Here is a 62,745-nt window from a genome sequence, read left to right as displayed (position 1 = left end):
GTTAGGGTACCTTTTTTAACCTCCAAGAGTCCCAGGTAGGGTTGCTAAAACACCAAAATAGAAAAATCAGTCCCTCTTTTGGGAAAACTTGGGGAAAAAGTAGAAAATTTTAAAACTTTGGAGAAATTTTGGAACTCCAGTCCCATTCAGAGTCACTTTTTTCGCAAATTTCGGCAAAATTTTTTAAAAAACGAGTCCCACGTAGGGTCCATTTTTCGAACCTCAGCGGAGCGCCCTGTCAGTCGACAAGGGTAGTACCCCGTCCCCTGGGGAACAACCGAAACTTACGATTACTGATTTTTGTAAGAAAATCTGGTAATTTATTCATTGGGTTTGATAATATAAAAATTATAAATTTTGTAAAATATCTGTCTTAATATAGCGGGTATAAAATAGTTTGGTAGAGCGAAAATAAAAAAATGCAGTGTTTCCAGAATGCGGGTGGAGGAACAAAACTCTCATGCGGCCGAACGGGAAAAATTTTGTTTTGCTTTTTTTGATAACTATAAAGATCATTGAAATAGAACTTTAAAGATAACTTTTATTTATAAACAGTATGAAGTCTTGAACACCAATGCATCGACTACTAACGAACAAAACTTGATTTACAAGCGAAAATATCTAACCAAACAGCGTTTGATAGTTTGAACGGTCAGATTGATTTTCTTTACGATGAACCATATAGATGAACCCATAGTCTGCGGCCGGGTCAGAATTTTTTTTTTTTCACCCGGCCGGTTTCGTGAAACACTACATTTTTATATTTTTGCCTAGATATAAATTTTTTAACGGGAAGGATACAAAACTATCAATATTAATAATGTTCGCTTCATATTAGGTGATTTTGATGAATTTCCTTATTGTTTTTCCTCCATTTTTCAAATGTTTTTCAAATATTAGTGGAAAATGTATTTGTATTCAGTAAGCAACTAGTTTTCAATCCCCAAATAATTAAATAAGGAAGATGGAAGATTTGCTTTAAATAATTCATTATAAGTAAACGATGTTAAAACAGCAAATCTTGCCAAATATTTCAAAGATTTCATTTCTTCTTTCCTTTCAATATTATTGCAAGCCATTTTAAAACATAACGGTCCAAGTCTCGTAGCATTTTGAAGATTATCTTTACGAAAAGTCATCCCAATTTCTTCATTGTTCCAATTTACAGAATAGCAAGGATGTGAATTTTCAGGAGAAATAATTTGGTGAACAACTTCTATAGTAGATAAATCAATTGCCATGTAAAATTCAGGGTGAAATACATCCTTTGTGGCACAGTAAAGTGGCATAACAAGGCGATCGAACTTCTTGATAGGGGCACGCACTCTGAAGTCCCTTCCTCTATATTCTACTGGTACCTTCACAGAGAGAATGAAGTTTTTTGTTTCATTTATTGACAAACGAACCCCATTCTCCAGTTTTAAAGCTCTTAATTCAAGGTCCTCTAATTCGCCATAGCCATTATAAAGAAATATGTAATTTGAATGTTTAAGATCAACAACATTAAACAACATCCACGATTCAATGTATTCCAAATCATACGAATATAAGAAATTACCGGAATAATCACATTCAATGATCTTTAGGTTTATCATATCTTCACTATCTTCAATATAAGACCTTTTAAAGAAAAATATTTTGTCCTTAGTATATTCCCTTCTCGCAAATACTGATCCACCAGCGGTTTCGAAATCTATAACCAATCTTCTCTCGTGACAAAGTTGATCTTTTTGTATCTTGATAAAATCCAGATAGTTGTATTTCTCGTCCTGGTTACTCTCATAATACTTAGTAAAATAACTGCTTATAAGTAAAGTGGGATTCTCGTGGCCAAGAAATTCTGCATATTTACAAGTTATCGAGTTGAATAATTGATCATATGTCAAAGACAGATCTGGAGTGGATGCTTCGTCATCAATTTTTGAATCATGATGCTGCAAATCTCTATTTAAATCAGCTTTAAGTGACTCTGGTGAACCATGTTCCCTGTTTAGATTTTGACTTTGTGATTCTGAGGGCAATTCAAAAAACGATGTAGGTCTACTAGATTCATCGTTCGAATCTTGATTGTACGAATCTTCAAAGATACTAGCCATAAAAGATAGATCTGGTGAATTTTGGGGTTCTGAAAAATCCTCAGGATTATAAAATGTTGGTGTTCTTGGTGGTGATTCTGGTTCAGTTGATTCAGGAATTTTTAAATCTTTGCCATTAAGCTCGTCAAAAAGATCAACAATGTTGTAATTATAAAGATCCATTACAGTTTCATGACGTTCGTTTGTTGGGTATGTTTGTATGATATGAACCAATACACCACTGGTTGAATTGAAAACATTTTCTCGGTGACCATCTAGTTCAGTTTTTGGTAAGCTGATAATTATTCGACTGTGTACCCATTGGAATTCTTCTATATCGAATTTGATCACGTGAACGATATTTTCTTCCTTTTCTTCTTGTAGGATCAAATAATATTTACCAGTGTGGAAGAACCCTTGCGCATGCTCGTTGGAGTAGCTTGAAGTGCTTGATACAGAAAAATTACCCAATAACAAAGGTGGAATATCTCTATTTTCGTATTCACGTGGAATGAACCATGATTTCTTAATGCTGTTATACATTGTTATCTGTTTCTTTTTACCTTAAAAATAGAGGAAAGTGATATTGAATTCAATGTTCAGTGTCACAGTCAAAATAATACATCGGTGAAAAAGCGAAAAAAAATAGGCAAAATTTGTACGTAAGGTGGAAAAGTGAAAATTTACGTATTCACACTCAAAAAGATTTTTTAATTCGAAAAGTTATGACGAAGGTTTTATAAAAACCAACATAAGGATTCGCTATCACGTTTTTCTATCTGCGTGTCCTAGCTGTCTGACTTTCGTCCCTCGGACCCTTAGCAAATTCGCTTCCATCAATTGATGATAATTTAATGATGTAAAAACTTTCATTTTGTTAAATTTTTCAAATTAACCTTCATGTAATCTTACGATTTTCACTTTTCATTCCCAAGCCAAATAGATATTCCTCATCGTTTAAAGAAATCATTATTGCAATTTCTTCGTTGTTCCAATTCAAGGAAACAGCTTGAATAAAATTCTGTATTTTTAATGAATTTAAAAGATGAAAAATTTCCTAATTTGAATTAAATTATTACTGACGGAATTTTGTATACCACTATGGAATCCGACCATATCTCCCCCTGGAACGAAAATAAGCCACCTCAACAGGGACTATGAGGTTTTCCTGAAAAAGTTCATACCGTCTAAACTTACAATTTTCATTTTTCAATTCCCAAATAGTCAAACAATATCGATGGTAAATCCGCTTCCATCAATTGATGATAATTGAGCGATGTCAAAACTTTCAATTTGTTAAATTTTTCAATAAATTATCCTTCTTGTAAACTTACAATTTTCATTTTTCAATTTCCAAATAGTCAAACAATATCGATGGCAAATTCGCTTCCATTAATTGATGATAATTAAACGATGTCAAAACTTTCAATTTGTCAAATTTTTCAATAAATTATCCTTCTTGTAAACTTACAATTTTCATTTTTCAATTCCCAAATAGTCAAACAATATCGATGGCAAATTCGCTTCCATTAATTGATGATAATTGAACGATGTCAAAACTTTCAATTTGTCAAATTTTTCAAATAAATTATCCTTCTTGTAAACTTACAATTTTCATTTTTCAATTCCCAAATAGTCAAACAATATCGATGGCAAATTCGCTTCCATTAATTGATGATAATTGAACGATGTCAAAACTTTCAATTTGTCAAATTTTTCAATAAATTATCCTTCTTGTAAACTTACAATTTTCATTTTTCAATTCCCAAATAGTCAAACAATATCGATGGCAAATTCGCTTCCATTAATTGATGATAATTGAACGATGTCAAAACTTTCAATTTGTTAAATTTTTCAATAAATTATCCTTCTTGTAAAACTTACAATTTTCATTTTTCAATTCCCAAATAGTCCAAACAATATCGATGGCAAATTCGCTTCCATTAATTGATGATAATTGAACGATGTCAAAACTTTCAATTTGTCAAATTTTTCAATAAATTATCCTTCTTGTAAACTTACAATTTTCAATTTTCAATTCCCATATAGTCAAACAATATCGATGGCAAATTCGCTTCCATTAATTGATGATAATTGAACGATGTCAAAAACTTTCAATTTGTCAAAGTTTTCAATAAATTATCCTTCTTGTAAAACTTACAATTTTCATTTTTCAATTCCCAAATAGTCAAACAATATCGATGGCAAATTCGCTTCCATTAATTGATGATAATTGAACGATGTCAAAACTTTCAATTTGTCAAATTTTTCAATAAATTATCCTTCTTGTAAACTTACAATTTTCATTTTTCAATTCCCAAATAGTCAAACAATGTTGATGGCAAATTCGCTTCCATTAATTGATGATAATTCAACGATGTCAAAACTTTCAATTTGTCAAATTTTTCAATAAATTATCCTTCTTGTAAACTTACAATTTTCATTTTTCAATTCCCAAATAGTCAAACAATATCGATGGCAAATTTGCTTCCATTAATTGATGATAATTGAACCATGTCAAAACTTTCAATTTGTCAAATTTTTCAATAAATTGTCCTTCTTGTAAACTTACAATTTTCATTTTTCAATTCCCAAATAGTCAAACAATATCGATGGCAAATCCGCTTCCATCAATTGATGATAATTGAACGATGTCAAAACTTTCAATTTGTTAAATTTTTCAATAAATTATCCTTCTTGTAAACTTACAATTTTCATTTTTCAATTTCCAAATAGTCAAACAATATCGATGGCAAATTCGCTTCCATTAATTGATGATAATTGAACGATGTCAAAACTTTCAATTTGTTAAATTTTTCAATAAATTATCCTTCTTGTAAACTTACAATTTTCATTTTTCAATTCCCAAATAGTCAAACAATATCGATGGCAAATTCGCTTCCATTAATTGATGATAATTGAACGATGTCAAAACTTTCAATTTGTCAAATTTTTCAATAAATTATCCTTCTTGTAAACTTACAATTTTCAATTTTCAATTCCCATATAGTCAAACAATATCGATGGCAAATTCGCTTCCATTAATTGATGATAATTGAACGATGTCAAAACTTTCAATTTGTCAAAGTTATCAATAAATTATCCTTCTTGTAAACTTACAATTTTCATTTTTCAATTCCCAAATAGTCAAACAATATCGATGGCAAATTCGCTTCCATTAATTGATGATAATTGAACGATGTCAAAACTTTCAATTTGTCAAATTTTCAATAAATTATCCTTCTTGTAAACTTACAATTTTCATTTTTCAATTCCCAAATAGTCAAACAATGTTGATGGCAAATTCGCTTCCATTAATTGATGATAATTCAACGATGTCAAAACAGCAAATCTTGCCAAATGTTTCAAAGATTTGACACTACCGTTCCCTTCAACAGTATCATTGCGTGCAATTTGAAATACGAATTCCTCATCGTTTAAAGAAATCATTGCAATTTCTTTGTTGTTCCAATTCAAGGAAACAGCCTGAATATCGTCATCTTCAGTCATAATTTGTCTTTGAGACTTACGTGTAATTTTCATGTTTGTTAAATCCAGAGTCATATATACCCCGTGGACATCGTCCCTTAATAAAGCTGGTAATACAGTATGATTGAATCTTTTAATTGGATCATTTAATGCGACTGATTTGTACATAACTCCGTCCTCTTTCGGAAATATAATATTTTTAACTTCTTTAACAATCTCAGCTTTACCTCTTTCCAATTTCATAACTCGTATTTCAAGATCCTCAGGTTTAGTTTTTCTGGGGTAAAAATATAAAAATATTAAGTTTGAATTTCTAATACATTCGAAATGCTTTACAAATGAATCGGAATAATCAATGGAATATGAATATAAAAATTTACCCGAGTAATCATATTCTAAGATTGTTGACTTAATGGTATTGTGTTTGTTATCGATCCTTTCAAAATAGATCTTATGCTTGGTAAAATATCGAAAAACAAAAGAATTTTCCAACGGTCTGTCTAATTCTATTACCAGTCTTTTTTCTTGCTTTATTTGATGTAGCTCGATGTTTAAAAAATCCAAACATAAACATCGATATGATACGAGTGAAGGGCCGTTAGCTTCATCAACTGTTCGTTGAGAAAATGCTGAAATGATAAGTTTTATATTGTTTCCAATGATATTATGGTTGTGATAACTTAGAAATCTAAATTCACTGGCACACGTCAGACTTAAATCAGGAGAGGGTTTAAGATCCATACACAATTCAATGTTGTTCCGGTTCTTTTCAAACCAATTAATAATGTGATAACCATAAAGGTCGATAGTAAAATATTCCCTGTCGCTAGAATAACGTTCGATTGTATGAAGAAGAAAACCAACATCTGGATAAAAACAAAGCTGCTCGTAATTATAATATCCAACGCAGGAACGAAGTTTAACGGTCACAACGCGTTGAAGAAATTTAGAATAACTTTTATAGAATTCGATAATATGAATACGCACGGTATCGGTTTTTTTTGGATCTTCCTTAGCTAAAAAGTATTCACCAGTGTGGTAAAATCCCATCTCATCTTTATCAAATGGCTCAAATCCGATGAATAGTGGTTGTATATCCTTGGCTTTGAAGTCAGGTGGAATGAACCATGATTTCTTGTCGTCAATCATCGTAATTCTTTTAATGTTTTTGGTTTTAATATTTTTTTGTACCTGTAAAAGAAGGACATTAAATGTTATAATTCACAAGAAAGTACACGCAATTTTATCACGAGCATAAAGAAAAATGATGGAATTGCAGAAAATTGTAGTGTCCTTCAGATTCAAAGCCAAAATACTGATTGCGCAATGATAATGGTGGCATATCCAGTTTGATTCGTCTGTAGAAAGAAGTTATCATTTAAGCCTCCATTTTTTACAATAACTGCTAGTCGAAAGCAATAAAATTAGACCATTATTATATCACAGCGAGATACAACATGTCACAAAACCTGGGGCCTGTTAAATAGGAAAATGACAGTTTATTGCTAAAACGTACTAAAACATAAAGGTCGATAGTAAAATATTCCCTGTCGCTAGAATAACGTTCGATTGTATGAAGAAGAAAACCAACATCTGGATAAAAACAAAGCTGCTCGTAATTATAATATCCAACGCAGGAACGAAGTTTAACGGTCACAACGCGTTGAAGAAATTTAGAATAACTTTTATAGAATTCGATAATATGAATACGCACGGTATCGGTTTTTTTTGGATCTTCCTTAGCTAAAAAGTATTCACCAGTGTGGTAAAATCCCAACTCATCTTTATCAAATGGCTCAAATCCGATGAATAGTGGTTGTATATCCTTGGCTTTGAAGTCAGGTGGAATGAACCATGATTTCTTGTCGTCAATCATCGCAATTCTTTTAATGTTTTTGGTTTTAATATTTTTTTGTACCTGTAAAAGAAGGACATTAAATGTTATAATTCACAAGAAAGTACACGCAATTTTATCACGAGCATAAAGAAAAATGATGGAATTGCAGAAAATTGTGGTGTCCTTCAGATTCAAAGCCAAAATACTGATTGCGCAATGATAATGGTGGCATATCCAGTTTGATTCGTCTGTAGAAAGAAGTTATCATTTAAGCCTCCATTTTTTACAATAACTGCTAGTCGAAAGCAATAAAATTAGACCATTATTATATCACAGCGAGATACAACATGTCACAAAACCTGGGGCCTGTTAAATAGGAAAATGACAGTTTATTGCTAAAACGTACTAAAACATCTAGGAACAACCCGGGAGGGGGGGGTACAAGGGCAAAATGGGTCAATCAGAAAAATCTGCCCCTCGTAAGGGTGCCTTTTTTGGAAAATTTGGGGAAAAAGTGAAAAATTTGAGAACATTTCTGAATTTCAGTCCTATTTAGAGTCACTTTTTCGCAAATTTCGGCAAAATTAAAAAAAAAACGAGTCCCACGTAGGGTCCATTTTTCGAACCTCAGCGGAGCACCCCCATCGGTCAGCAAGGGTAGTACACCACCCGGGGAACAACCGAAACTTACAATCACTGATTTTTGTAAGATAATCTGGGAATTCATTCATTGAGTTTGATAAAATAAAAAATTATAAATTCTGTAAAATAGTTATCCTAATTATAAATATATAATATAGTATAAAAAAGTTTGATAGAATCTTATAAAATTTCGTAAAGGGAAGGATACAAAACTATCAATATTAATAATGTTCGCTTCATATTATTTCCAATGTTTTTCAAATATTGGTGGAAAATGTATTCAGTAAGTAACTAGTTTTTAATCCCCAAATAATTAAATAATGAAGATGGAAGATTTGCTTTAAATAATTCATTATAAGTAAACGATGTCAAAACAGCAAATCTTGACAAATATTTCAAAGATTTAATTTTTTCTTTCTTTTCAATATCATTGCAAGCCATTTTAAAACATAACGGTCCAAGTCTCGTAGCATTTTGAAGATTATCTTTACGAAAAGTCATCCCAATTTCTTCATTGTTCCAATTTACAGAATAGCAAGGATGTGAATTTTCAGGAGAAATAATTTGGTGAACAACTTCTGTAGTAGATAAATCAATTGCCATGTAAAATTCAGGGTGAAATACATCCCTTGTGGTACAGTAAAATGGCATAACAAGACGATCGAACTTCTTGATAGGGGCACGCACTCTCAAGTCCCTATCTCTATATTCTACTGGTACTTTCACACAGGGAATGAAGTTTTTTGTTTCATTTATTGACAAAACAACCCCATTCTCCAGTTTTAAAACTCGTAATTCAAGGTCCTCCAATTCGCCATAACCATTATAAAGAAATATGTAATTTGAATATTTAAGATCAACAACATTAAACATCCACGATTCAATGTATTCCAGATTATACGAATATAAAAAATTACCAGAATAATCACATTCGAGGATCTTTAAGTTCATTATATCTTCACTGTCTTCAATATAAGACCTTTTAAAGAAAAATATTTTGTCTTTAGTATATTCCCTTCTCGCAATTACTGATCCACCAACCGTATCGAAATCTAAGACCAATCTTTTCTCGTGACAAAGTTGATCTTTTTGTATCTTGATAAAATCCAGATAGTTGTATCTCTCATCCTGGTTACTCTCATAATACGGAGTAAAATAACTGCTTATAAGTAAAGTGGCATTCTCGTGGCCAAGAAATTTTGCATATTTACAAGTTATAGAGTTGAATAATTGATCATATGCCAAAGACAGATCTGGAGTGGATGCTTCGTCGTCAATCTTTGAATCTAGATGATGCAAATCTCTATTTAAATCAGCTTTAAGTGACTCTGATGAACCATGTTCCATGTTTAGATTTTGATTTTGTGATTCTGAGGGCAATTCAAAAAACGATGTAGGTCTACTAGATTCATCGTTCGAATCTTGATCGTACGAATCTTCAAAGATACTAGCCATAAAAGATAGATCTGGTGAATTTTGGGGTTCTGAAAAATCCTCAGGATTATAAAATGTTGGTGTTTCTGGTGGTGATTCTGGTTCAGTTGATTCAGGAATTTTTACATCTTTACCATTAAGCTCGTCAAAAAGATCAACAATGTTGTAAGTATAAAGATCCATTACAGTTTCATGACGTTCGTTTGTTGGGTATGTTTGTATGATATGAACCAATACACCACTGGTTGAATTGAAAACATTTTCTCGGTGACATTCGAGTTCAGTTTTTGGTAAGCTGATAATTATTCGACTGTGTACCCATTGGAATTCTTCTATATCGAATTTGATCACGTGAACAATATTTTCTTCCTTGTCTTCTTGTAGGATCAAATAATATTTGCCAGTGTGGAAGAACCCTTGCGCATGCTCGTTGGAGTAGCTTGAAGTGCTTGATACAGAAAAATTACCCAATAACAAAGGTGGGATATCTTTATGTTTGTATTCTGGTGGGATGAACCATGATTTCTTAATGCTGTTATACATTGTTATCTGTTTCTTTTACATTAAAAATAGAAAGTAATATCGAAATCAATGTTCAGTGTCACAGTCAAAAAATACATCGGCGAAATACGAAAAGAGAAAAATTTTCACCAGTGTCAAAAATCAGCGAAGTTTGCACGTAATTGGTGGAAAGCGAAAATTTATGTATATTCACACAAAGAAAAGCGCAGATGCAGGCATTAACGTAATCAAGAAGTGGATAATCATGTTCCTGCATTTTTTTTTAATTCTCACGCATTTACGCAACAAAAAGAGCCCATTCACACATTAACGCTGGGGGGGGGGGGGTAAAAAGCAAAATGCTCAAAACTTGAAAACAAAAGATTCCTTTATTGGAGAGGAGTTAAGAATGAAAAACGACCAGAAATCAAAACTATCTGATTGATTTTAGCATTTGCTTGTCCAATCTAAAATTCATGAAAATATATTTTTGTATAATAAAGCTACGTGTATAAAATCAAGAAAGATTAATCTTTATTTACAATTATTTTCCGAGATTATAAATTTACCTTTTTAAAGAAATGCATATAAGATTAAAATTAAAATCATGTATAAAAATGCGTACAAAAGGCTTCCCTTTAACAAAGAAATTAGGAAATCGGAAGTCGGGTAAGAAGGACGGCCTCTCATCTGTAAAACTGGATAGGTAGTGAAAATGCAAGATTCTCAAATCAGAATGTAAAATATGTAAGTAGTCCGTCCGTTATCATTCGAAAATGGTCCTTTTACAAGCACTAATTAATTGATTTAGAAAAGGATTTCAATTGAAAGTCGTTAACGGTTATCCAGATGATAGTAAACGGACTAAACATTCTAAAATAGAGATTTTCAGAAGCAGCCAACGAGCCCATTTCCCCGAAATATCTGTTTCCCTTTTCCAGGAGAGAGCTTTTCTTGCGGAAAAAAGGGAAACAGATCCAATTTTCTAGGAGAGACCTTTTCCTTAAAACTATCTGTTCCCCCTCTCCAGATGATGACATCATCAGAGAGAAACAGATCAATATTTCTAGGAGATGACATAATAAATTGGGAAACAGATATTTGTTTCCGAAAAGATGATATTGCATTAAAAACAGATTGAACTTTCTGGGGGAAAACAGATATCAAGGGAAACAGATGAAAATTTCCAGGAGAGGGAAACAGATATCCTATTCCTTATAATATTGGGAGAAACAGATCAAAACTTTATTTCTGAAAATTGTAGAAACAGACCAAATTTTCTATAGGGAAGATACTTTTGATATTAAAAATTTAGGCTTTGAGGAGAAACAGATCTTTATTTCTAGGAATAGGAATTTTGAAACTTTTGGCCAACAGATTAAATTTTCCAGGAAGACTATGCCTGGGAAACAGATGTTTTAAAAAGGTCCTCGCTGGATGCTTTCGGATTTTCTATAAAATATAAATTTAATACTTTTTGACTAGCAACACGCGAAGCGATTCAATTTGATCATGTCCATTAGATGATTGTTCTTTACATTTGCGAAAATCTATATCTAATCCTTTCCAAGATTGAACATCTACATTTTCACGTTTTCTAGCATCGATAACAGATGTCATTAATCCTAACAAAAACGGATTACTGACATCATATTGTGTTGGATTTGAAGAAAGTTTTAAAATTTCTAAACACTCCGTACCTCTTATATTTGCTAGTTTATAATCAGACATATTTTTGCATGTTTCTACAACACCACACAGTGCAATTATTCGATCCTCCATATTCCCAGTTCCCAGTTTCTTCTGAAGATGAGCAGCTAGTTGATATTGTTTACAACTTTCTTCATATTGTTCACATTTTAATAATTCCGTAGCATGTTTCAAGTGTGATTTCACAAAGAATTTTTGAAAAGCTTTCGACTCAGCTACTCCTTCTTGGTGATATAAATACCTTAAATATTTCTCAAACAAACGACAACGATCTTCAACCAGATTCTTCAATAAACTACTCCCGAAAAATTTTTTTCGAGGGAAGTGTGGTACGTTTTTCATGACTTTAGGAAATTCTTTTCGTAATCCCTTATGTAAAGCATTGAATTCGTTGTATCTGCGTTCAATTATAGCTTTGTCAGCATCCAATCCTGGAGTTTCCATGACAATAATAACATATACCTGAAAATCAAAATAGCTCACCTTTTTGTTTTGTTTACTTCAAAAACCGATCTCTTTTAAGAGGCTCTTATCTATGGTTGTTTGATTATAGCAAAATTACGATTTTTCTGTTCATCCAAAATTTCACTATTTAACGAGTACTGTACAAACTCGTGTCCAGGAAGATCGAATGAAATTCCCGAAAAGATTGAATGAAAAAAAAAAGATTGAACAAGAAAAAAAGATAAATAAAAAGATTTAAAGGTTTAGTTTTTAAATAAGAGTGATAGCGTTTGCTTACTCATCAATTTTAATTTACAACTGGAGTGGATGTGGAGCCAGATTGGTCAGAAAGAGGAAAAAAACATTTTTGTTTATATCAGCACAATATAACAATTAGGCAGACACTGTCCTGATATGAAATAATGTGTCTGATATGAAACGGGAACAATTATGACTATGGGTAAAAATAAAACCTTTAATGAAATATGAAGATTGAATGAAATATTGGGATTGGATTAAACTAAATATTGGGATTGAATCAAATATTGGAATATTGGGATTGAATCAAATTATGAGGATTGAATTGAACTAAATATCAACATCAAGGAACGGATTGAACTAAATATTTAAAAGATTGAATATTGCTACAGAATGGCATTTCTCATAGGAAAAATTTTGGTTGAACGAATAGTTTTTCGTTGGCACAAATTTTGACTAGAGAAATTATTAATACATTTCGTTGAATAGTAAAATTTGGTTGAATCATAATTATTTTAGTTGGACCTAAATAATGAGACATTTTGGTTGGCACTAAACAAAGAAATATTTCGTTGAACAGTTATATATTTTGTTGAATAGTAAAATATTTCGCTAGATAGTTAAAATTTGGTTGAACCATAATATTTTCGTTGGCACTAAATAGTCAAATGGTTGAATAGTAAAATCATAATTTTGCTACAAATAAACTGCCACACTTGGTTTCCAAAAATATTACCGTTTATTAGATATTTTATCCCTTTTTACAAATCTGTCACGTCCCTCCACTAAATTTCAAATAAATTCAAGAATCAACGTGGAAATATAGGTCGGCTAGGGTTGGTCTAAAAAGCAGGGTAACCAATTGGGGTATATTATATGTACGTGGTGAGGAGATTTCTCATTTTAAAATAGACAGACTTTAAACTTCCCTTTACAGAAAATTGACGGCGGGGAATATCCCCTATTTCACTGATCTCTAACAAATCAACTAACTGGATTTGGCTCCCATGGGAAGCTTGTGTCCAGTTTTAGGAGAAAACTAGTCCCCCATGTTGTTTTCTTTTGTGGTTGACACCATAGATTTATAAAGCCCAAAGGGCTAGATGTCGCCATCGCAGACAAAAAAAATGAATATGGGAAAAAATATTGTTGCCATTGTTCAACATTTCGAAAACCCGCGAACTTTCTGAATGGTCAAGCACTGAAATTCTATTGTAATGTTACGTGACCTAGGTAGGATTTCCTACCTAGCCTCGGCACACTTTTCAGCCGAAGCACGCCATCTAGCCCTTCGGGCTTTATAAATCTATGGTTGATATTCCAGACGTCCATGGAGAATGGAGACTGGTATCGAAAATTCAAGAAAAAATCTTCTTGACGACGGTATCGAAAACACAAGTGGTAGGAGTGCTCTTGTGAAAAATGTAACATACCCTTGCCTTGAAGCCATAAAGTAAAGTCAAGATCAAGGCCAAGGTCAAGAGAGAATCTCTAGAGTTTTGGCGGGAATTTGCTTGGTTTGATTTAGTTGTAGCCTGAAAATTGTGCACCGGGAACATAAATGTAAATGTAAATTAATTAAACCAGTCCCTTAATAAGCCGACCGCGCCACTAAGGGGTGATAGGTGCATAAAAACAACAACATGACAATCTAAAACTGGACACACACTTTTGAGGGAGATCTATGCCTTTAGACAAGTAACCTATCTATCCCTTTAACTGCCCATACTTTTTTTCATACCTTGACCTATTTGCCGCGGCCTTAAAAGTAATTGTAATTTCTTTGCCGATGACGGCAAATACCGACATGAGCGTTTTCCATTTCTTTGCCAGATGTCGGCATTTGCCGACAAGATTATTTTTCCGATATTGCCAATGTCGGCATATGCAGACAAGAATTTTTTTCCCTAAATTGCCAATGTCGGCAAATACCGACAAAACATTTTTGACCCTAAAAGCTTGTTCTCATACCCTAAAGGTAAAAGTTGATGAAAAAAATAATGATGCACTCCCAAGGAACACATGTAGAAAATTTCAGATATATCGAACTATTTTTGGCGTCTCCCGGCCTTCTCAAAGTTTTAGCCTCGTTTTGGCACTAGAAACTCGCCGCATGCCCCTAAAATAAGAATTTTTTTAAATTGATTTAGTAACAGCAAGGCATTTACCCAAGAAGTATGTGTACCAAATTTCAGTTAATTTGGATCATTTTTGATGTCTCTAGGCCTTCTCAGAGATTTAGCCTCGTTTTGGCGCTAGAAACTCGTCCCCAGGCCCCCAAAATTAGAATTTTCAAAAAATGATTAAACAAGTGTCCGGGTATCTACTCAAGGAACACATATACCAAATTTCAGCCCATTTGGATCATTATTGACGTCTCTAGGCACCTAAAACCGTAAATGACCCCCCCCCCCCCCCCCCCGGAATTCAATTTTTAAAAATGGTACCAAAGTTGTGCGATTCGAACGTTTTCTCAAATTGAGGATGATTTCAGAAAATAATGTATCACGTGTAAAGTCTTTCTGTATATGCTGAGAATGGATTCAGAGGTGCTGCAACCGAACATGGAAGATATCAAGAAGAGATGGAAATTGAACCGAGAAAGTAAGTAAATCTTTTTATTTTTAATTAGCTATTACTTTTTCCTAATCAGCTCTATTAATTAAGCACTTTTTTATAAGAACAAAAAGGGGTAAAATGGGCCAAAAAGGGGGAAAATGGGCCAAAAAATCGAGTTTTGTGGATTTAAATGAAAAATATCCATTTTTATGCAATTTTTCATGTAGAATTCGAAAATCGAATTCATTTTCTTCTAAAACATCGACATTGACCCTAAAAAAGGGGTTCTTTTCTACCTATTTTCAGGTAAAAAATAGCTTAACATTGTAAATGAAACTCTAATCAAACTATTCATGGTTCTTATGAGAAAAAAGTGTACCCAAAGTGTACACACTTTGAGGATGACTTTAATGAATCGCTTCTGACAAAAATTGAAAATAATATACAGTATAGATGTCTGTGTTGTGTAGATAGTAGTGGATTTTTCGTGCTTTCATTGAGTGCCTTATTATATGTTTTCTCAGGTAAATTTAAACCAGACTTTGCTTTTTCCCTGTAGGGGTTTATTTTTCTTCTTTGTTAGTAAAATTCTACTTTCATTCACGGATATTTTTTCCCTTTTTAGTGCCAAGATATTCGCGAATCTTGCAATTCTATACAAAGACTCCAGTGAAGAAATGGATTCAAGCGATTCCGAACCGCCCATCCTACCAGAACGTGAAGAAGCTTTAAAAGAGACCGACACCGAAATGTCTGGCTCAGACTCAGATTCATCGGAATCAGACTCTTCGTCTTCGTCTGATGAGGAAAGATCTTCATTACCATCAAAAGGTCGTGGTCGAGCTCGAACCCGTGGTCCTGGAAGTCGTTACAGGAGTCGCGGTGCTAGAACGCGTGGTCCGGGTCGTGGTGTTGGACGTGGTCATGACCGACCGGGTGATGCTCATGGAAAGAAGGTTCCTCCCAGTCCATGGAAAAAATGGGAAGACGCTCCATTTCAGCTGGAACTACCGGAATTCGACCTTTACAGTGGCCCCACTGTGGAGGTTCCTGAAAAAGTCAGTGAGATTATCTTTTTATTTTTAACTGATGAGTTGATCCAACACATCGTGACACAAACCAATTTGTATGCTGATCAGTTCCTCAAACAGGCTCATATCACAGAAAAATCCCGGGCCCATAGATGGAAAGAAGTGACCTCGAAAGATATTCTTAACTTTCTTGGCCTCACAATCTTAATGGGTATTCACTCGTTACCCACAATACCCGACTACTGGAGTAAAGACCCGCTTTACTTCAACCCAACGTTTCATGCGGTTATGTCGCGTAATCGCTACCAATTAATAGCGAAATTCATTCACTTCAATGATAATTCTAAATACGACTCAAAGGACCCCAAAAGAGATAGACTCTACAAAGTTCGGCCCTTGCTTGATTATTTGGTGGCCAAATTTCAGGAATTGTATCTGCCATCACGAGATATAAGTATAGACGAACAATTGCTTTTGCACAAGGGGAACCTTTATTTTAAACAGTATCTTCCCAAGAAGAAGGCAAAATTTGGTATTAAATTTTTCACTTTGTGTGACCAAAACGGGTACGTTTTCAACACTGAAATTTATGTAGGGAAAAACAAGCAACCTGATCAAATTGATGATGACGTGCATAAAGATCTCGGAATGACAGGACGAATTGTGGTAAGACTTATGCAGCCTCTTCTTAACAAGGGACATCGTTTGTATACCGACAACTGGTACACAGGTGTGAATCTTTACAAATTCCTACAAGAAAATGACACCCCAGCCTGCGGGACTCTTCGTAAAGACCGTGGTAAGTTCCCAGCAGATTTCAAAACAGGCAAACTAGAAAAGGGACAGACCAGATTTTTGGTCGACGACAAACTATTGGCTATGCGGTATCAAGACTCGAAAGATGTTTATTTCCTTTCGACCATGCATCGCCCTAAGCTCGTAACCGTATCCAAGAAAGACCGTAACGGCGATGATGTAATGAAGCAGGAGTTGGTGAATGATTATAACCAAAACATGGGGTTTGTCGATAAATGCGATTCAATAATAAATCAGCAAGGAATGGTCCGTAAATCACACAAATGGACAACCAAATGCGCTTTTCATCTCATCGACGAAGCGATTTATAACGCTTATGTTTTACACGTGACCACATCTATTGAAAAACCGTTATCCTTCGTGGACTTCAAAGTCACATTTATCAAAGAAATCTTTAGCGATAACCATGTTAAAGATCCATCTCAATCCGATACGCATTCTTTGGAAAATGTTCCAGTTCCGGAGACCAAGAAAGCCAAATCACACCACAAGAGATGTCACCAATGCCACAAAAATGGTATCAGAAAGGAAACAAAGTATCAATGCGACTCGTGTCCTTTAAACCCTGGTTTTTGTGTGGATCCTTGTTTTAAAGCTTTCCACTCCGCTATGCCAACGATCGCAAAAGATTGAACTTTGATTGATTAACTTTGTGTTATTTGTTTTGATGAGCTATTTTTTAGATATCTTTTTTTGAAAAGAAAAATCTCTTTTGAAATTAAAAATAATCTTTTCACTTATTTTCATCAAAATTCTACCCAGATGCTTGAAATTTTGGAAAGGGATTTGGTATGTCGGTTTTTCCCGACATTGGCAAGTTCGGAAAAAAATGTCGCTATTTCCCGACATCGGCAAGATAGGAAAAACTGGTTTTCGTAAAATAAATTTTGGCAAATAGGTCGACTATTTTAAAAACTCTTCGGCAAACAGGTCGAGATTTGCCATGTCGGCAAATTCCGACATGGGCAAAGAAATTGAAAGTGCTCATGTCGGGATATGCCGACATGGGCAGTTAAAGGGATCTATTGTGTTAAAGCAACGATGTAAAAATAATAGATAACCAACTTGCCTTGATTCTCAAAAAACATCCGTGTTATGGTTGTAAAAATATTAATGACATTTTGCATCGTAAAAAGTGCAATTAAATAAAAACTTGCTTCATTTGCAACCTTCTATTGGACAGAATCGATCACGTGATGTATATTTTTCAAAAATTTGGGTTAGAAAAATTGTATTTTCCTATAGGCAGCCTCACAGAAGGAATTTTTTAATTAGATATTATTGTTCTATAAACATTCATCTGTTTATTTTGTATCAGGCAACCTTCATGCACTTTTCATTCGTGAGATATCGCACTTCAAATCACACATATATTTTTCAGATAACATCATTTTATGAGCGTTTATTTATCCAGATGAAGATTAAGTGGTATCAGGCCGATCCGTAGTCAATTTGTCTAAAGATTGGTACCTTTATCTTTTGAAAAAAATTCTAAAATTTGCAGTAAATAACAATTCAAATTTTCTATCAATTCAGTGGATGTCAAAAAGTGTGTCAAAATCTAGCTAAAAGCATAACACGCACTGCACACAGAGCTATTTAAAGGAGTGCTCATTTCAATAGGAAAACAATGGTTGCTCTCTTGGGAGAAGTGCCTTCTAGAGGTAGTTGGTTATCTATTATTTTTACATCGTTGGTTAAAGAGTATGATAAACAATAAGGTAAAGCTGAATGCTAAAGTCAAATCTCCTATGTAAGATTTGAAGCCACTTATGGATAGATATATGCCTTCATAATAATTCGGGATAGGCCCTACTCTCCCCAAAGGAGTAGGAATCACAGCGCTGACAGACGCGAGCGTATACCATGACACTCGAACGACACTGGGAGAGCTAGGCTTCTGCTCATCCTCTAGCGAAAAAAGTTTCTTATAGAGGCTGTTTAATACTCGGTAGATCCTTTTTCCCAGAATATGCCGCTTTTCGCCGAATTTCGGCGAACAACCTTTTAAGCTGGCGAGTGCTTCAGCTTATGATGATTAATTTCTGAAGGAACTCTCCCCGTTACGATTTAGATTTTTCATAGCCTGTAACAAACTAATAATAAATATTTTCATTATTTTACCGATATTAAAAAGTCACGTATTAGTTTGATACAGGCTAGCTAAATCGTTCCTATTTTGAATCCAAAATGGCTGCCGAAGCGAAGTGGACATTTTCTCTTTTTTGGAGTTTATTTTGGTTTTTGAAAGTTATAATTTTAGAGTTAAAAGCTTTGTATGTGTAAATTTATGTTAAGTTGTATCTATGGAATGCATCAGGGGAAAATTGTGTCTCAGTTGCATGAAATAATGATTCAAGTTAAGATTTTTTGTTTGTTTTGATTTTTGCTGATGTTTTGATTACAAGATCTTGAATTTTTCAATTTTTTACATGTATTGTCACTTTGGAGACTACAATAAAGCAACAGGTATGTCAAATTTACTTTGTTCTTTGTTAGAGAGCAGGATTCTTGGCTAGAGAGCAGGATTCTTAAGTTTTCAAAGCTACTTTTAAAAGAAAAGAGTTCATATACAGTCAAATTTTTTGTAAGTTTTAGCCACTAACAAGTGATACTTTGATGGACCTACCTGGATTATGCATTTAACACGTTTATAATTTATATCTACGTGACGTGACCATTAAACAATCATTCCGAACACAAATAGTGACGATCTATTAAAATTAGTCGTTAGTTTCTTATAAAAAAAAACGTTTAGAAACCAAAATTTCATGCTCTTGAAATGTTCTTTCATATTCAAGACTTCGTGAGCAAAAAAACATCTCCAAATAATTGAGTAATTTGGCTAAGAACATTGATGTATGTTTATTAATAGTGATTCTTATTGATAAAGATGCTTTTTTGAGCTGAAAAATTCATTTTTACAAAAGTCTGCTTGAGCCATCTTTTATCTACTTTCATACAAAAAATCAGAAAAAAACAATGGTCCAATATAAATCTAAACCCTTTTATGGCCGTTTTTTTAGCTGAAATATTCCCCAAAATTGTTTTCTCCAAAAATCGGACTCCGTCACATTCGAGGATTCATAGTTATGCATCTTTATGCAAAAAATCGTAGAAAATGAAAGAGCCAATCAATCTAATACCTAAGTAATTGATAATGTGCTTATAAAAAAATATCGAATTTGGCCAGTTTTTCTATAAAAACACGCCAAACAACCAAAATTTCCTGTCTAAACACTCGTGAGAAAAAAAAACATCTATCTCATAAAAAAATTGAGTAATTTGACTAAGAACATTGATTTATGCTTATTAATAGTGATTCTTATAGATGCGTTTTTTGAGCCAACAAATTTTTTTGCAAAAATCTGCTTAAGCCATCTTTTACCTATGATGGTACCCTACTATTATGCAAAAAATTAGAAAAAATTAATGATCCAATTTTTCACATAGTCCAAAAAACCCGTTTTTTAGCCGTTTTTTGGCCCAAATTTGCCCAAAAACATTTTTTTTCGAAAATCGGGTTCTGTCACATTCAAGGGTTTATAGTTATGCATCTTTGTGTAAAAAATCATAAAGAATGAAAGAGCCAATCTCGAGAAAAGCCAATACCTAAGTAATTGATAATGTGCTTATAAAAAAATATTGAATTTGGCCAGTTTTTCTATAAAAACACGCCAAGCAACCCAAATTTTCTGTCTAAACACACATATTCTTCAGAACTAAGCCCTCATGAGCAGAAAAAACATCTATCTCATAAAAAAATTGAGTAATTTGACTAAGAACATTGATGTATGCTTATTAATAGTGATTCTTATAGATAAACATGCGTTTTTTGAGCCAACAAAATTTCTTTGCAAAAATCTGCTTCAGCCATCATATACCTATGATGGTACCCTACTTTCGTGCAAAAAATCAGAAAAAATTAATAATCCAATTTTTCACAAGTCCAAAAAACCCGTTTTTTAGCCGTTTTTTGGCCCAAATTTGCCTAGACTGGAGTCGTTTATAATGCGTGTAATATACTACTACTAATAATAATAATGATAGTAATAATAATACGGGATTTAGTTTGTATAAACGACTGGAAGAATCCAGTGTTCCAGCCTTATAGATACAGGGGCTAGCTACGCAGAAACTTGCGTAGCGAGAAAACAATTTATCAAGCAACAACAAACTCTCAAAACGAAATCAACTCAAATGAAAAACTTTCAATACACAAATCCACACATATTTTCTTTCTCAAGAATTATTTTGAGCAGGAAAAAATTATAATTGCAATATTGACACTTTTCTTTTGTTTGGAGTTAGTGCACAAAGGTTTCTAGACGACTAAAATTGTTCCATTCATTACTTTTCGACTTTTTGCTTTATTTCTACTATGTATAAATTAGTCGTCTAGCTTGCTAGACTAAAATTTGCCCCAAGAATTTTTTTTTCGAAAATCGGGCTCCGTCACATTTTGGGCATTGCCATTTTGCATCATTGTGCAAAAAATCAGAAAAAACTAATGAGCCAATCTCGAGAAAAGCTGGTAACTAACGGACGGACGGACGGACAAAGGTTAATTTATAGGACCTCCACCGGGGTAGGTCCAAAAACTGACTCTGGACAAGAGTTCATACCTCTAGTTTGGCCTTGTTGGCATATTATTCTGCAAAAAATAAACCGTGCAGCTGTGATGAAATATTTCTCATATTTTTTGTCGGTTTGGTTTTTGAGCTTTTGTTTTGGCTTTTCGTAGACCCGACAGACTCAGTCAGTCAGATTAGAGGAGAAAATTTCAGTTGATAGTTCTTAGAATTCTTGGTGGTACATCTTTAAATTGGAAGGAAACTTGGTAAATTTTGTAGAATATTTTCTTCTTTTTTCTAATGGTTTCAAGATACAAACTTTCTCTGATTACAAGGGCTGATATTTTTGTAGTTTTTTTTCCTCGACAAGAGAAAAAACCTTATTCAATACTAATGAGTTATGAGGGATGCAAGATGATTTTTTCATTTATTCGGTTGTTTTTTTAGATACAGAGTGCTTTCTTTTTCGAGGATTATTTGTTTTGATCTTTCTCTGACTTCCTGCATAATGTGAAATTGAAGTCAGAAAGCTGATGTTTATAGAACTCAAAGAGCTTTTTCATAAAATTCACTGTTGTACACTTTTTCATGGAATTTTTTCTTCAGGCTCTCTTACTTTTATAACAAGTCAAACGGAACATATTCCCAATATTTTTTGTCTCTTTCTGTAACTCGCCAAAAAAGGTAAAATCGGCCACCATAAGAGCCACCATAGCGGGAAGGCACGCCATACACTATTAAGCAGACCTATATAGGAAGTATATCTACACGCTTTTTTTTTATAAGCATGGTGTTTTTTCATTTCATCATGGATATTCTTAACTTTTTGGCGAAAATCGTCCAAAAATATTCTTACGGTATTCTTAGGTTAAGATCTGAAATTGGCAATCTTCAGGTTAAAATGCATTAAAAATGGCATTCTTAGGTTTAGTTGGTAAATTCCATGATGGTGATATTCTTTCATATTCTTAATTTTTTGGCCATTTTCATCATGGACATTCTTATAAAGTGTATTCTTATAAAAAAAAGAAGCATGTATAGAGGTCTGCGATTCAGACTATGGGAGAGCTATACTTACGCGAGGCCTATCAGGGGGGATCGGGTTCAATAATCCGAAATGATAAGCCGTCGTCGAACATAGAGGTCGTCGTCGCCGCGCATAGAGGCCGTGGTCGGGCATAGAGGCCGTGGTCGGACATAGAGGTCGTCGCCGGACATAGAGGTCGTGGTCGGACATAGAAGTCGCCGTCGTTCATAGAGGTCTCAGCCCAATTTTTTTCGGTCTTTATTTTATAAGTTCTGGTCTGGAAATTTGACAACACAGTCTTCAAAATAACACCTTATCGTATTTGTGTATAGCAAAGTCACGGCAGAACGTCGTCTTCTTCGATAACATAGAGGTCTTGGCCGGACATAGAGATCGTCGTCGAACATAGAGGTCTTGGGCGGACATAGAGGTCTTGGCCGGACATAGAGGTCGTCGTCGAACATAGAGGTCTTGGCCGGACATAGAGGTCGTCGTCGAACATAGAGGTCTTGGCCGGACATAGAGGTCGTCGTCGAACATAAAGGTCTTGGCCGGACATAGAGGTCTTGGCCGGACATAGAGGTCTTGGCCGGACATAGAGGTCTTGGCCGGACATAGAGGTCTTGGCCGGACATAGAGGTCTTGGCCGGACATAGGGACATAGAGGTCGTCGTCGAACATAGAATTCGCCGGGGCGGTTCGCATCAACGAAGGCGGTTTATCTGGCGGGGTGGTTTTTGCGAAGCGAATATACATGAGCGAAGCAGTTTTGCTATCGTGTGCATGTACCTTTAAATTCTATATACCAGGGGAGCGCCAAGGAAAACTTGATGTGCGTTTTCTACGGTACCGAAAACATCATTTCGATCCATCAGGCGGCACTTTCTCATATTTAGTATATTAGATTCTTATTTTTAACAAAACTGAAGCTTTTTATGTTAATAGTTGTTAATATTTGTTAATATATGGGGCCGTCCACATAGTACGTACCCCCTCGTAGTAGTAAGTACTTTTTCATTCACCCCCCCCCCCCCCCGACTGAAAAAAAAAATCAATTTCCAATAGTATGGTTCGAAAATATATTTCTTGTAGGAAACTCAATGTTTGAGAAATTTTTTTCTTTCTCCTTGGAGAATGAGTATACGAAGGGTAAAAGTTGTCCCCTTTTTCTAAGACAGAGAATGTGTAGAATGCGTGTAAGACAAGAAAAACTTTCGTACACAATGAAGTTCTCCTTTATCAAACTTTACAAACCCTCGTATGGTACTTGCTAGTCACAGTCAAAATATTTTACCGTACAATGTATATTATATAGTAGTTTGTTAATATTGAAAACCGAAAATCATTTTTTCCTTTTAAGATTGCGTATATGCCTTAAGGGAAGAAATTTCGACAGAAAGAATATAAATTTATAAGCCAATCGCCAAAATTAATTCTCGCCAAATTTAATTTTCTTTCACACTAGTCTCTATTTCTTTTAAAAAATCCTATTTTCATCATTTTTCAGCTAAAATATTGAACAAATAATATGCAGCTCGCCGAAATTGATTTTCGCCAAACTTAGAAATCTTATTAAATCGCCAAAATGAATTCCGCCAAATTGCACCTAAATTCATTCGCTAAATTTCTTCTCTTAAGGTGTCTTTATTTAAGAACGTCAAAAAGTTTTGTTAAAGCCTTTAGATGTTCTCAACCTTTCAAAGTTTTTTACGTTTAAACTTTATTTTTAGCAAGTGTAAACCTTTTCTTATGTTAGTTACTGTTATGTCACAAGAAGAAATTGTTTTACTGTTTTAGACATCTAATTTTTGTCCAATTCATCATCACTTGTATGTGTATTTTACAAACTGGTCCTAATTTGCTTAGCCTTAGATTTTACGTCTCAGGACTGAAAATTACTTTTGAAAATTAAAACTTATTAAAAGGTACAATAGTTTCGGAAAATTTTACAAACTGGTCCGTTTAGTAATAAATATCACCTAGAACCGTAGACTGGCACGCCAGTCGGGCTGGAACGGTATCACGCGGGAAAAGTGAGCAGAGGAGTTAGGTAAGCGTAGGAAAAAAATTTGTCGGCGGCAAGGGCTGAAAGCCCGACTGGAGCGAAACCCCAGGAAGGAAAAAACGGCTAAGCTGAAGCTCCAATCTTACAACGCCAGATTTCGGCGTTGTAGAAATGAATGAACTTTGAGAAATTCGTGAAATGAGAAATGAAAACTTCCGTCAAAGTCGCAGATCGTGTTGTTTTGATTTTTGAGGAGGGAGTGATTGGAAATTTTTATTTGAAAAGATGTTTTGTCTCTTGTTTCTTATTTGAAACAAGAAACATCTTATAATTTTTGACTCGTTTTTGGTTGTTTTTTGTTTTGGCAAGAGAAGATGGAAAATCTAGTAACATCAGTTATCAGAACTTGTTGACTTGTTATGTTATCTTTTCCTACATATCATAACTCATTCAATTTTAGGAATGGAGTATTCAGATTGCAAACACTATGGACTGTGAGTTTTTTTCATTTCAGCTTTCTTTTTCCTAGGTTTACATGTGGTAATCAAAGGGATAACCCAGGTACAGTAGCTAACAATTATTTATAAGACTTTTTAATTTTCCAGGACTCACAAGTCAAAGGTTCTTTATCAAAAATATATGGTTGTTGGAGACTACTACATGACACTGACACAATGTCGTACGTATTTGAAGTGCTACAAACTTTTGTGAATATCCCTTTGTTTTGAGTTGAATACGTACCGTATCTATCCCTATGATAAAATTACACAGTTTTGAGTAGAAATAAAGTTATGGTAATAAAGCAGCACTGACAAATTTCTCCAAAAAATATTTTCTTTCAAATTATGAAATATTTAAAGTCTTCTTACAACATTTAAGGTGGTCGTTAACACTTCTGAGATAGGCTCATCTTTTTTGGGTCGATTTTTCAATTTTTGGTTTAAATTAAAGTTTGAACCTTACTAAACAATATCCCGAAGTTTTATTTGATATAAAGAAGAGGAAAGTGGAAAAATTTAGGTCTTTAGACACCTACCTGAGCAGATCTCGCGGTCCGCCCTAAACGCCCACCCCGCCGCCCGTCACGAAAACCACAATATTCGCTTTTCTGGTCCTTGGAGCGACTCTAAATTTTTACCGTCGCTACTTAGAGCCACAAAGAACATTTCCGGAAAATTTTACACCGGTACTGTTAATAGTTCCGGATTTATGACAACCAAAACAAAACCCGCCATCTTGAATCTTGTCAAATTTCAAATGTGGTTTTTTGGTAAAGGGAATAACTGTTTCATGACGTGTTTCATGGCTTATTGTTTTGTAGTAAGTGATGGTTTAATGCTTCCATTTTATATAAAGAGCTTCTCAAAACTCCAAGGAACATTTTTACTTGATAATCTTTCTAATTTCCTCCCCATTGGGATCAAATTTCAGCGCCACAAATGTGTGACAGGTATGTGAAACGTTTCTTCTGTTTTCTCTCTTTTTTAAGTTATTTAATTGATAATTTACTTTTAAAAACGTCCATAATATATTCTTGAAACTATCCATACACCTTTAGTTGGGTTTTGATAGTGATATAGTTGATTTTGGTGCATTTCGGGGTTTTCGCAAAAGTGAAAGTGAAAGTGCTCTTTACTAGACTTGAGCGCAGCATGTATTTCAAGTAACGAGGATGGAAATTTGCTTTTCCACAATGAAATGTGTTACTTTAACCAATGACAAGCGATACTTTTATGGACCTACCTGGTTATCAAACTAATCAGTGAACATTGAAACAATGAAACACATAAGACATAACTGGTCAAAATACAAAAAAATAAAGAAAATGAAAGCATATCTATTGAGAGAAACTATCAACACTATTGAAAAAGACTTTTGAAAAAGAAATAAAAAAGCTATTAAGCGCTTTTCTTTATAAAAACCACTATCAGAAAAATGCACAGCTTAATAAATAAGGTTTCCAGAAAACTCAAACCGTCGAACTCTACCGTGACATTTTCTTCTGTTAGAAAAAATAATAATAAAAAAACAATTTGGCTAATAACATTGATATATGCTCGTAAATAGTGATTCTTATAGATAAAGATTCGTTTTTCAGCCAAAAAAATAATAAGTGTTTACAGAAAACTCAAATCATTAGCCTCCACCGTGACATTTTCATAGTAAAAAAATTAATAAAAATAATAATAATAATATGGCTAAGAACATTGATGTATTCTTATTAAAAGTGGTTCTTATAGATAAAAATACGATTTTTGAGCCAAAAAAATTTTTTTGCAAAAATCTGCTTGAGCCATCCTTTAACTATGATTGTACCCTACTTTCATGCTAAAAATCAGAAAAAATTAATGATCCAATTTTTTCACAAAGTCCAAAAAACCCGTTTTTAAGCCGTTTTTTGGCCCAAATTTGCCTAAAAAATTTTTTTTTTAGAAAATCGGGCTCCGTCACATTCGAGGGTTTATGGTCATGCACCTTTGTGCCAAAAATCAGAAAAAAATAATGAGCCAATCTCGAGAAAAGCTGGTAACTAACACACTAACTAACGAACGAACGAACATGGGTTAATTTATAGGACCTCCACCCCACCGGGGTAGGTCCAAAAAGGTTAGGGAATACTTTTCAATCACTTTTCACCATCTTTTAGCTTTTTCGCAGGCAAAAGTAAGGTTTACGCAACTTTTTTGCATGTTTGCGGTAAATCTCAGGGTTCCAGGCGAAGCCATGAATTTGCTGACACATGCAAAAAAAATGGCTTTACTTTCTTTCTTATATTGAAAATTGGATTAGTGCATCAAGCTCAACTGAAATATGTCAAAAATCCCATATTAAAAGCTTTTTTTCTTCTTTTTAAAGCCATAAATAGTTTTAAGGCCAGTTTACGCAAACAGCAAAACCGGGGGTTTTTGATCTCTTGGCGGAAATATCTCAGGATTGGATGGTCCGATTGGCATGAAATTTTCAACACAGCTTTCCCTCATGGAAAGGTGTGATCTGAGTGAAACAGTTTTTTTTTTAAATGTTTTGTTGATTTTATAATTATAAAAAACAGTTTTTTGGGTTTTTACCCCCTGATTTTATTTTTTTCAATTTTTTTTTTCACTCAGATCACAGAAGGTCACTAGGGTAACATAACTGCCAAATATCAAAAGCTAACTCCTTCTGGTTGCTGAGATTTTTCTGCCAAGAGATTTTCGAATCTATTTTTAGAAGTGAGGTCATGACCCCCGTCTTTGATATTTTTATTTATTTTTTCTATTTTTAGAACAACATAATAATGAAGTACCATCATACAAAGTTTCAACAATATATCATTTATACATTTTGAGATATTTCAATTTGAATATTTTTTGACATTTTCCAAAAGTTTGTTAACGACCACCTTAAAAATGATTAAACTTTTCCCCATGCTTATGTTTTACTCAATTCTAGTATTTTTTCCAAAACTTATATGTTTACGTAGTGGGAAATTTAGCAGAATTTATGGAGAATATTACGTATTCTCAGCTTGGCAACAATAATTTCTCAAATGTACTGTCACGTGATGAACTGTGGAAAGCCACTATGCACATATTGTGCATTTTCAAACGAAATACGAAAACAGACAAACGAACGGGGTCTTTCAAACTGCCTCTGATCGAGGTGGGTTCTCCCTGTTTGGGGAGATTTATTGTTTGACACCCAAGTATACATGTAAACTGACGCTTATGAAGCGTGACGAATTAAATGAAGCAGAGTCTCCGCAGAGCCAACTGCGGAGGGTAAATGTTAAATGGTACTGACGAAATAAAGCAGCTAGACTACCGCTGAGCCAACTGCGGAGGGTAAATGTTAAATGGCTGGACTGAGACAAAATGAAGCAGAGTCTCCGCTGAGCCAACAGCGGAGGGTAAATGTTAAATGGCAGACACGGACTATGGACTGATTTAATTACAGAGACTTTACTACGTAGATTTTATGGTTATTTATTTTATTGAAGAATTGATGCATCAAACTTAAACCTTGCTACTACTCGTGCTTTGAATTCTATAGTACCTAACCGGTTCTCTTCCAATAATAGCTTGGGATCCTGAACTATTCCGGGGACAAATAAATATTGCTGTTGAGGATAATTGTCGGGAGTTACTTATTGAGCCGTAGCGGCCCGCCCGTGACAGATGGGGGCCAACCGGGATTGTTCAGGAAAGCATCGAATAGTGACATTGGTTTGATTTGCATTACCATTGAGTTTTACCGTATTGAAATTGAACTTGAACATTATTGACATTGATTATTACGTATGGAATTGTGCATTTAAAATGGATGTGGTTATTACTGACATTTGACGTTGGATTGTTATGAATGAAATTTGTATTTAAAAATGGATGTGGTTATTATTGACATTTCATATGAAAGTTGATTAAAGTGGTGTCAATTTTAGCAAACGTTAGAAATACATTCAAAAGACGTACATAAATTCATGCTGAAGGAGAGGAACGAAGTTTTGGTTGAATTGTTTAGGACCGAACTGTTTGTTTGATCACTTGAATGGCTTGCAAGTAGCTGTAAAACCTATATTATGTTTGCACGGTTGAACAAACATTTTGAAACATTTCAAGAAAAATTCGGTTGATCAAACATTGTTGAATGTAGTTGATTGATGTTTGTCTTGGTTGATCGAACAACCATTATGAACCCATTAAGCTTTTCTCTGGCTCAGGAGTTTTGATAATGGTTTTGAAATCATCAAAAAGTTTATGAGATTTTTTTTCGGCTGAGAAGATAACCTTGAAGGAGCTGTTAGAGCATAACCTAAGGGAAGAAGAAGACGAGCTAGCCAGGGAATCACAAGGCAAGAAAGAGAACTTCGAACGACGGAAAGGAAAATTCGAAGGCTGAGGTACTTGGAGAAGAAGCAGAAAGATCTTGTTGGTGAAATTCAAGCAATATCTACATCATTCCATCATTGGAGCTGAGGGAGTACAAAAAACAAGTCCTCTAACAAGTTTACACTCAGTTGTCAACGTTTAGCTAACTTGTACTTGTTCCAAGTACTTACCTAGCGTTCTGTTGATTACCTACGGACTTGGGGTTACTTCTTTTAAGAAGGAGTTTACCCATTTAACCTTGTAGGGGCTGAGAAACATGATGTATTCCTTCGACGAAGATCCACCAGCATTGGAAGACGTGTTCCGAAATGAACTTTGGGATTTTATTTCGATCTTCACTGATGATATTATCATTTACAGTGACACCTTCGAGGAGCACCTAGAGCATATCCAGACCGTATTCAAACGATTGCGGGACGCCGGATTGAAAACGAAGCGAAAGAAGTGTCACTTTTGTGTTCCAGTCCTCAACTTCTTGGGTCATGAAGTGTCAGCGGAAGGGATCAAGCCAAAGGTCGATAACGTCAGAAAGCTTTTGGACGCCAAGAAGCCAAAAACGACCAAAGAAGTCCAGTCATTCCTAGGGCTGACGGACTATTATCGTCGCTTTGTTCCTGGGTACTCGGAGATCGCCAGACCTCTTTACAAGTGCATCCCAAAGTTTCAGTGGGGAGAAGAGCAAGACAAAGCCTGGCAAACCCTAATTGAAAGGTTGATAAACCCGCCCTTTTTGGAGTTCCCGGATTTCAACAAAGAGTTCATCCTCAACACAGACGCTTCTGGGTTGGCTTTTGGGTATGTGCTGTCACAGAATTCGGGTGATGATAAGCCACATCCAATCAGATACGGAGGTAGGGTCTGAGAAACGAAACGCAGAGATCCGATACACGATCTCAGAGAAAGAGCTGCTGAGTTTGGTGTATGCAGTGAGGGATTGCAGTCAATATCTCGAAAGACGTTTCTTCACCATATTTACGGATCATCAACCCCTCACTCATGCGTTGCGATTCCGCGATTCGAGTGGACGCTTGTCCAGATGGGCTGTTCTGCTTCAGCAGTATTCTTTCGAGATCCGCTACAAGAGGGGAGCGAAGAACAGTGATGCAGATGCAATGTCGCGAGCTCCCATCCAATTTGTCTCTGAAGCATTCGTTGGGAGTGTTCGACTTGTGCCCACGACGGAGATAGCCGCAGAACAAGAGTGTGACCGACCATGATGAAAGTACTTTTGAGAGTTTGGGGACCAAACTTCCCGTTGGCGGAGGTGTTGTCACGTGATGAACTGTGGAAAGCCACTATGCACATATTGTGCATTTTCAAACGAAATACGAAAACAGACAAACGAACGGGGTCTTTCAAACTGCCTCTGATCGAGGTGGGTTCTCCCTGTTTGGGGAGATTTATTGTTTGACACCCAAGTATACATGTAAACTGACTTATGAAGCGTGACGAAATTAAATGAAGCAGAGTCTCCGCAGAGCCAACTGCGGAGGGTAAATGTTAAATGGTACTGACGAAATAAAGCAGCTAGACTACCGCTGAGCCAACTGCGGAGGGTAAATGTTAAATGGCTGGACTGAGACAAAATGAAGCAGAGTCTCCGCTGAGCCAACAGCGGAGGGTAAATGTTAAATGGCAGACACGGACTATGGACTGATTTAATTACAGAGACTTTACTACGTAGATTTTATGGTTATTTATTTTATTGAAGAATTGATGCATCAAACTTGAACCTTGCTACTACTCGTGCTTTGAATTCTATAGTACCTAACCGGTTCTCTTCCAATAATAGCTTGGGATCCTGAACTATTCCGGGGACAAATATAAATATTGCTGTTGAGGATAATTGTCGGGAGTTACTTATTGAGCCGTAGCGGCCCGCTCGTGACAGTACTGTACTATAACTTTAAAAATTTACATATTTTTAAATTGCCAGATTAGTGTGGCAAGAAAACTCTAAAAAAATTTAGCCATAAATTTTCAAGTGTAAAGTTGATTTTGTGTACTATACACATACTTACAATCTACAGAAAAATGGGTGATGTCACATGTTCAAAGTTCAACAACCCATTTTTCCACAGCTCACTTGTTCAACAAATTCTTGTCAAATTGGATGTCGAACAAGTGGGTTGTGGAACAAATGGGTGCCAAAATGATCGACAACCCAGTTGATTGACAATCCACTTATTCGACAATCTATATAGTTGTTCGAGAAAAGAGAGTTGAACAAGTGGTTGTCAAACAACCATGCAGTCGAGCAAATGGGTGTCGAACTAATAACTGTCAAACAACTGGTCTAACAAATGTACCATCGAACAAGTATACTGTCGAACAAGTGGGATTTCCCCAAAATTATAGTTGTACGTAGATGAAAATTTGTCAGAATTAATAAAATTAACATTAACAAAATTTCTTGAATAGGTAATTTTAATTTACATAATTATGTTAAATTATAAGATTAGTGTGGCAAGAAAACTCTTAAAAAATTTAGCCATAAATCTTTAAGTGTAAGGTTAATTTTTCAGCATTTTTGGTGTGACGAGAAAATTCTTCAGCACATGGCCACAATCTATAAAAAAAGGTCAGAATTTACAATAATTCTCTTCCATCTTCTCCCAACAAAAATACAGCATTTTTCTAAAATTATGAATACGTGTACCCAAAAACTTTTCTGTCACCGTATAAATTCTGTATTTTCTATCAGAGCTACTGTATCTCATCACAGCACTAAATTCTGCAAATTTCAATTTTTCACAAATTAAATTTGTGCATGTCAGATCCAGATGTTACATTTAGTTATTCAACATGACATCTTTACTAGCATCAAAAGGTCTATCCATTTAATTTTCTATGCGTATGTGTAATTTTCCTGTGCTTGGCTGGTGCGTTACATGCTGACAGTCAGGACTGACCAGCACAGGTTGTTTTTTATAGCAGTGAGTCTGTTGAAGAGGGTCGGGCTGTCAGACAGCAGCCTGGCAGTAATGACATTGACTGATTGAGAGTGACGAGAGGGAGAATCTTTGGAAATTCTTTAAACTAACCGGAAAACGCTGTTTATTCTCCCTAAAAATGGTTTTCAAACCGTACCAAAAATTTTAGTCAACTGCATATTATGTTGACTAAAATTTTTGGTACGACTTGAAAACCTGTTTTAGGTTATCATGAGATATTAAAAGTGTCAGAATTATTGATTACTATATGTTATTATTCTAAAAATAGTGTCAAAGTTTTTTCAAAAAGGTTATATATATTCCTGGGTACTTTTGAGCAAAGTTCCTGCCTGGTTTTAGTGTTACTATTGTATTCATAAAAAAGGGTGTTGGAGAGGTCCACTTAGCCACAATGAGACTAGAGTAATCAAGTTTCATAACAAGTAGTGTGTAAGTACTAAAATAAAAAAGCAAAAAGTATTTAGGTGGAACCAAAAAAACAAAATAGAAAAAATATTTCTTACCTTGAATGAAAGAGGCTAGCAAAAAGCCCCAAAAACACAACATATACCACCAACCTGCATAGGGAAAACTGAATAATCCTTGTACACTTTTGATGATTGTAGAAAACTGAAGCTAAATTGCAAATACTTACCTTCTAAGATTCTAAGAATGTATGAATAACAAAATCAACTAAGATGTAAAAGTTTCAAAACTTGAAAAGTGGCTCATCCTTTTTACCACCCAAAATTCAAAACAAAGTGGTCTGTCGGCTTTTCTCCCTCCAAAATTTAGGAAAGCACTCCTCCGTTCTCACAACCTCCAAAATGAAGCCGTGGCATAATGTTCTAGTCTGTAAATCAGCCAGCCTCTCACCAACTTTTGCTCGCTCTCCTACGCAGCTCCTATTCTAGCAAACGCCCGCCGCCTTTATGTTCCCGCCCTCTGACATGATTATTTACAGACTAGTTTGCTAGTCTACTAGAACCGTTTTTCGGTATATTTTGCCTTAATTTAAATTTAAACTGAATTTCCAGGGTGCTTTCCTATTTCAACAAATAGGAAATAGGTGGCTGAACTAAAATTTTGTAAATCAACTTATTGGTAAGCCCAGGAAAAACAGCGGATTGATCTAGAAAAATACTTGCGGTACACATTTTTTATAAGCAACCGGGTTACTAAAGGCTCAGGCCTCAAAATGGCCCAAAAAAATTAAGCAATTTGCTTAGCAATCCTGACGCCTCAAATCCAAATTAGCACTTTTTTTCCTCAGCAATAAAAAAAACCGGACCACAATTTTAGAAGAAGCTTGCAAACATTCGAAAGATGCCTTTACTGTCCATTTAAATTGAAAAATTGTCGAAAAATTCAAAATTGTGCTTTTCAACTATTTTAAGTTTGAAAATCTTTTGCCCTCCTGGATTTCGAAAAATCCTTAGCGAAAAATGGAATTGCTTTTTAAAAAATTTGTAGACTAGGAGCTATTGACGAAAACGCCATTTTGACCAAAATTTAAAAATAACAAAAAAACTTTTTAGAGTTGAAAACGAAGTAGCCAAGCAAGCTCGACGCTCGCTTGCTTCTTACTTCGCGCTCGATGGCAATTTCAAGACATCGAGTAAGAAGCATTAGCGAGCGTCGAGCTTGCTTGGCTAAAAACGTAGCGAAGAACCAACAGAAATGCCTACAATGACTTATATTGGAAAAAAAATCATCACCCCATTCATTGATCATTGATTAATTTCCAAAACATCTGAAATCTTCCAGACGACTTTAGAGTCTGGCTGGGCAGAATAAAAATCAGAATGGCCACTTATCTGCGTCATCCAGTCTATCAAAAAGCTCTAAGTGACCTCCAGGCTAATGATCCCGTTGTTCGACGGCGACTTCTATGACCGGCCAAGACCTCTATGTTATCGAAGAAGACGACGTTCTGCCGTGACTTTGCTATACACAAATACGATAAGGTGTTATTTTGAAGACTGTGTTGTCAAATTTCCAGACCAGAACTTATAAAATAAAGACCGAAAAAAATTGGGCTGAGACCTCTATGAACGACGACGACTTCTATGTCCGACCACGACCTCTATGTCCGGCGACGACCTCTATGTCCGACCACGGCCTCTATGCGCGGCGACGACGACCTCTATGTTCGACGACGGCTTATCATTTCGGATTATTGAACCCGATCCCCCCTGATAGAGGCCGAACCTTATGAGCAACACAGCCCGTCACAAGGCTTTAGGCGTACACACTTTCGCGATCAGATTTTCTCAAACTTTCACCTTTTTCGCGAAAGTAAATGTCTTTAAAAATTCTTGACAGGGCAATTCGCGAAAGTTTATGCTTGCGCGAAAAATTCTCATAAAAATTGGAAATATATAAAACCACGAAATCGTAATAAAAATATAAAACTTTCGGTATATTTTCATCCTTTAATGTCTTTTTAAAGTCGAAGAGCAACCGTCCTTATCGGATTTGAGGAATATTTTTCACTTTTAAGGGCTCTGTCCATCAAAATTATGGCATGTTATACTTTTTCTGTTAGCCCAACTATTCCTGAATCTGAAAATTCAAAAAATGCATTGAAACAAATTTGATGAAGAAGAAAATGAAGACATTTGCGAAGACTAACTATTTTAACTTTGAGGACCTTAGTTTCGGCGAAGAAAAAACATTTTGAAAAGTTTTTGCACTAGATGGGGGTCTTGTAAAACATGGATTAGATCCATGGAGTACTCCAATAGAGTACCTAATAGAGTACCCCCAAAAATGCCTGTCAGAGAGATGAATATCACAAATTTGATAATCAACCTTTTCCACCAGCTGTAAACTGCCAATTTATAGCAATCAAAAGAATTTCCAAAGTATTTGTTTGTGAAAAAATAGCTACCATTTCTGGCCAGTAAAGCTGATATAGCGCACGCTGCTTAAAAATCTTTGTTAATTCTACAATTAAACAGACCAGGTTTAGCTTGCAGAATAGCTCTGATATATCAAACACTTTATAAGATTACATATATAATATCAGTGTAATTATATACAATATTATGTGTTATTGCCCCCGCAGGAGCGCAGCGACGAGGAGGCACTCATAGTTTCACGCATAGATATTGGACTGGAATCTCGAAATTTTGTTGTTTTTGTTGTTTTTTGTCGCGCAAGCACCCCCTTAGTTAGTCTCTTCCGTAAATGTTCGGTTTTTTTTCGGGACAGTAGTATGCATATTTTCATATTACGTTATATGCTATTACCATTGTTACATATTACAATTTATTAGTTTTGATTTAACCTTGAAAAGCTGAAGTGAGTGTTATGAATGCAAATTATAACAGTGTATGATATAATACGAATTACAATATTACTTGTGCAAATCAAAACAAACAAAATGGTAGACTGGTTATGATGATGAGCTGATTCATTGACTGGAAAAAGTGTTTTGTATGTCAAATTTTGTTTCTTGTCTTTTGAAACTGAATACTGTAATTTAGTCAGAAGTTCATTTCAGCAATGATTTCAATTCTTTTTCTGGAATCTTTAAATAAATTTGCTCAAGTTTTTTAATGTACGTACATCAGCTTTATTGTTTATAGAGCTTCTTGAGCTTTAAATACCATCATATGGTCGTAACTCGAGAAAGTCCTTCTTAACTTAGTAAACCGAGCAACTATTTAAAGAAAATCTTTGTTCCCTTGAGCAAACAATTTTTTACAATAGAGAGAGCGGTAAGAGAGGATGCAGATTCATGGGCCCCGGCGAGCCATTTTGAGTGGGGGGGGACAAGATTTTGGAAAATATGTCCCCCACCATGGTTGGCGACAAGAAAATTTTTCACTTTTTACACCCTCAAAACACCTTAAAACGTTATCTAATTAGGGAGAATAATAGTTTTTATGGTTTTATTTGGGCTGTTAAAAGTTGTTCTAATGTACATAAGTTTCAATTTAGCATGGTCTGCAAAAAAGTGGGCATGAAATTGTGAGCACGAAAACGGGAAAGATGATATTATTAGATAAAGAAAATTATTATCAATAAAACCAAAGACATAACATCTGAAATTCAATCAACAATTTTCAAATTTTAGTCCCCCCTTTGTTCTTGTTTTAATAGATTCTTGCAGCCCTTGATAAAGGATCCCCCTTATTTTAAAAAAATTACAAAAATCCCCCCTTTTTTAAAAGGCAATTTTTTTGCTCCCCCCTTATTTTAAGGGGGGGGGGGCATAAACCATGAATAAAGTGAAAGTATATATAGCTATAAACTCAAAAAGTCTAGCTTCCTGAAGGCACGTCTCTTCATTGTCTGCGCTGCGATCATCTTAATTGTTTCGTTCAGCTTGGAGAAAAGATTGCATCATGAAAAAGTACTATGCACTTGAAAAAAAATTAAAGCGCATTTCAACTTTTCTCGACTGTAAGTCTGAATAGACCACAATGGCATTCCTTTATTTTTCTTTTGACCAACATAGAAGATTTTGCTTGAGAAGTGTAATCACAGCGTACACAAGAGGAGCCCGGGCCTTAACAAGGATTGGTTTCTATTTCACCCAATTTAAGATGGCGCAGAATTTTTTGATAAATTTTATACGTAGTATTCTCTTGGCTATTGTTTATTTAGGCAAAGTAGCAATAGAGAATTGTTGAAATATAGCAGCCAATGAAAAAAGCAAGCTATTTCTGCCTTGTTGATTTATTCACCGCTATATATTTTGCCGACAATCTAAGATGTCTGCGGCATTATCAGAAAAGGTCTATTGTGAATAATAATCATGACATATATTGTTGTAAGAAAGAAACTGGGAGAAAAAAACAAACAGGAGATGTGAAAACCAGTAAGCTAATGATACCATAATTTTTTAAATATATTTTTGAGAAGCTTTTCCTTAAATTTTATCAAATTATCAAGCTGCATGAATTCTTCAAGTATTGTGTTAATGGAATATAATTTTTTTTCAAGCATATGCCTCAATCAATTAATCAATCATTCAATAATTAAATTAATCAATTATTCCTGATTATTTTTAATGCTTTAATTTTTAAAGCATTAAAAGCTTTATAAGTGCATGACATGATCTTCTGCGTGGGCATTTAGTGAAAGCTATGACTAGTTTTATTTATGTAACACCAGTAGGGCACTAGAGCTTTCTTAAGCAATATTTTTCTTTTGTCCTTTTGTCAACAGATTGACATTTTAAAGAAAATATTGTGACAATCATAGAATACATAGCTTATCGACACATCTCCAAAAGGAATCTTTATGATACTAGATATGATGCAGGTAAGTATGACTGGATATGAAATGGCAGTTGGGGACAGTCTGCGAGAGAGTTTACAGAGGGGATTTAGAGCATTAATTATTCATTTGCTATTTTATTGACAAAAAAACACTTCAATTGACAAAATAATAAGACAATCATAATAAATGGAGTATGCCAACTTATTTCTTGGGAGTTTCTAAACATCGACCAGAAATGGCGACCACGACCAGCGACCACGACCGGCGACCAGATAAATTTGGATTATCGAGTTTATCTGCTCTCTCTACCGTAGAGAATGTTTAAATCAAGTCCTCAGAATACTAAAAAGTGACCTTTGAAGTAACCAGTCATTTTCTTGACAAAGTGACACTATTTGACAAAAATATTGACAGATTCATTATGATGTTTGCAAGCTTTGTTAGACCAAATATTCTAATTATGCTGAATGAGATGCCTTTAGTATGAATAGATAGAACTTGTCAGTAGGAAAAAATTGGGAAGGCCAGTTTTAGAGAAACGAATCTAATAAATTATTCTATTGTCTTTATGCTGACAAAAATGACTATTTTCGATAGAAATGAAAATCTGATGATGAAATACAAAGCTTCTCAAACCATTTACAAAAGATTTTGTGCCACTAATTATTGTGATGCTGATAATACAAAAGGATAGAAATTGACACCATAATTAAGCTCCAAGAGCGTCGAAATGGTTGTTTTACGTATTTGGCACGTGGCTTTAATTAGATGAATCAGGGGTGAGCTTTAAATATATTCATAGGAGAGACACTCTACGTTGGAGAAAGAGAAAAAACTCGATAACCCAAATTTATCTGGTCGCTGGTCGTGGTCGTGGTCGCCGGTCGTGATCGCCATTTCTGGTCGACGTTTAGAAACTCCCTTTATTTCTTTGACATAAGAATTTCATACTCAATGTAATGCAGATGGCATAAAAGGATATAAAAAGAGTCTTTATTTTCCTCTCGCGGCGATCTAAAATCTGGTCTGCAATATTTTTAGAGTAATCCAATAGGTACTCCATTGGAGTACTCCATGGAGCTAATCCATGTTTTACAACGACCCACTAGATGTTGTATCTTGAGGCCCGGAATGTTCGAGTTAGCGATTTTCGAGTTAGCTAAATTATAACGTCATAAAAGTCATATGACGTCACTCGACTCTAACTCGATTTTTTTTTTCAAAAAATATTTTTCGGGTTAAAACTAACTCGAATTTTATTTTTCGAAAAAATTTTTTCGTGTTAGCTATCTCGAATTTCTTTTTCAAAAAACCTTTTTTCGAGTTAGCTAACTCGGAATTTATTTTTCGTTCACAAGTTATCGAGTAAGCTATCTTTGATTTTTTTGGAAAAAGCTAACTTGAATGGTTTTAATCATAATTCGAATGTTTTTATTCAAAATTCGAGTGTTAGTTTGGAAATTCGAATTCTTAGCCTTTTATTCTATGAACGAAGCTCCATTTACAAATATGAACAAAGGAACTAAAGGAAAGAAAACAAAAAACACTCCAAGGAATTGAAGCTAAGTACCTGAAAAAGATAAACACAAAGGCCACGCAGTATCGAAAAGTGAAATGCCAAAGCTGAATAAAAGTTATTGGTTTGTTTTAACATCTTACAATACAAAGGAACATCGACAACACTCCCTGAATTTGTAGAATCATAAAAGAACTAATGTTAGAAATATTCAATATATAACTCTCAAATGTATTGTATATACATAACTAACATACCTTGAAATAATCTACAACATATCTGTAGAACTGACAAAACAATCATCTAAACACCCAGTGTGGTAGAAAATCATACACTCATGCAAGTCGAAATTCAAGCATCAAAATGTAGTTTTATGAAGCAAAATTTTGTTTGCGCACATATAAGATTCATCAGGGCACTTAAATTCAATAAATCTAATTTCTCATCTTTAAAAAAATCTCCACTCCACTTTAACAAGAAGAAAGGAGGAAGAAAAACAAGTAAACTTCCTTCCGCCTACTTCCTACTAAAAATCCAAGATAGCTAACTCGAAAACTTGTAAACGAAAAATAAATTCCGAGTTAGCTAACTCGAAAAAAGGTTTTGTGAAAAAGAAATTCGAGTTAGCTAACTCGAAAAGGTTTTTTCGAAAAATAAAATTCGACTTAGAGTCGAGTGACGTCATAATTTGCACTTTTATGACGTCATAATTTAGCTAACTCGAAAATTGCCATCTCGAAGATTCCGGGCCTCGTGTATCTTTAACCAAACTACCTATAGATCTTCGGAAAATTTTTGTAAAAGCTTATTTGTCTCAAAATATTGAAAATAGTGCTTTTTGACCAATTTTTCATTCCAATTTTTTCATAGAAAAACAGCTATAACTTTTGATGTAATATGAATTTAGAAAATTTTTCCAAAAATTTAAAAAAAGCTCAATTCTTTGCAGACAGTTTGAAACAATTTCGAAACTAAAAGGTTAATTACCCATTAAAACTTAGCACTTTTTATAAAAGAAGGTGATGCACCATATTATTAACGTCTTTTTAAAGTTTATAACGTCCTTTTTTGCAATTAAATTCTAAATTACTCTTAAGGGATTTGATTAAGAAGCAATTTATAACGGCAATTATTTGTTAAAAGTGTTAGAGAACCTAAAACATAACTTTTATGTTCAAATACTAAAATCAATTTTTCGACTATGGTCAGAGCCCTTTAAAGGCAATTTTGATTCGAAAATTCTCATTTTTATCCAACGATTCGTGAAAGTTTATCCTGCAAAAAACATTTTTTCCTCAAATTCGCGGGATGAGATGGAGTTTTTACAAGCTCTTATTTGATTTGGTTGGTTGTTAACCAGTAAATTCGCGAAAACAAATGTCGTAAATTTGTCGTAATTTTTCGACCTCGCGAAAGTTTCTGCTCGCGAAAGTTTGTACGCCTAAAGTATATTATAAGTTAAGACCTGTCCGGTTTTAATAAAAACGTAGGATTGGAAAAATGTAACACACGTAAACAAAAAAAGTGCTTGATTCAATCTGTCATCTGAAATATAACGCAAATGTTAAGGCTTGCGTGCCTAGGAAAGGTTTAAGATTCCTCATTAGCCTTCGGCTTGAAACTTTATCCTAAGGCAGAGGCTACAGTGATATCCACATAAGATCTAAATAAAGGGTCAATAATGCAAACAAAAGCTTGGACTGTATACTTTTGAAAAAAACTTAAATAGTATTGGGCTATTCCAGAAAAAAATTGTACCCCCCCCCTATGTTGAGGAGATCTTTTCTTAAAAAGGTGACCCCCTGGATTTTTTTCCAATTTTCCAAGACCCCCTAGATTTTTTTCTCCCATTTCTTTGGATTTTCAGCCCGATTTTACTGACCATCTTGGATTTTATCATTCAAAAAACCAGGCCAAAACCAGATTTTGTATTTTCCAGACCACCCTGGACGTCACACCTCCTCAATATATGGGGTACAGACTATTTCTGGAATAGTCCATTGAATCAATACCGTGAACTTTCGGCGACCTTTACTGATGACTTTAGTTTGAATGATATCAAAGTTGATTTTCATGACCTCTTGAGGAACATTTGGAATTTCGTTTGCTGCTCTTCGGTCATTTCTCTCATCTTCTTCATTCCCGTCATTTTCGCCATCTGAAAGATTGCAGAACACATTCGTCAGCTGATACCTATATTAACCCTACACTATATAAAGCTTATAAAGCTATAAAGCAATAAAGCTTAACCCTTTTGAATTTGGAAAAAATCTCAAAACTTAATAAGGGGGGGGGAGGGTTGGAATAAAAATGTCCTGGGTGGAAAACTTTCGAAAAGTAGGCTAATACAGCTATATTATTAGGACAAATGAGGGAACTTTCAAAAACATTTTCCCAAAAATTAATAAGCGAGGGTGGGGGGTGTTGGAATAAAATGTCCTGGGTAGAACATTTTTGAAAAGTTAATTAGCGGGGGGGGGGGGGGGCGGCAGCTATTAGCTAACCGAGAGTACAGCCCATTGATTATTTAATGATGAAGAACTAGACAAGAGTCAACTTCTTCGAACTAAAAATTGCTTTCTGATAATTCTTGATGACGCCAACTCCACTTATGTAATCACACCAATCAATCTGTCTATAAAAAGCCTCAAAAATCACTGGTTCATCAATATTATTATCAATTATACAGAAATTTTGTGTAATTTAGAGGTTTAAATATTTGCCAGTGAAATTATTTGGATCAAATTAATTTAACCCAAACAGGCTGGTAACTAGCCGTCACCCGGCGTCGCACCCACCGAGGAGTAGATAAGCTGAACGCATCATAAGCCCTTTGGATAGTAAAGGGGAAACTTTTGACTGATTTAATCCCAAATAACAAAAATTCAATAATGAAGTGTATTGCGCTTCTATTTTATACTTATATATATTTTATCCTTTTAAAACAATCATTTCAAGATGAGATTTACTTTAGGCTAGATTTCTTCTCCTTCCATCAAAGGGACTAAATCAAGACAATGAGTAATCTCATTTAAAGAATAATTTAGATTATACCTAGGGAATTTACACCTTGTAAGTAAACTGTATTTGATTGATAATTATGGGTAATCAGAAGGTCTTAGTACAAATAGTGGAGAAAACATCCTCCTCCTTACCCAATGATATAAGAAGAATCTCTCATCTCTCATAAATCTTGTAATGCGAATATCACTAGGTTGATAAACTCAAAACTTATTTAGATTATCACTGATGAGTACGGTTGTTGCAATAGTAATTCTGCTCAGTACGAGAGGAACCGCAGATTCAGACAATTGGCATTTGCACTTGCTTGAAAAGGCAATGGTGCGAAGCTACCATCTGTTGGATTATGACTGAACGCCTCTAAGTCAGAATCCGTGAACAGTGTAAGTTAGTAAATCGGTTATCGTCTCACTGATCTGTTTTATAGAAATAAATATTTGAATTACCACACTGCAGCTTGCAGAAATTTCTATAAAGACTTTGGTTACCATTTTGATTCAGTATATCATATGTAAGGAACCGTTGTGTGACGCCTGCTTTAACAAGTAACACCGTAAAAGACACAAAAAATGAGCAAAATTGAAATTTTGAGAACTGGATATCTATACAAAGGTAAGATTTTCTATATTGTATTGATTTTTTAATATTTGTATAAAATAAATTAGCTGTTAATCTAACACACTAACATTTTGATTCTCTTCATTTTTATTGACAAAAAGGTAATGGTATTCACCAAATTATAGACTTGGAAATTTTACTTCATTATATCAAATGATTAATTCAAACTTCTTAATGAACAGGTGAAGATGGTATTTATCATGCAGCTTCATCATGCACTCTAGTTCGTCACCCAAAGATGAATGTTATTGTTGATCCTGGTGGCCCTTGGGAAAGACAAGTCATTTTAGATGCTTTCAAAAGAACTGGTTTAGACTGTTCTGATATCGATGTTGTTGTTGGAACACATGGACATTCTGATCATGTTGGTAATTTAAATCTATTCCCTACAGCCAAACATATTGTTGGCCATGACATTAGCATTGGTGATCAATTTCATTCACATGATTTCAAATCTGGTTTAACATATACCTTAGTTGAAGGTTGTTTGGAGGTTATACCAACTCCTGGTCAAATGTTTTCTGGAGTTTCATTAATTGTTCTTGATAGTATAGATTCTGGAATTGTTGGAATATGTGGCGATTTATTTGAAACTAACAATGATGAAAGCTTTTGGCCTATGTTCAGTGAAAATGCAGCATTGCAATTACAAAGCCGCAATAAATTGCTTAGTTTGTGTGACTATATTATTCCTGGGCATTCTGGTATGTTCTCAACAAGAATTAAGAAGACTCAATGTGAGAATAATAATAACACTCAAATTACTACAAACTACATTTTAAATGGTAGATAAAACATGTAGAAATACAAATTATGTGAAATATTTGGTACACAATTTATATATTTTGAATTTGAAAATTTTGATAATGAAAATACAAATAATACATAATATGATTTTGCCTGTCTTAAAAAGCGGAGAGAAAAAACCCCTGAAACTATTGATGAAATTTGAATTAATAGCGGTTTCCTGCTTATTGAAAAGATACTTTGGAGTGGAATGTGAAAAATAGAAAAATATCTAAGAAAATTGGAAAATGAAGAATCAAACTCTTGAGGAGCTATGTTGAAATTACTTAGTATCACGTTTGGAGAATGTCATAAATAGCTAATTGTAAATAATTTTTTCTAGTTGTTGTAATTTTTGATGCACTTTGTATACACTTATAACTAAAAAAACAAGCAATATGCTGAATAGACCTACCTGAGATAAACTGAGATAAATAGTCGAAAACAACTGAATGAAGATGAAAATGTCCGAACAAAAAAGAAAAGATAACAGGATAAATATGATCAATGATATATCAATAAATAAAATCATGAAAAATATCTGCTGAAATTCTTTTTTCCTCAACAGATTAATCAAACAGAGGCGTGGTTCATCAAGAATCTTACCTGAGCACTTTGCTCGAACACCTACACAAGTAACAAGTAAGTAAATAACATAGCGATGCGTAAGCTTGAAAAATATGATGAAGCTTGTTTCATAGTGGCTTTCCAATGTTTTAGGGGTACAGTAAGAAGTCATTTTAAGTTTTAGGCAAAAACTAAAACAATCCTTTCTTTCAAGTAAAGATAGTTCTAGCTCTTTAAAAGATAAAATCTAACAAGCAACTTTCACAAATCCAAAATTTGGCCCAAATTTGGATAAACTTTTTCTTTTGAAATATCTTGAAATTTTACATTTTAAGGATTACAATTTTGCAAAGATTCTCTTTCTAAAAGTCACAGACCTATCTTACCAATAACACTAATGTAACAGCCTGAAAAAAAAAGTGATATGACTGAATATCTGACTAATAATACCAGAAAAGTGTTGACTAATTTGAAAACAAAATGAACCGTTTCATTGCTTCTCAAATATCTTTGAACTTGAACTAACCTAGATATCAAAATAATCTGATCAAAATGACACATATGTATGATAATTTACCATACTGTGGCAGGGTATTCAATCAAATGTGATTATCGAAAGATTCATACAAGTGGTACCACAAAAAGGTTAAACCTTTCTCACTCTGAACTTGATTTTTTTGAGTTTTCAGAACTTTCAAAGAAAGAATCGTTTTCCATTGAAAAGAGGAAAGGTATAAAGTTCTCATGGGATTGTTTTCAACTTTGTCAACTTGAATAGTTAGGCTGTTGGTTTCTAAAGTTTAAAATTCATGACAATAGGGTTCATTAACAGCAAAAACTTATAAAAGACTCGAATGATTTTTTAAGAATTTGGTTCAATCATCAACTCAAACACCAATGGGGGATACTCATTATGGTCCTTCCAACCCAGGGCATGTGTCACTCTTTAGGATATGGTTTTCCGAGACCCTCGAAATGACTTCAGCAAAATAAGATATGCAATCAAACTACACTTTATTAGGGGCTGTAAAATTCACTATAAGGATACCTTTTCACGTTGCTCAAAGGCTGCACTGTAAGGATTCTGTTTCGAAAGCAATTTTTTAGGCGGAACATACTCTTGTTTAGAAATCGAGTACTCCGCCCCTGCACTCAGAACTTTCAAAAGATAATAAAATGAACAAAAGTCTTTGAAAATAGCTTGTCAGTCTCAGGACATCTTTGAAACTATAAATCAAAAGGTGTGGCCCTTTCTCCTCAATGGTCAATAGTTTCTAAAGTGAAATTATACAATAGCATAAAACCATACTTTGCGGTAGTTTTCATTTGTGAATCTGATCTACGGAAAAAACATCTTGTCTGTGCATTAAAAGATATGATCAATAATGTACAAAAATTGCCTGTTTTCTCCTTGAATCCTGAATTATGTTTCTTACATATACTGCAATTGCGGTGTTTGAAAAATGTAAAAGGGATGTTTATACCGAAATTGCAGTAAAAAATTGCAGACTTGAAGGATTTCCTTGACTGATGATGTTTTGTCTTTAGTACACTATGATCAGGCCAGGACACTGTATGATTTTGAGCTCGATTTTTTGTAAAAGAATTGCCGTATGGAGCTAAAGAAAATATACAAGGATCAAGAAGCAATTTACTGTTAACTTCAATATTGCAATTGATAGCAGCTGTGGGGCTTTCATAGTGTGCACTCCCCCAGAATAGGGGGGGGGGAGGGTTTGTGTTTTGGGTCGAAAATTTCCAGGTGGGATTTGGAAATTTTCAGGTTTTAGGTGGGAGAAACAAGTTACGGTGGGGATTAATTTCTTTATGTGGGATTTTTGGTGCTTTGGTAAAAGTTAATGTTAGTTTTTGCTCATTTCCAATTTAATTATAATTTTTTCTAAATTTTATATTCTATAAATTTATTTTTTTAAACTATACTAAACTTTTCTCCTTTTTATTATCATACTGTAAGAATTTTTGTTTTGATCCTTGAAATAGTATAATTTTTTGCGAGGATAGCATTTTTAGCTGGGATCCGAGAGTCTGGATTGAGGGTTGGAGTTTTAGAGCTAGGTGTGACCTGAAGTTTTAGGTGGGACCTGGAACCCCCTTGCAGTGGTGTTGTGGGAAAATCTTTCTGGAGGGGCCAAAGTCAAGTTTTTCAAAATGGCACCCCCAATTTTCCTAAGTGGCATCCCCATGCATCCACCAGTTTCTCAACTTTTACTAATTCATTTGCCTAGGCATAATGAGGAAGGAAATTTTTAGTGGATAAGAGTAGATGTATCTTTGATGAATGAAAAAGGGAAAAACAGGCCCCACTATGGTTGGGGCCGACTAGAAATTTTTTGAAAATCGACTGCCAAGATACCCTAAATCACTAAATAAAAATAGACAAATTTGACACTTGGTAGAGTGAAAAGAAACAATGTGTAGTGAGAGGGAAGCGAGCAAAAGAATTGATGTTTTATGATGACAATATTGTTGTCAGCAAATTGGTCTTAGGGCGCAGTTAGATTTTCATTTAATAATGCTATATTGTACACAAAAAAACTTGTAAATTAGCTAGATTGGAAAGAAGTTACCAATCAACTTTATTGCGAGCGAAAAAAATTGCAAGTAATTTAAAATTATCTTAGTAAAATTTGTCTTGGGGCGCAATTTAAGGCGCATATGATTTTTAAGATTGGGGCGATTAAAAAAATCTCTTTTGGTGCCCCTACAACGCCACTGCCCCTTGCACACTATGGCTTTCAAAGTTTGTGAATGGCGGCTTTCATGAGCTAAATCTTGGTATATACCATTTGTGCCAGGCTAATATTTGTGAAAAAGTGTTTGATTTTGAGTCTGAAAAATCAATTTTCTTTACCTCCTTTTCTTCTTAAACAACATCCACTTTGAAAACAAAAAATGTGGCTTCAGGCTATTTCAGGGTGGCCACGCTTATTTTAGAAGAAAAATCCAGCTTTTTTGGTCATAAACATCCTTTTTTCCAGGTATTTTCAGCTGGAAAATGTACCTTTTTCCAGCCTTCACCCTGAAATCTGTACTTTTTTCCAGCTATACAAGCGAGTGCAAAATTATTACCAGTGAATACCACTTAAAACCTGCAAAAAATAGAAGTACCCTCTATCTGAAAATTTAGGTGGAATTTTAGGCTGAAACTTTTTATGTTAAAAGTACGCTGTCTATGGGTTCTACAAAATGGTTTTTCTCCAATAACTTTTTATAAAATAGTCATTTTGGTCTCAAATTTTGAACAGTGATTCACTGCAAAGTATCTAATGTTGCAATTAGATGATTGGGACCTAAATATTGTCAAAACTGTACGTTAAAATCAAAATACACCTTAAAACCTAAATTAGAACTTTAAGGGCCTTAAGATTTCTTTGGCTTTAAAATTAACACAAATTTTATTGCTTTTTCAATGACATCACCGCTGGTTTTAATTAAGGGAGTTTTTATTAACACAAACTTTTTCAATTCGTGTTAATAAAGTGACTAGTAATATTCGTGTAAGAGAGCCCAAATGCAATAAGTCGATCATACAGATCTAAGCTCATGAAAAAATCTTTGTAAAGAACATCTGATGGACTAAACTGAAAAAGGCTAAACTGATACTAGGATAACATCTTATGAAAATTATTATGTTAATCACATAACAATTCTAACGAATTCCTGAAGTTAAAATTAAAACATCAAACAATTTTTTCCAGTTTTTCCAGCTTTCCTATTTGGAAAATTCCAGTTTTTCCAGCTAATTTTCTAAAAAAGGCCATTTTTCCAGTTTTTCCAGTTTTCCCAGCATGCGTGGCCACCCTGTTTTTTCTTTGGGCCATCCCAGAAAGTTTTTGTTACCCCCGCTGGACGACGTGCTTTTTTTAATTTTTTCTAGCCTTGGAAAAGATTTTTCTTTTCCAGTGGTGGTCGGAAATTCCGATGAAAATCCATGTACTTTTGCAAAATGTGGCATCGGAAATTCCACTCTTTTTTGCCTTTTTTAATTCAATTGCCTTGGAAATTCATACATTTTCTTCTCTCACCTTAGAAATTTTGAATTTAGTTAAAAACTTTGCCCTCGGAAATCCTCTGTCGTCTTCCCGGCCCTGTTACAGACAAATTCTGGAATGGCCCTTTACGTTCGCGGTTGGATTCCAGGATTACGCAATTGTTCAATCAAGGAATTTCAAAAGTTGAGGTTTTGGTGGGAAAATGAAAAAATGGTTCCAGTTTAAGCTACTGACTGACCGACCGTCCCATTTTTAAAAAAGCTTCTACTACACAAGTGTTTCAACCGGTATTCCAATGAAGCCATATTTTGGTTTGTACAGAAATTTCGCCCGCTCAAATCAAAACAACAAAATGGTCAATCTCACTAAAGCAACACATTGCGGCCGCTGCATTTCCCTGGATAAAAATTATGGTCACGTAACCATCCGTGATTTTAGACCAATGAAAATGCTTCATTTCCCCGGATTAAAGTTGTGTCTACACTAACACGCGGGAAATTGCTAGAAAAAGAGAGAAAAAACCAGGGGTCAAATTAAATTTTTCTCCCTTCTTGCGGCAAACATAAAAGACTTTAAGAGGCCATTTATTTAAGAAAGGGGTGTAAACAAATTATGTAAGTGATATTTTAAGTAACAAGTTCATTAACAATTTTATTTTGAAGTTTGTTTTAAAAAAAACAAAACCCTAGTGCTAGATGATAATTTCATTTTCTTAACTTATGGACGACCCTCGACATGGCCCGAGAATTCTCGGGCCAAAACTTTTATTGGAATTTGCGTAAAGCCCGAGTATGGCCCAAGAATTCGGGCCGTGTTCGGGCCACACGCGGGCCACGCATGGGCCACACTCGGGCCAATTTTTTAAAACATGATTTAAACAGGCGTGTAATTTCAGGACTGAATTTTTTTCTTATTTGGTATGAAAACAAAGTTATAAATATAATTAGGGTGGAAATATTTGCTAGTAAACTGGTCCTGGTTTTAAACTGAAGCGTGTCCCCGGGAAGCTCGTAAAGTTTTTTTGAGCGATATAAACAAAACAGACAAATCTTATTTTGTACTATTTTGTTTGACTGGACATGCTGAATCAATTTAACATTTAACAGGTAGATGTTATATCGGATGGTTAATCGTCACCTTCTTTTCTTTCCTATCTCTTATCCTATTTTTCTCTTTTCTGACTGTCTGAGTTTCTGAGACTTAGTTTCTCATTTCTGACTGAGTTTTCATACCTGTCAATCATTTGTCCATCAATTTCGACCAGTCTAATTTTCGCACCGAGTGGGATTCGAACCACCACCAAAGAAAGACCTTCAGACTCGGAAGCCAGCGCTCTATCCGTTGAGCCATCGCCGCACAGCAATAACACGCAATTCATAACATATTATACCGAACTGGCAAAAGACGGGGGTAATATTATTATAATATGGGTAAAAGTACCCCTTTTTTAACCTGACTGAAATGGGCCCAAGGCGCCGAGTATGCACCCGGCACAGTGACAAGCCGTTACTAGCAACCCTGACCCTACCTAACCCCCGGAAAAGTGACTATCAGCGATCCGTGGATAAAAGAATAAAATAAAAAAATGAAGGTGACTATTGGCCATCCGATATAAGAGCATCCAAGTGGGTTGACAAATCAAAGTAGGGTTGCTTAATTGAATCGTTTGATCCGGTTCCGGGGATAGTAAATATTTTTGAAAATTTGAAAGTGAAGAAAACAACTTTCCATAGATTGGAAATTCCACTCTTCTTCCTAAAATTAGGAAAGTTAGTAATAGTCATATTTTTGAAAATTGTAAAGATGGAAAAAATCATCTTTCAACAAATTTCCATAGATTGGAAATCTCATTCTTCTTAAAATTAGGAAATTTAGTAAAAGTCATATTTTCGAAAATTGGAAAATTGGAAAAAATCTACTTTTAACAACTTTCCATAGATTAGAATTTTCACTCTTCCTAAAATTAGGAAATTTAGTAAAAGTCATATTTTTGAAAATTGGAAAAGTGAAAAGAAAGAACCGCCTTTCAACGAGTTTCCACGATCATAGCAATATCATCTTTCAAATTTTTGGAAAGATCGTTTGAAGATGAAATTCCAAACCATTGGAACTATGAAAAGGAACTGAGATTTTTAACAAATTTCCACCAAAATTGTAAAACTGGTCTTTCGCTAATTGAGGAAAGATGTTAAAGATGAACATTCCAACATCTTTCCAAAATGGAAAGCTCTAATTTCGCCCAGTGCTTATCAGGCCTTCTGACCCTTACTATAGGCCTATGAACACTGCCCAATCCCTAATTTTGCTATCCGATCACCGCGTTTAGCCTACCAAGCCAAACGCGGTGACTGAAATTTGCTTATCAGGCCTTCTGACCCTTACTATAGGCCTATGAACACTGCCCAATCCCTAATTTTGCTATCCGATCACCGCGTTTAGCCTACCAAGCCAAACGCGGTGACTGAAATTTGCTTATCAGGCCTTCTGACCCTTACTATAGGCCTATGAACACTGCCCAATCCCTAATTTTGCTATCCGATCACCGCGTTTAGCCTACCAAGCCAAACGCGGTGACTGAAATTTGCTTATCAGGCCTTCTGACCCTTACTATAGGCCTATGAACACTGCCCAATCCCTAATTTTGCTATCCGATCACCGCGTTTAGCCTACCAAGCCAAACGCGGTGACTGAAATTTGCTTATCAGGCCTTCTGACCCTTACTATAGGCCTATGAACACTGCCCAATCCCTAATTTTGCTATCCGATCACCGCGTTTAGCCTACCAAGCCAAACGCGGTGACTGAAATTTGCTTATCAGGCCTTCTGACCCTTACTATAGGCCTATGAACACTGCCCAATCCCTAATTTTGCTATCCGATCACCGCGTTTAGCCTACCAAGCCAAACGCGGTGACTGAAATTTGCTTATCAGGCCTTCTGACCCTTACTATAGGCCTATGAACACTGCCCAATCCCTAATTTTGCTATCCGATCACCGCGTTTAGCCTACCAAGCCAAACGCGGTGACTGAAATTTGCTTATCAGGCCTTCTGACCCTTACTATAGGCCTATGAACACTGCCCAATCCCTAATTTTGCTATCCGATCACCGCGTTTAGCCTACCAAGCCAAACGCGGTGACTGAAATTTGCTTATCAGGCCTTCTGACCCTTACTATAGGCCTATGAACACTGCCCAATCCCTAATTTTGCTATCCGATCACCGCGTTTAGCCTACCAAGCCAAACGCGGTGACTGAAATTTGCTTATCAGGCCTTCTGACCCTTACTATAGGCCTATGAACACTGCCCAATCCCTAATTTTGCTATCCGATCACCGCGTTTAGCCTACCAAGCCAAACGCGGTGACTGAAATTTGCTTATCAGGCCTTCTGACCCTTACTATAGGCCTATGAACACTGCCCAATCCCTAATTTTGCTATCCGATCACCGCGTTTAGCCTACCAAGCCAAACGCGGTGACTGAAATTTGCTTATCAGGCCTTCTGACCCTTACTATAGGCCTATGAACACTGCCCAATCCCTAATTTTGCTATCCATCACCGCGTTTAGCCTACCAAGCCAAACGCGGTGACTGAAATTTGCTTATCAGGCCTTCTGACCCTTACTATAGGCCTATGAACACTGCCCAATCCCTAATTTTGCTATCCGATCACCGCGTTTAGCCTACCAAGCCAAACGCGGTGACTGAAATTTGCTTATCAGGCCTTCTGACCCTTACTATAGGCCTATGAACACTGCCCAATCCCTAATTTTGCTATCCGATCACCGCGTTTAGCCTACCAAGCCAAACGCGGTGACTGAAATTTGCTTATCAGGCCTTCTGACCCTTACTATAGGCCTATGAACACTGCCCAATCCCTAATTTTGCTATCCGATCACCGCGTTTAGCCTACCAAGCCAACGCGGTGACTGAAATTTGCTTATCAGGCCTTCTGACCCTTACTATAGGCCTATGAACACTGCCCATCCCTAATTTTGCTATCCGATCACCGCGTTTAGCCTACCAAGCCAAACGCGGTGACTGAAATTTGCTTATCAGGCCTTCTGACCCTTACTATAGGCCTATGAACACTGCCCAATCCCTAATTTTGCTATCCGATCACCGCGTTTAGCCTACCAAGCCAAACGCGGTGACTGAAATTTGCTTATCAGGCCTTCTGACCCTTACTATAGGCCTATGAACACTGCCCAATCCCTAATTTTGCTATCCGATCACCGCGTTTAGCCTACCAAGCCAAACGCGGTGACTGAAATTTGCTTATCAGGCCTTCTGACCCTTACTATAGGCCTATGAACACTGCCCAATCCTAATTTTGCTATCCGATCACCGCGTTTAGCCTACCAAGCCAAACGCGGTGACTGAAATTTGCTTATCAGGCCTTCTGACCCTTACTATAGGCCTATGAACACTGCCCAAATCCTAATTTTGCTATCCGATCACCGCGTTTAGCCTACCAAGCCAAACGCGGTGACTGAAATTTGCTTATCAGGCCTTCTGACCCTTACTATAGGCCTATGAACACTGCCCAATCCCTAATTTTGCTATCCGATCACCGCGTTTAGCCTACCAAGCCAAACGCGGTGACTGAAATTTGCTTATCAGGCCTTCTGACCCTTACTATAGGCCTATGAACACTGCCCAATCCCTAATTTTGCTATCCGATCACCGCGTTTAGCCTACCAAGCCAAACGCGGTGACTGAAATTTGCTTATCAGGCCTTCTGACCCTTACTATAGGCCTATGAACACTGCCCAATCCTAATTTTGCTATCCGATCACCGCGTTTAGCCTACCAAGCCAAACGCGGTGACTGAAATTTGCTTATCAGGCCTTCTGACCCTTACTATAGGCCTATGAACACTGCCCAAATCCTAATTTTGCTATCCGATCACCGCGTTTAGCCTACCAAGCCAAACGCGGTGACTGAAATTTGCTTATCAGGCCTTCTGACCCTTACTATAGGCCTATGAACACTGCCCAATCCCTAATTTTGCTATCCGATCACCGCGTTTAGCCTACCAAGCCAAACGCGGTGACTGAAATTTGCTTATCAGGCCTTCTGACCCTTACTATAGGCCTATGAACACTGCCCAATCCCTAATTTTGCTATCCGATCACCGCGTTTAGCCTACCAAGCCAAACGCGGTGACTGAAATTTGCTTATCAGGCCTTCTGACCCTTACTATAGGCCTATGAACACTGCCCAATCCCTAATTTTGCTATCCGATCACCGCGTTTAGCCTACCAAGCCAAACGCGGTGACTGAAATTTGCTTATCAGGCCTTCTGACCCTTACTATAGGCCTATGAACACTGCCCAATCCCTAATTTGCTATCCGATCACCGCGTTTAGCCTACCAAGCCAAACGCGGTGACTGAAATTTGCTTATCAGGCCTTCTGACCCTTACTATAGGCCTATGAACACTGCCCAATCCCTAATTTTGCTATCCGATCACCGCGTTTAGCCTACCAAGCCAAACGCGGTGACTGAAATTTGCTTATCAGGCCTTCTGACCCTTACTATAGGCCTACCCTTAGCGGGAGGAAAGGGAGGAAAATTTGAAAATTTTGTGAATTTTATTTTGTGAAAAAGGCTCATACTAATGAACAAAATTTAGAATATAAAAGTATTAGCAAAAGAATGTCAATGTGGTGGAAAACACCCCCTGATAAGACTAGAGATAAATAAAATACGTTTTAAACTTTATTCTTAAGCGATACTATTGGTTATGACTGAGAACTCAGTGGCCAATACTGTCAATTTTTTCTACCTACGTGTCAGAAAAAAAAACAACAAAATATATGGCTGATAAACACCCCCTTCTCACTGACCCACTGGGACCCTTCTCACTGAAAAAATTGGCCAAAATATCGTCCCCAGTCGAAATTTATATTCCAAGTTTTTGTCCCCGCTGAAAATAATTAGAGAGGCAAATGCTCACTGCCAGATATCGTGTTTTTTTCATCACCGTTGTGGTTTTTTGACTCAAAAGCAACGGAATTCAAATCCCAAGCCATATGAAATATTTGACAAAAAGTCCCCATCGAGTTTTGGTCCGTTATTTTTACCCCTAAAAATTCTACCGCGACTTTGAGAAAGGGGTGTTGAGAATATTTTTGCAGACTGGACTCGTATCTTACGAAGAATTATGCAGCCCTGGAGATACACATGCTCATATTTGCAATAGCTAGGATGTTAGACAAACGAAAAAGTCTTATTCACTAACTCAATATTTTAATACATATTCTTCCTCTTTTCTAATGCTTGAGATGTATTACGTTTATGACGTATTTACGAGGCGTTTCACATTGATGTTTTTGTATTGCAATAACCTTATTAAGGAATGCCTCCATTGTGACGACAAATAACACGAGAGAGGTACATTATCATGCAAATGAGGCTATTGTTTATGACTGCTTATGAATTTTAAAGTCTGTATAAGTAAGTCTTTAATGTTTCTTCAATCATTTATATCTTAAAACCATCAATTAATGGTCGCAGCATTTGGTGTAGAATATTCGGTATGTATTTTAATTCCTTTTAAAGTCATGAATAGACAATATAATCTTGAAATTTATATTTCTATTTAAAGTGATTAACAGATAATCTATATCTATTATATTAATAGCGGTGCATTGTGTGTCTGTGTGTCACCACTTTCGTTTTCGCTTTTTTTGTGTTTTAAAATTATAACTTTTAGTCTCTTGCTTCACAAATTTATTCTATTGGGTTCGCGCCATTTGCACACTTTCGATTTCGCAAGCAATGTTTTGTTCTCGATAAGTTTGTTTTGATTGACATATCGAATAGAGCATGGTTTAGACTTCATTCAGCCTTTGTTTTGAAATTTAAGGCCCATCTACTTTTAGTAATTTTAATTTCTGCCCTGCTTTGGCCGATCCTGTTTTTTCTTTTCTTTTGTTTGAAATGTTTTCGAGAATGTATTTAACGATCGTATTTATTAATGACATTCGAATTCTTTTCAAAACAAAACAAGTTTCTTTTATTGAAAAGAACATTGCAAATGTAAATCAAAACATAAAAATTAAAAAGTTTGTCGAACAATAACAGCATTCAAATGGCGATAAAAAGCAAGAGAAGAAATTAGTCCATCTTTTCTTCATATAAAAACATTCAAGTGGTTGATACTGTTATGTTTAATTTCGAAAAGTTATGCCAAGGGTTCAAAAAAGCAATTTAGAATTGACTTATTTATCTTTTTAAATCTGATAAAAACAAAGTTGCGCTATTCTTTGTGGCTTTCCCGCCTTTTCCTAAAAAATTGTAATTTCTACATTTCACTCCTCTTTACCATGACATTTTCTCAAATTGTCGAAAACTGGACGGCGTATTTAATGTGAGAGAAGCGAGAAAAAGATCTCCGGGAGAGGGTTAGAGTCAAACTTTGATGATATCTTTTTATTAATTTGATCATTTTTTAAGCCACCTTCAATATCCAAAGGACTTTTACTGCGTTCAGCTACAGCTTAACCGGCGTGCGACGCCGGGTACCGGCTAGTTTTCTATATTTGGCTTAGAGATACACCTTTTATGTCCTAAGAAATACCTCCAAAGTTTTTGACCCAATTATTTTCCAAAGCTGAGATATTCGAAGACTGTTTTAGAATTTTTAGAGATTTCAAAAGCATGCCAAATTTAATACTAACCTACTAAGCGCATATTAAAAGAGCTATTAAAGTCTGTCCAGATATAATTGGCAGTGGAAACAAGAATGCCTGTAACTTTTGATAGTCAAATATAATTATGGAAATATTTTTTGCTTGTTTTAGAGAATCAAAAGCGCTAAATTTGAATGTATTTTTGGTTAAAAAATTCGCGATTTTTAGTGGTTAAATTTGCGATTCCAAAAATTGAGCTTTTTTTCTACTTATGCTATAACGTTCATTTTTACATCAGTGGTAGTTCAACCTTAGGTTAAGAAGTTTGTTAAATTTCAAGGCAAACAAAAAAGTCCTTCGGAAGATATGGGACCCGAAATACCCCTTGGTAGCACTTTTCTGTGAAATATCAAATCTCCAACTTATTACTAAAAACGGGGGATCTTTTTTGAACAGTGCAATTAAAAGTTGGAAAATGTTAAGTGTTGGTGCATTGGTATTATAGGTATCATTGATTATTTCGAATCCAAGTGAAATCACAGTATAATTGTTTTTATTGAAAAGATAAGCATGAACTTATATTGCCTTTGTTATTTCAAAGTCATTAAAGAACTTTGCTAATTCCCAAAACACTAAACACAGTTTGGCTATGAGGTCATTAAAAAGATCGTAAAATGTGTTATGATCGAAAAACTGTTTTATCAATCATATCACTACCCCCGTTTTTAGTAATAAGTTGGAGATTTGATATTTCACAGAAAAGTGCTACCAAGGGGTATTTCGGGTCCCATATCTTCCGAAGGACTTTTTTGTTTGCCTTGAAATTTAACAAACTTCTTAACCTAAGGTTGAACTACCACTGATGTAAAAATGAACGTTATAGCATAAGTAGAAAAAAAGCTCAATTTTTGGAATCGCAAATTTAACCACTAAAAATCGTGAATTTTTTAACCAAAAATACATCCAAATTTAGCGCTTTTGATTCTCTAAAACAAGCAAAAAATATTTCCATAATTATATTTGACTATCAAAAGTTACAGGCATTCTTGTTTCCACTGCCAATTATATCTGAACAGACTTTAAAAAGGTTTTTTCTTAAAGGAGCATTCATCATTAACAGCATTGCCAAAGAAGTAAATTTCTTTTTCAACTTTTTTTTGTTTTTTTTTCCCAATAGATTCGGAATCTGAAACTTTAATGATGGCGAGCTTTCTATTGTGGATGACACTATGGTCAATGATGTTATCCTTATCCTGCTTAGTAAAAGGTTAGTTAATTAAATTCATTTGAGATTTTTTATAAACAGGGTAGGTGTATTCATTATTTCATACAACCCTTTCTCACAGACCCGCCAAAATATAGATCCCGGTAGTAAATTATCCTCTAATTTTTATACACGCTGAAAATTATCAAATAAACCAGTCCTCACTGAAAATAGTTTACTATTTCTCCCATCCCCACTAGATATTCTGACTTGAAAACAATGAAATTTAAATCCCCAGCTAAAGAAATATGAGAATATCAATCCTTATTGAGTTTCAAATCGTTATGTTTAACCGCCCACCGGCTAAAAAAATTCCACCGGGTCTGTGGAAAGGGTTGTGTTCGGGGATGTGTTATTTCATTCTTTCAGCATTCTAAACAGCAGGATGAGTATTTGTAATTAAAATGCATTATTATCATCAACATGGAAACGTGAGTAATTTGATTGGCTAATAACGCGTATATAAATATTCTTATTTCATATTGTACCGTACAAATACAAGACCGCGTTCAAAAAAAGGGGTCTGGTAAGAGAGAAATCATAGTTTGTACAACTTCATGATTAGAAAGGCTAGAAAGGTTTTCTCTTCGCTTCCATTACACAACAACTTATCTAAAGAGTTCATAAAAAGGATGTTTTAATCTTTTTAATGACCATTCGATTCGTTTTTCGAATGTTTTTATGTTGATTTCATCCAAATAAAAGTAAAAGAAAAAATATTGGAAGAGAAAAACAACACACAGAAGAAGAGACATAAATGGCATTTTTCAAGTTGATGATAAACCAGTTATCAAACTTTTACTCGTACAATATTAAATATATTTTCTCGTTTAGGGTTTTCTATATTTTCCTCGACTAAAGACTTGGAAAATATGACGAAAAGTCTGAACTCGAAAAATATCTTATCGGCCAAAATTTATTCGGCCTTAATTTTAGTCGGCCTTAATTATTAGTCGGCCCTAATTTTAGTCACTTCGTCAAAATTTAGTCACTAAGGGCCGACTAATAATTAAGACCGACTAAAAATCTGGACCATTTCTAAATTTACAAGCAGATGGAAAATAGGAGAAAACTTAAAAAACTGGATTATAAGGAAAGCTTAATTATAAACTTTTAATTTGGCCCAAATTTTTAGTCGGCCCTAATTTTAGTCACCAAGCCAAAATTTAGTCATTTTGGACCGACTAAGTTTTTGCCGATAAGGTATATCCCATATTGTCCTCGGTATCGTGTGATAACTATTACTTATTTCTTTATATATCTTTATTATTCTACATAACTATACCTTAGTTTTAGATATCCAGGGGGGGTCAACATCCAGATACCAGACCCATAGCCGGGTGGTGGTGTCTTTTTTTCCTTTAAAAGTCTGAAAAGTCAAGTTGGTATTGATGGGGGTGGGTCCCCCTTTTTTTAGAAAAAAAGAGTTTTCCTCAGTTGGTATTGATACCAAAATAGGGGGTGGGTACCCCTTTTTTAAACAATATGATTCAGAAAGTTGGTATCCATATCATAATGACAGCAAAACTTTCCTAATTTTTGCCCTTATAGCTAGAAAATACCCCGGGGTACATATCAGTCTAAACAGGTTTCAATTGGATTTGTTTTAGCTTTTGAGTATAATGACTGTAAATGAGTAATAAGTATAAATGACTTTGCAGTTTGTTTATTTTGGACTTTTTCGATATTTTCAAGTTTTATTTTTGATCAAGCCTGAAGCAAAAACATTTTTTTCTGTGATAGCATTTGGTAATGAGTGAATCTATTCTGTTCTAAAATTATGTACTAATAAATAGCTTCTCCTAGTTTTTGCAAATCAATTATATTCAGATAATATTGATTCAGATTGATTTTGCTAGCTTCATTGGGTTTGTTTTTATTATATTGTCAGTTTTCAGTCATTTTCTATTTTAGCATATGACATTTTTTGTGTTGTGTTGAAGAAAGAGTATTTCAAAAATGAGTTTTTTTGAAGTTTCTCTTAGTACCCTGTTTGAGTGGGAGGGGGTGGGTCCCCTTTAAACAGCTTTAAACTCAAATTTGTCAGATTGGTATTGCTATTGGTACTAAATTAGGGGGTGGGTCCCATGATATTTTGTCAAATTCAAAAAGTCATGATGGTATCGATACCAAATTAAGGGGGTGGGTTCCCCCCTTTTCTGAAAATTATGATTTTCAAGCTGGTATCGATACCAATTATGACTTTCAAGTTGGTATCAATACCAATTTGGGGGTGGTGGTGTTAACTTAGCTCAAAAGGTCAAAAGTCAGGTTTTTGGGCTATGGGTTGGTATTATAAATGTTGACCCCCCCCTGAGATATCGGTACTTTCCAGGACATTGTGAAAACAAAAACGAAACTATATTTTTCTTACGATTTAGATTTTGAATAAAATGATAGACGGTTCAAAGTCTATTCACGATAAGTGTGCACTCTTTTTTCTTTTACCTATAACTTTTGAAGGAATTCTCCAATCTTTATAAATTTGGTATCGTTGGAGAGATATTTGTCAGTGGAACAATTTGAAATAAAAAAATCTTCAAAAAACTTCTAAATATGAAGATGAAAATGAAGAAGAAAAAAATGAAGATCTTGTAGAAAAGTGCTATAACTTTTATTTTCACTAGAGAGATTCTTTGATCTTTGGAGGTGATCACTGTGAAGAAATTTCACAAAAATATTTATTCAATACAAAGTTATGATACAAAGTTAATAAGTGAATGAACCCAAAAAACAGCAGAAAACAGCGGAAAACAGCGTTTTTAGACGTCAAGTAGCTTATAACTTTGTTTGATATCTTTTGACTACATGATTATTTTTGTGAAATTTTTTCACAGTGATGACGTTCTATGATCAAGGTTTCACTTCAGTGAAAATAGTACTTATAGCACTTTTCTACAAGATCTTCATTTTTTTCTTCTTTATTTTCATCTTCATTCTCAGAATTATTTTGAAGATTTTTTTCGTTTCAAATTGTACCCGGAGTATCAGAGATTAAGTTTTCAAAGAAAATAGTAACCTCTGAAGACAAATAATAGAAATTTTATCGCGCATGTGTCAATCTAATCACTGTAGAAAAAATCAAAGATGAAGAGCAAATATTACCATATTAATATCTAGCAGACTGTATCAGTATGCAGTTTACTATTTACGAATTCCCCAGAAACCTCCAAGTGTAGTTAAAAAGAGTTTATTTCAAAAGAAATCTTTTACATGATCCCCAAATGTATAACAGTAATTACTAAACTTTTAATTATGGAAATGTCACTTTAATTGAATCGAAATAATAGACAGACTTTATGTTATGATTCTCTATCACTGACTCTTTTTACCAAGCATTGATGACTTTTTGTAAGCTGTGTTTTCAACGACGGGAATAAAAATATCGACTATTACGCTCATCCAAGATCTTGGATGGTCGTCATGGTGATTTTTGTCTTCGCTGATTGCACGATGAATAGAATTTCGATTCGTCGGCACAGCGTAAATATATGATTTTGAGCTGTGCTTTTCACGGTATTCAAATTGTTCCACTCACTAATATCTTTCCAATGACACCAAATTTTTTTAAAGATTGAAGAATTCCTTCAAAAGTTATAGGTAAAAGAAAAAAGAGTACACACTTATCGTGAATAGGCTTTAATAAACTTTTCAATTTAATCATTTAGGCCAGGACAATCCATGCAACCCCGATGTTTATAATGTTTTTGATTCAACGACAATATTTCAACGAAGCAGTGGAAACATTGTACCTTCAAATTCAAGAAGCTTCATTTGTGATGATGGTATAAACCATGATGTTTGGCAAAGATTTATCAGCCCAGCTGGCAGTGAAATGCCTACAACGTGTCCACCTCAGTTCGCATGTGGTAAGTATTTACTTCCATTCTAGATGTAGATTATGATTTTAACAAAAATACATATATAAAGGTATTTTTAAGACAACCTACAGAAATTTTGGATGTTTCTTGAAATGTACGAACCCTGCAGCAAGCAAAATCATAAACCGTTACACCATAACGGGCATAGCTAAAATCTTTTTATACCATAAAAATAACAAAACATAGCCCATATCAAGCCATCATGTCTAAATTTTCTCCTTTCTTCGTATAAGACAACGCCAAAAGGTGTCAAAAATATAAAATTTCGGTCCGAAGTGCTTTTCTGGAGACACTAGGATATGAAAGAATAAAATAAAGGTTATAAAACGCGATAATTTAGCTTTCATGAATCATGAGGTGTTGGTCATGTACCAGTTTTATGGATCAGACACCACCAACTCATTGACTGCAAAAAGCTTCAAAATAACCTGTAAATTTAATTTCCCGGGGGGGGGGAGTCACTCGATTTCTAAACGACAGCATGTGTGGACAAAGGAAATGCCTTTCAAAATTGGACCCTTACAATGCAGCCCTTTGGAAGTGAAAATGTATACTTACAGTACATTTTACCAAATGAGCTTGAGATGTCGACACAATGTACAAAACAAATCAAAATGGGAACGAGTCAAAATTATAAAGTTAAATCAGATTTTTACTGTAAGACTTACAATTTAACAGTCCTCAAACATACATTGTATACAGTATATCTAGCTATAAATGACCCTTGCAATACACTCTATCGAAATTACACGCTTACAGTGGATTTAGAGGGTATCAAAAAACCTACTCACATGTCGTGGATCAGACCATATGAGTGCCTCCACCCAGATCAATTTTTACAGTTAAACTAAAAGTGAAAACTAAAAGTGTTTAAAAAAGTTTAAATGAATCGCTCGTATAATTGTAATTTGAAGTCGGTAATCAGTTTGATGAAAGATGTCCGGTAAGGAAACGGCCAGGTAAAATAAAATTGTCCACCAATTAGAGATGTCTGCCTTTTGGAGTGTCCATTAATTGGAGTTTTTACTGTAACCACGGCAAAGCGTTATAGGATTTTGTTGATCTATTGTACTGATTATTGTTTATTATAGGAACTCGTTATCCTGTTTGGCTTAATGATACACACCCGACATCATATAATCAGGCAACAAACGTCAAAGCTTGTATTAATGTTGAAGGAGTTTGTTGCTTCGAACAAATCCAGATCCAAGCAGCAAGATGTAGAGACAATGTAAAAAACGAAGATTTCTTTGTGTACAAATTAGCACAGTTGACTTGGGCGTGTCCAGTTGGTTATTGTATAGGTAAGATATGCTCATCATTAAGTACCACCAATACCCAGGAAGGGGGGGGGGGTACTAGGGAAAGATGGGTTACGGGGATGCTCCGCTGGTCAGGGTACCTTTATTAACCTCCACGAGTCCCAGGTAGGGTCGCAAAAACACCAAAATAGAAAAATCAGTCCCTTGTAGGGTGCCTATTTTTAGAAAATTTGGGGAAAAAGTAGAACATTTGAGAACATTTTGGAATTTCAGTCCCATTCAGGGTCACTTTTTTCGCAAATTTCGAGTCCCACGTAGGGTACATTTTTCGAACCTCAGCGGAGCACTCCATCGTCAACAAGGGTAGTACCCCCCGGGCACCAGTACAATGAATATCATGTTATTTCAATCTCTCTCCCCCCTCTCTATTATATATGTCAAGCCTTTTGAGGCTCGGAACCGAGCTATTTTTTTTAAGTTAAAAAACTCAGTTACGAAAAAACCAATTTCTTAATTCTGGTATCTTAACTCAGGTATTTTTCCCTCCTTTAAGTTTTCGAGTTATTTAAAGGATCGCAAAAATAACTCGAGAATCTACACAGGAAGGAAAATAACTCGAAAATTTAAAAGAACGAAAAAAAAACGAGTTAAAAAAACAAGAAATAACTCGTTTAAAGGAAGGAAAAGTAGTCGAGTTGAAATACTAGAAATAACTCGAAATTTTAAATTCACAGAAAAAA

The 62,745-nt window shown here is 35.0% G+C and overlaps 4 protein-coding genes across 4 annotated transcripts in view; 3 read left to right on the top strand and 1 right to left on the bottom strand.

Moving 5' to 3' along the window:
• Positions 1 to 11,398: 11,398 nt before the first annotated feature.
• On the bottom strand, positions 11,399 to 41,474 carry LOC136804418 (sorting nexin-20-like). The gene is made up of 3 exons (XM_067061130.1): positions 41,459 to 41,474; positions 40,967 to 41,112; positions 11,399 to 12,150 (listed from the first exon to the last, which is right to left on the bottom strand). Exons 1-3 carry the CDS (start codon positions 41,472 to 41,474, stop codon positions 11,446 to 11,448), a joined length of 867 nt encoding a protein of 288 aa, XP_066917231.1. The 3' UTR covers positions 11,399 to 11,445.
• On the top strand, positions 15,627 to 17,459 carry LOC136804384 (piggyBac transposable element-derived protein 4-like). The gene has a single exon (XM_067061098.1). It carries the CDS (start codon positions 15,627 to 15,629, stop codon positions 17,427 to 17,429), a length of 1,803 nt encoding a protein of 600 aa, XP_066917199.1. The 3' UTR covers positions 17,430 to 17,459.
• Positions 41,475 to 42,358: 884 nt separating the features above from the next.
• LOC136804434 (metallo-beta-lactamase domain-containing protein 1-like) lies at positions 42,359 to 43,671 on the top strand. Its single transcript, XM_067061144.1, has 2 exons — positions 42,359 to 42,587; positions 42,776 to 43,671. The coding sequence occupies exons 1-2, from the start codon at positions 42,545 to 42,547 to the stop codon at positions 43,384 to 43,386; spliced, it is 654 nt and encodes a 217-aa protein (XP_066917245.1). The 5' UTR covers positions 42,359 to 42,544; the 3' UTR covers positions 43,387 to 43,671.
• A 10,799-nt stretch (positions 43,672 to 54,470) lies between these two features.
• LOC136804355 (von Willebrand factor D and EGF domain-containing protein-like) overlaps positions 54,471 to 62,745 on the top strand; it is a 22,245-nt gene continuing 13,970 nt past the window's right edge. Inside the window, exons 1-4 of the mRNA XM_067061066.1 lie at positions 54,471 to 54,500; positions 56,776 to 56,865; positions 60,531 to 60,731; positions 61,835 to 62,047. Of these exons, the coding sequence (XP_066917167.1) occupies positions 56,796 to 56,865; positions 60,531 to 60,731; positions 61,835 to 62,047 (484 nt within the window). The 5' untranslated portion in view covers positions 54,471 to 54,500; positions 56,776 to 56,795. The remainder of the gene's footprint in view (positions 54,501 to 56,775; positions 56,866 to 60,530; positions 60,732 to 61,834; positions 62,048 to 62,745) is intronic.

Source organism: Clytia hemisphaerica, unplaced genomic scaffold, assembly GCF_902728285.1.
Source record: "Clytia hemisphaerica strain Z4C2 unplaced genomic scaffold, Clytia hemisphaerica genome assembly, whole genome shotgun sequence".
Lineage (NCBI taxonomy): Eukaryota > Metazoa > Cnidaria > Hydrozoa > Leptothecata > Clytiidae > Clytia > Clytia hemisphaerica.
Note: the sequence above shows the minus strand (reverse complement) of the source record. Positions and strands in the feature narration are given on the sequence as shown.

Coding starts and splice junctions, on each gene's coding strand:
- LOC136804384 (XM_067061098.1), top strand. CDS start 15,627: ATGGATTCAAGCGATTCCGAACCGCCCATCCTACCAGAACGTGAAGAA.
- LOC136804418 (XM_067061130.1), bottom strand. Junction 12,151..40,966: donor AAGGTCGCCGAAAGTTCACG/GTATTGATTCAA, acceptor TTTGATTTTCAG/GTATATGTTATTATTGTCAT.
- LOC136804434 (XM_067061144.1), top strand. CDS start 42,545: ATGAGCAAAATTGAAATTTTGAGAACTGGATATCTATACAAAG. Junction 42,588..42,775: donor AACTGGATATCTATACAAAG/GTAAGATTTTCT, acceptor CTTAATGAACAG/GTGAAGATGGTATTTATCAT.